The 71,459-nt window shown below is 45.1% G+C and overlaps 1 protein-coding gene across 1 annotated transcript; it reads left to right on the top strand.

The window, feature by feature from the left end:
* The first annotated feature begins 15,618 nt into the window (after positions 1–15,618).
* On the top strand, positions 15,619–38,775 carry RIPK4 (receptor interacting serine/threonine kinase 4). Its single transcript, XM_068179594.1, has 8 exons — positions 15,619–15,855; positions 23,767–24,058; positions 31,863–32,011; positions 32,774–32,823; positions 33,845–34,003; positions 34,869–34,975; positions 35,480–35,732; positions 36,629–38,775. The coding sequence occupies exons 1-8, from the start codon at positions 15,674–15,676 to the stop codon at positions 37,804–37,806; spliced, it is 2,370 nt and encodes a 789-aa protein (XP_068035695.1). The 5' UTR covers positions 15,619–15,673; the 3' UTR covers positions 37,807–38,775.
* Positions 38,776–71,459: the final 32,684 nt, after the last annotated feature.

Genomic DNA, 71,459 nt, shown 5'->3' with positions numbered 1-71,459 from the left:
TTCAGGTGTATTTAAAGGAAGGTGTAGGGTTAGCTGAAGGTGGAGGTGGAGAACCCCCACAAAACAAAAGGTTGTAGCATGTCCTACTTGTGAAGGGATGGTCAACAACACTGAGTATTTTTATCTTGCACAGAATCAAGTTTCAGAAAACAGCAGGGGGTTATGCTCTCATTTCTGTTTATATTTTTAAGATTTTCATTTAATGTGCATGTGTAATTCAATAAGTCTTTCTACTTGCATAGAAGTCGATTGCATGAGAGCGAAGTTTGCTTCAGGAGGGTTGTTGTGTTCATGAAGCACAGAAATTCTCTTGCCTCTGTGTGTTTGGTGAGTATTTTCTTCACCAGAACACTCCCTACCTCAACCAAATGTGTATTACTTGGTGTGCTTTCCTGCAAGCTAAAAAGGGAGGGACAGGTGGTGGTTTTGCTCTGGTTTTAAGTTCTTGGAATATATTTAGGATTTGTGGGTGTTTTGGTGATAGAAAGTGGGTGCATTGACATAAGATCACAAATTTTAAATTTGTTGGTTTTTTTGAACAGGTTATTATTCTGTTTAGGATATTTACTTACTGATAAACAATCCTCTTCATTTAGCCTAAATTAAACTTGTAGTGAAAAAGAATATTGAAACTGTCTCAATGCTATATGACTATATTAACGAAACTGGCAGCTTAATTAATAATAAGCTATTAAATAATAAATCTTTCAAAAGTTATTTGTATTGTCACTAAATAGTTCCGGTTTAAATTCAGAAAAAATATTTGCTCGACAGAACGGTCGGAAACATTCTGCCAGTGAAAGGCTGCTGTGAGATCACATGAGGAAACATGGTAAGTTAGAGCTTCTTAAAATAAAACATACTTTTCTCAAGGTTAAATAAACTCCAGGTCAGATAAACGACAGAGTTACAAGCATTGTTATATCAGCTAAGAAAATTGATATATGAACCTAGGTCAACTGTGTTACAAATGCTGGGAAAGTAAGAACCACCTGTGCCTCTGAGGCATGGAAATTCCATTCTTTGTGCCTTCAAACCATAAAGTTCAAGGGGCTTTTCTCTTTTGCAGTGGCTCCCATGCAGATGTTTATTCCCCTCCTGCACCTCTGTTTATTTGCTTTCGGGAGGCAGGGCTGGGTGAAAGCCCAAGGTGTGTTCCAGCTGGGGCTGCAGCCCTGCTCACCTTGCAGCACATACTCAGCCTCACTCACACAGCCCAGTCCTTCCCTGACCTGACCACAACCTCCCTCGGGTCCCAGAGATTCCCACAAGGCAGTGATGAGTCGCTGGGAAAGAATCCTGGTGCATCTGAGCAGGAGGAAAGCTGTGCTATTGCTGTGGGACACACAGGAAATGCAGGGAGCCGGGTGGGTCTCTGCCTTGGGAACAGGAATATTCCAGCCATGCAGCCAGACCTGGGAACATTCAAGCTGTATAAACACACAAAGAGCTTTGTGCAGACTTGCTCAGTCGGGGGAGATTCTGCTTTCCAGTTGCATTCTTAAGGAAACCTGATTTTTCACTGACTGCAACTCCACACATTGATGCTTAGACACTGCATTTCATTAGGTTAGGCTCAAGGTGCTTTTGAAAAGAGACTGGAAATAAATCCAAATTGAGATTTTTATTTTTGTTAACTAATGAAGCTGTTTAAATATGTTGTTTTTGGGTGGTTTTTTGTTTTTTTTTTTTTTTTTTTTGTTTTTTTTTTTTTTTTTCTTTGTTTTTTTTTTTTGTTTTTTTTTTTTTTTAATTAAAGCATAACATTAAGATAGGATATATTAAATAAAGCACATGGCTAACTGAATTATTTGTATCTGGGTGCTCTGGCTGTGATTAACCCTTTATGAATTGCACAAAGTGCCTGGCTGTCCTTGTCTCCTGATAATTCTGGCTGTGTTCTGCTTGCACAGGCAGGGAAAATCTCAAGGTGGCTGGAGCAGGAACAAGGCTGATGTGAACCTGTGTCATATCCCAGTGAGTGAACTTGGCTGAGGGAGCTGGGAGGCATCCCAGGGTCCCAGCTGCTCAGGCACAACCTAAATCCATTCAGATACTGAAGCCAGTTACGTCCCTGGGTCATGATTCAGCTTTCTTTAGCAATTCTGGCAGCACACAGGTCTGCATGTTGGTGCAGAGCACCAGCGCAGACATGACATTCCCATATTCCTTCCCCGGTGTATTGCATAACAGCTTGCTGATAAATATTGAAATTCCCTTTAAAAAAGCTTGCTTACCTATAGGAAATTACTCTGAAATAAGCTGTGATGTGAATGCAAATGTTGTAGATATTCTGAAATCGCTCCCTACGTGGACATATCTACATGGCAGACAACTGAGTAAACTTGGATGCTCCCATTCCAAAAGCCTGCTAAATTCACTGACACAGTTTTGCAGATTAAGTTATTCCAGACGGGTTTTCCACACCAAGCTATTTACATTAGGGAGAAAAGCAAAACAAAATTCCTAGTCTGAGACAAACTATGAGGAAAAATACCTGTGCAGGGAGTGATTCCGGAATATTGCAATGCATTATCTTTACCTTTTTTTTTTTTTTTTTTTGGAGACAACATGACTGTTTTTCTCTGGACATCTGTAAAGCAGTGGGCCAATTATAAAACAATGAAAAGTTTCAAGTTCCTATAAAAGCCAGCTTTTGTCCAAATTCAAGCATTCTTTACAGAGACTCTCCCTACGGCGTTCACCATGTGCTGATTCATCGGCACGAAGCAGCGTTTGTTATGGGGAAGTCCTTCCAGCCCTGCCAGCCCATCTGCCAGAGGCTGTCCCAAATCCAGAGCCAGAGCAATCCCGTATCTCAGCCTGCAGCTGAGCAAGCCCTGGGCACAGCTGTGCCTCCAGGAAATAAATCCCACTGTGGAATGGGGAAGCAGAGGATGGACACTCTTCCTGCTGCCGTTGTGAGCACGGTGATACCTCCAACGCCAAAAGCAGATTTGACAGTGCTTGTCTCTCAGAAGGCCTCCAGGCAACATCCGCTGTCACTATTGGACACGAAATGTGTACACAGAAGCTTGGTAAGTTCAAAAGAGAAAAAGAGCCAATTTTATTTCTGACCTCGCAATATATAGAGTTCTAAAAGTGACAGTGGATTGGAGGATCTTCAACCACACTGGTCCAAGCAACAGTCCATCAATTCTCTCCTCTCACAAAGAAGAATGCAAAACAATCATCATTTACATGAACAGCGTGTGAGAACTCCAGTAGAAATATGTAAACATTAGAAGGCATGGAAGACTTTTAAAAGAACTTTTAAAATTTCAAATGAATTATAAAAGAAAACTTAACACTTTTAAAAATCAGGGCAACAATCCACCTTTTAAAAAACCTCCAAAAGTGCCAAGGGCAAAACAAGGGCCTCCTTTTTGGGAGGGCCTAGAGGGTGAAACCTGATCTTACCATCTATTTTTGGGTAGTAACCTGAAATGCTGTAAACTGACCATTATTTCACTGCCCTCTCTATTGGATCTGCATTTCGTTTTGATCTCCTTCTTTCTCTGTATATTTAATTCCCAAGTGTATTATAATATACAAATTTTAAACTGACTTTTTTTTTTTTAGTCATGTAGAAGACAAAATCCTGGTGAAGCTGTGATAAAGAACAGGAAGTATGTTGTTCTCTCTATTATTTAACACATCCAATTTTGACAGCATAATTCCATTGTCACCTCTGTGACAGCAGGTAAGAAAATTTGAGGCTCGTGGCATGGTGATGTGACAAACCAAGTTGCACATATAAGCACTGGCAAATTATTTTAATTTTTCCTGAGAAGATGAGAGGCCTAGGTTTTGGATGCTGGAAATGGGGCAAAATGCATCAATGTTTAAGCACTTTTCAGTTCACATTGTGTGTAGATAGAAGGAAATAACTGGAATTTCTAAACCAAAGAGGATGACTGGTAATGGACAAGAATTTTCTCTGTATGAACATAAAGAAAGGGTGATAGTTGTGGAAAAATAACCTGGATTTGGGCATGGTGTGGATGTGTGGGAAGAAAGAAGGAATGGAAAAAGAAATTAAGAGCACATCAAAGAGAAGTCTGTACTATCCTCTTTCCACAGGTGGAAAAACTGAGGCAGAGGAGCAATTTACACATATTCCACTTTCACTTGTCCTTGTCAGAGCCAAAAATTTCTACCTCCCAGTCCTAAACATTAACCACAAGGCTACTCCTCTGTACTATTATATCTGTTATTTGTTTTACCTTGTTTTCAGCTTTAAGAGTGCCTCTGATCTACATAAACATGTTGAAACACACAGTGATTCAGGTGCCCACAGCTGTGATGTTGGAGGATGTGGTTTTATTTCATGGACTTCACCAGCTTTGAGACAGCAGTGCAAGAGACTGCATGTGGTGAGGATAAAATACATTTCTCCAAATGAGACTAAAGTTTCAAATTTATGTGCATTTGGTTTCGTGTGAATTAATGAAATATTTTATTTTTCCATCAAATCCAGCATTTATTTGCACACATTTCTAGAACTCTTGCAAGTGTTGTACAAGTACCTGGTTCCTCCTTTTGAGTGCTTGCTGCAGGTACATGCAGTTGAATTCTCGGAGTCTTGAACTCTGGCCAACCTCCTCCCACCTCCCTTTTTTTTTTTTTTAAAGGAAAAAACCCCACATGCCAATTCCAGTCTCAACAGCAAAGTATTTCAGGGATTAAAATCCACCATCACCTTTCTGGATTGGTACTCCATACTTAGAACTAATATGTTACCTGAAAATAGGGAAACTTTATCGTGTGAGTGTGGTCACACATTAAAATTCAGTTTGGGCTGCTGTAATTTATGCATGCTTGCTGCCTGTTTCTTCAGCTTCCTGAGCTGTGATCACTCCTGTGCTGTAAAATGAATATATTTAATGGGATCTGTTCCCACCCTGCTCCTGGAGATCTGCAGTAGCAATGGCCAGTGCAGGGAATTTCCACGTTCACTGGGGTTCCTTAATCAGACAAGTTCTAACAACCCCAAACTGGAAATATTTTAGGAAGCGACTTCAAAACTTCTTCATCTATTTAGTGTGGTTTTCCCCTTTCCAACAGGGGATTGATTTTTTGGTCATATATATGTGCAAGCCTTCCATGACTCTAACACTCTTCCTTTCCAAGAGTAATTCTGAAATATAAATTATATTATCTGGCAAAACATTTCTCCTGGAGTTATTCACGGACCCAACGTTTTCAAAAAGTTCATAAACTCAGCAGTCATTCTCATTTCAGGTATGTTAACAGCTGATTCTTGCTCAGACCATAAAGTATTTTTTTTCTAAAACATTCTGATTCAGAGATCCAGATAATTAATTTAAAGTTTTTTAAAGTTTGGTTCCATTTTAGACATTCTGAATGTGAAACAATTTACTGCTTTGCATTAGGTTTTCCATCATGGTAGTGAAACTTAAGATGGTTAAACCAAGAAAATAAAAAGATTTTTTGCTTTTATAGCTTTTACAACTGTGAAAATCTTGTCACTGATGTTTTTAGAAGAAATTTTTTTAACCCTGCAAGTTGTATCCATGGAATAGAGTACAGAAATACATGAGCAGCTTCTGCAGTATAAACAAGCTGTTCCCTCCATTTTGGGACAAGAAAATCCAACCAATAAAATATTGTTATGAATATGTATCTCCTATTTTCTCTTACATGCTGCATATTTGATAAAAACTACTCACTGGATCCCTCCTGCAGGTGTTCCATCACAGAGGGTGTCTTTTGTTTGAGTGCCACATAGTAAACAACAACCTAATGCATCTTTTCATTGCTGACATTATCACTTTTGGCAATCTAATTTGATGTTATTCTTATTTTCTGCTGCAAACAAAATGTTTGGAGTTTGTGTTTTCATTATTTTCATTTTTTTTCCCTTAGACATAAAGGTGGCAATGAAAGTCACTGGAGTTTGGATGCAGCCAAGGTTTGGGGCAGGATCTCTAGATGGTGACAAGTAAGTCCTGACCAAATTAAAACAGTTTTGGCAGAGATGGAATGGAACTGGGCTTGGGAATTCAGATAGATTTCTAGCAAAACAGTGTTTTATTGGATTTTTACTATGAAAAAAGATGAGTTTTTTACTCTTTGGGAAAGGTTTGCTTTCTTAAACAAAGCAAGTTTTAAAGTTTTCACTTTTATCCTTGTCAAATCTCATATAAAATACTGTGTTTTCTCAGCTTTCTTGTTAAATTAATCTGGTGTGCTTAGAGAATACATGCAAGATCAACACAATGCCATGCACATACAAGAAGTTAATTTATAGCCTTTTTGAGAAGAAACTTTGAAGTTCTGTATATTCATATAGCATGGATATGTGTTCATTTATTTATTAAAACCATACAGACGGTGGGGAAAATGTTGAGCCAATGCATGAGACAAAGAGTTTGAGTTGGTAGGTAAAACACCCCATTTTTTATTAGCCCACTATGTTATTTATTAGAAATTAGCTAACAGCTTGTGAGGTGTATGAAAGAATATAAAAATTTTGGCGGGTTTCTTAGCCTTATTTAGTGACTTCAAAACTATTTCAGGAGTTATTAGAGAGACTTTCTTGTTACGATGGAAATATTGCAAAGGAATTTATAAGCCCTGTCACAAATATAGTCACAATAAAGGGGCATGTGTAAAAATCTCCTCCCATGGCTGTTCCTGCCTCAAAAGCTCCTGCTTTGCAGGCAGCTGAGACTCTGTGCCATGGTTTTAATCTCATTGAATATGCTGGGCTGTAAAATGATGTTTCAAGAGCACTTGAGCCCTCTGCGCAGAGGGGGAAGGCCAGACACGTGTGGGTGTCAGCCTGATTTTAATCTGCCTGAATCAGGGAGGCAGCATTTTTAATACTTTACTGGGCAGGCAGAACTGACTCACGTTTCCCTGGGCGATGGATCGGTACCTCTGTAGCCTCTGGGATTTCCCCTGCTAAATATCAAAGGCCTGCACCAAAGAGCAGAGGTGTTAACCCTTCCCAGAGCAAGAGTCCTTTTTAATGGAAAGTATTAGTCAGCCTCTTCCAGGAGCCTCTTGCAGGTTTTTACAACAGCTCACCTGCAGCCTCTAATCCAACAGCCCTCGCTTCACTCGCCATGCCTGATGGGGAGGTTGCTGCCTTCAGTGCAGGCTGCTCTGCAGTACCAAGGTTAATTCACACCAAGGCCATTCAGGGTTTCCCATGGTAAATAAAAACACGGCGTTATTTGGTTTGTACTTGTGCTGTGGGGCTGAATACGGGCAAGAATACGACCTGCAAGTCCAAAATTCCCACCTCTTCCTGTGAGCCTATTAAATGCATTTTTTTTAAGGCAAAATCAACTGTGGGGTCAGACTAAATGAGGTGATCACTTATCAATAGAGAGCTATTTTGGAAAATATTTTATTTTAAATAATTGCTCTTGGTTATTCTGCTTAATGACACCCTAAAGTTTTATTCCACTATTGCTTAGGTACCCGGCTGATTTCATTATTATTTACGGAGTTTGCATTCACACAAGGGGTTTGCAAAGATAAAAGTAACTTTTTTTTTTTTTTTTGGCCAGTAATCTATTTTAGAATTTACGGTATTGTATAAGTTTGTATACAGAGGTTTTGCTAACACCCGTGTTTCTAGTGGACAACAGCAGATAGCATTGACGAATTTCAGGGTTTTTTTCAAATGTTAAGTTAATATTTTCAATAATCTTATGTTAAAATTTTAATAATCTTTTGTTAAGGTTTTAATAATATTTTGTTAAGATTATTTCAACGTATTAAGATTATTTCAACGTAAATGTTATGTTGATATTTGATATTTTTAATAGTCTTATGCTATAATTTTAATATTTTGTCAATATTTTCATAACATTTTGTTAAAATTATTTCAGCATTTTTCAATTTTTTGTTAGTATTTTTAATAATCTTATGTTAGAAGTTTAATAATCTTTTGCTAAGATTTTCATAATGTTTTGTTATTAATATTTTAGAATATTAGAATGCTAATAATCCTATTAGAATGCTAATAATCTAATTCTAATCTTATTAGAATGCTAATAATCTTAATGAACAAAGTAATATTTTGTTAAGATTATTAGCACCCCAAGATGCTGGTGCGATAGCACAAAACAAAATACACATTCGAAAGCATTTTGGTGTAAAGATGCGCCTTTTTTCCTCCCCCCACCCCCGATTTTGATAGCGAATTTTAACTTTTTTGTACAGAAACGCCCGTGAGTGAACCTGGAAAATGTACCCGGAAGATGTACCTGGGAAATGTACCCGGAAGATGTACCTGGGAAATGTACCCGGAAGATGTACCTGGAAAATGTACCCGAAAGATGTACCTGGAAAATGTACCCGAAAGATGTACCTGGAAAATGTACCCGGAAGATGTACCCAAAAGATGTACCTGGAAAATGTACCCGGAAGATGTACCCGAAAGATGTACCTGGAAAATGTACCAGAAAGATGTACCTGGAAAATGTACCTGGAAGATGTACCTGGAAAATGTACCCGAAAGATGTACCTGGGAAATGTACCTGAAAGATGTACCTGAAAAATGTACCTGAAAAATGTACCTGGAAAATGTACCCGAAAGATGTACCTGAAAAAATGTACCTGAAAAAAGATGTACCTGAAAAATGTACCCGAAAGATGTAGCTGGGAAATGTACCCGAAAGATGTACCTGGGAAATGTACCTGAAAGATGTACCTGAAAAATGTACCTGAAAAATGTACCTGGAAAATGTACCTGGAAAATGTACCCGAAAGATGTACCTGAAAAAATGTACCTGAAAAAAGATGTACCTGAAAAATGTACCCGAAAGATGTAGCTGGGAAATGTACCCGAAAGATGTACCTGGAAAATGTACCAGAAAGATGTACCTGGGAAATGTACCCGGAAGATGTACCTGGGAAATGTACCCGGAAGATGTACCTGGAAAATGTACCAGAAAGATGTACCTGGAAAATGTACCAGAAAGATGTACCTGGGAAATGTACCCGGAAGATGTACCTGGAAAATGTACCTGGAAAATGTACCTGGAAAATGTACCCGAAAGGTGTACCTGGGAAATGTACCCGAAAGATGTACCTGGAAAATGTACCCGAAAGATGTACCTGGGAAATGTACCCGGAAGATGTACCTGGGAAATGTACCTGGAAAATGTACCTGGAAAATGTACCCGAAAGGTGTACCTGGGAAATGTACCCGGAAGATGTACCTGGAAAATGTACCTGGAAAATGTACCCGAAAGATGTACCTGGAAAATGTACCTTAAAAATGTACCTGGAAAATGTACCCGAAAGATGTACCTGGGAAATGTACCCGAAAGATGTACCTGGGAAATGTACCCGGAAGATGTACCTGGAAAATGTACCTGGAAAATGTACCCGAAAGATGTACCTGGAAAATGTACCTTAAAAATGTACCTGGAAAATGTACCCGAAAGATGTACCTGGGAAATGTACCCGAAAGATGTACCTGGGAAATGTACCCGAAAGATGTACCTGGAAAATGTACCCGGAAGATGTACCTGGAAAATGTACCCGAAAGATGTACCTGGGAAATGTACCCGAAAGATGTACCTGGAAAATGTACCCGGAAGATGTACCTGGAAAATGTACCCGGAAGATGTACCTGGGAAATGTACCCGAAAGATGTACCTGGGAAATGTACCTGAAAGATGTACCTGGAAAATGTACCAGAAAGATGTACCTGGGAAATGTACCTGGAAAATGTACCTGGAAAATGTACCCGAAAGATGTACCCAAAAGATGTACCTGGAAAATGTACCCGGAAGATGTACCCAAAAGATGTACCTGGAAAATGTACCCGGAAGATGTACCTGGAAAATGTACCCGGAAGATGTACCCGAAAGATGTACCTGGAAAATGTACCAGAAAGATGTACCTGGAAAATGTACCTGGAAGATGTACCTGGAAAATGTACCCGAAAGATGTACCTGAAAAATGTACCTGGAAAATGTACCCGAAAGATGTACCTGGAAAATGTACCTGGAAAATGTACCCGAAAGATGTACCTGAAAAAATGTACCTGGAAAATGTACCCGAAAGATGTACCTGGAAAATGTACCTGAAAAATGTAGCTGGAAAAATGTACCTGGAAAATGTACCAGAAAGTTGTACCTGAAAAATGTACCTGGAAAATGTACCTGGAAAATGTACCTGAAAAATGTACCTGAAAAATGTACCTGGAAAATGTACCTGAAAAATATACCTGAAAAATGTACCTGAAAAATGTACCAGAAAGATGTACCTGAAAAACGTACCTGAAAATGTACCTGGAAAATGTAACTGGGAAAATGTACCTGGAAAATGTACCAGAAAGATGTACCTGAAAAATGTACCTGGAAAATGTAACAGAAAGATGTACCTGAAAAATGTACCCAAGAAATGTAGCCAAAAAATGTACCCGAAAAATGTTCCTGAAAAATGTAGCCAAAAAAACATATGTGAAAAATGTACCTGAAAAAATGTACCTGGAAAATGTACCCGAAAGATGTACCAGAAAGATGTACCTGAAAAATGTAGCTGGAAAATGTACCTGGAAAATGTACCAGAAAGATGTACCTGAAAAATGTACCTGGGAAAAAGTACCTGGAAATTGTAGCTGGGAAAATGTACCTGAAAAATGTACCTGGAAATGTACCCGAAAAATGTTCCTGAAAAATGTAGCCAAAAAAACATATGTGAAAAATGTACCTGAAAAAATGTACCTGGGAAAATATAACTGAATAATGTAGCCGAAAGAAGTACCTGAAAAATGTACCAAAAAAAATGTAACAGAAAAATGTAGCTAAAAAAATGTACCTGAAAAAATGTAGCTGAAAAATGTACCTGAGAAATGTACCCGAAAAATGTACCTGAAAAAAGTACCCAGAAAAATGTACCCAAAAAAATGTACCCGAAAAATGTAGCCAAGAAATGTACCTGAAAAATGTACCTGGAAAAACGTACCTGAAAAAATGTACCTGAAAAATGTACCCAAAAAATGTACCTGAAAAAATGTACCTGAAAAATGTACCTGGAAAAATGTACCTGAAAAATGTACCCAAAAAATGTACCTGAAAAAATGTACCTGAAAAATGTACCTGGAAAAACGTACCTGAAAAAATGTACCTGAAAAATGTACCCAAAAAATGTACCTGAAAAATGTAGCCACAAAAACATATCTGAAAAACATACCTGAAAAACGTACCCAAAAAAATGTACCTGAAAAATGAGCACGGCTGCCAAGAAGCAGAGCAAGACTGAGCTGGAGGAAATCATGCAGAAAGCACTTTCTGTTCTCAGAGGTTTAGGAATTAAATTTTAAAAGTAGGCATTCTTCTCCCAGACACCACACAAACAACAGAGTTAGTCATTTGCTGCTAATGCAAACGTGATTAATTAAATTTTTTTTAATTACTATTTTTCCCATTGTACAGGCTCTCCATCATTAACAGAAGTGATAGCAAGGTGCATGTAAAATTTCGGATGTTTAATACTTCTCAGTTAGGTTCCTGAATGTCCTGGTTTAGGTTTTGTCCCTACCCCAGGACACAATGTAAGGCTTTTTTATTATCCTTGCAGAGGAAAAATGTTAGCAAAGATAATTCACTAGTTTCTAAGAGAGCAGTAGAGAAAAACCACAGTATTTGTCTCTGGGAGAAAAGAATCTCAAAGCTGCCTCACTAAGCAGTGCTATTATTTTGCACAGGCTTTAAAGTTTGGAGAGGAGTGGTTGCCCTGATATGGTTTTTAGCATATAATTCCATGAAATAAGGCCTGTTAAAAGCAATGTGCAAAGCCTACCTAAAGCCCCAAACCATTTTCTTACTAGATCACACCAAATACAGAGTTTGTTCTGTTACTGTCTACAGCAAGGAGCTTATGTGATCTCCAGCAAATGATGATGTGCCTCAATTCTCTGCCTCTAAAGAAGAGTTCTCATCTTTACAAGGAAGCCGCAAGGTTTTTATTAACCTGTGTTCTCATTTGCTCAGATATTGCAAGCACTAAAACCACTCTGCTGAAGGCCCAAGTGTGGTCCTCAACCTGCCTTTTTAATTCCTGGCTTAACTTCTGTGCATTCAAAGCAATTTATACAGGAGCTGACTCTTGGGCAGCAGAGCTGCCGTAACCTTCAGCTCTGAACTCACAAGAACTCGTACATGTGCCCAGAGCAGTCCAGCTCCAGCGTGGCATTGGCTTCAGTAGGATTATCTGCACCTTGCTTTTTAAAAAATGCTCCTCAGTAAAAGCTGGTTTCAGAATTTCCCCTGTCTTCCCACTGCTCATTTCCATCTCCACACTTCTCCACGGTTTGTGAGGGTGCTTTGGGTGAGATCAGCAAGGAGCTCCAGCATCTTCTCCAACCCAGCCGTGCCCCTTTCATCACCTCCTTGTGGAGGCAGTTTCCTCCCAGCCCACTCGCCTGCCTTGCTGTTGACATTAAGGAGCACCTGGTAAGTCAGGCCAGCTTTCTGATCTGGCTGGAAGCTAACCTGGGGAGATTTTTTTAAGTGAGATCACAGAGCTGATTCAGTTACTGTACAGCCACGTCAGTGCAAACGCAGCCGTGTGGACAGGAGCACAAGAAGGGGATGGCAGCCTCCTTCAGAGCTTTGGGTTGGCTCAGCCCAGCTGCAATATTGCACCACCTGTGTGGGAAAAAACCCAACACAGCTAAATATTTGCAGAGTGGTCAAATAGACAGACTTTTGTTTAATAGTTTTGCAAATTAGTGCTGGTTTATATCAACTTTTAAGCTATTACCCAGTTGCCAGCTGCTGTCTGTTCACAGAATGTAAAAGCAAAATGTTTAGTTCTAACATACAAAGGTGCCCTGTGACCTGCTGAAGCACCAGGTTGGCTGAGTCCACTCATGCCAAGCAACCCTTTAGAAGCATTTCATTCCAAAAAGACCAAGCTGAAGCACTGGGTTGAATCCTGTTCTCTGAAAGAACTGGGAAATACTGCAAGACAAGGAAGCAGAGTAAGCACAGAGTTCCTTCTGTGGTGCCCCTGCTAACATACACACACAGGACAGAAGGAATTACATGAGACTGGTTATCTTGACACAAAAAAAGATAAATTAGCTCGGTTGCACGGGATTTGTTCTCAATAAACCCTGTACTGACTGTTTTTCGTCAGCCTGGCCAACTGTTAGGATATTTCAAATTTTTAATTGGTTTTAAATTATTTTTTCATTTTAATTTTTTAAATTTTAATTTTTAATTTTTGATCTATTTATTTATTAATTTTTATTCAGTGACCTGACTGCTCTGGAATTCCCTTGCTGGCTTCTTCTTCTGCCTCTTGAAGACAAGCTCTTCTGGTGTCCTTTTCCAGCCTTCCTACACTGCATCAAGAAAAAGCTCAGAGCCTGGGAAGCCGGTCCTCTAAGCACCTTAAATGTGAATTTTATTTAGGCCTAGCCCTTTTGAAAGCATGTAAGCAATTGAAATTCTCTCAGATGAGGTCTTTCCGTGTTCTGTCATGAGATCTGACTCCTTTCTTGCTTGGTGTTTGTTGAACTAATTCTCAAATCACAGTGAAGGCAGAAGGTGCACAATTCACATTTTGGTTAAGCTTAACTGACAGCTAAATGCAAGCTGGGCTTTGTCTTGCTTAACTTTCACCATCTTCCCAGTGAAACAGGGGTTTGTATGACAATGTAGCATTAGAGGAATAAAAAATATCTGCTGTGAGCAAAGTTGTGCATTCTTCCAGAAATGTCCAGGACAGTGGTCCTCCAAATCCCTTCATTTTAAGCAGAGCTTCTTGAGAGCATGGCACACTCTCCAGGCTGATCCACTGAGAGCTGAATGCCAGATAAAAACAAGGAACAGGTCAGGATGGTATCCAGGAGAAGGAGACCAGATAGAGGTGTATTGTTGGGTCATAGAGGTGACCCATGGGCTTGTCTCTACACACAGCTATTTCTTATTCCCGATTTATTTATACAAAGATGTTCTCATTCAGAGTAAGCCATTGTTTAGTTTAATCCAGAGTAAATTAAGCAGGAAGAAATCCATGTGGAATAAAGCCTTGAGAACAGGCTTCATGTCCTGTGTCTTTTGAAAGTAATTAAATGTCTCTGTAGACTCTTTTTTAAATGGAACTTTGCAAAGAACTGCTATTATCCTGGCTTTAAAACACATTGTCCTCTATCTATTGCCCAGCCTGCCAGATTAAATGACACACACTGGCTGCCCAGAACAATCCCCTCGAGTCTGATACTCAGTGTAACAAACAAAGACGAGCTTTATTAACCTTCAGACCCGTGATAGGCGTGAAGGTTGTGATGCAGGTCGGAACAGCCTCTTCACCAATCCTGTTACACACCAAAAGGTGCAGGCTCCTTCCTTTCAGCTGCAGCATCTCAGCAGCAGGGTGAGACCCCGTACCCAGTGGTCTGAGCCGCCGCTGGACACGAGCCCAGGTGTGCCCAGGTGGCCCAGAAGGCAAATGGCACCTGGCCTGTGTTGGCAATAGTGTGGCCAGCAGGACCAGGGCAGATTGTCCCTCTGTGCTGGGCACTGCTGAGGCCACACCTTGAATCCTGTGTCCAGTTTTGGGCCCCTGAATTCAGGAAAGATATTGAGGTGTGTTCAGGGAAGAGCAAAGGAGATGGTGGAGCATCTAGAGAGTCAGTCCAGTGACAGGTGGCTGAAGGAGCTGAGTGTGGAGAAAAGGAAGATCAGGGGGGACTTTCTCACTCTCTACAACTCCCTGACAGGAGGGGGCAGCCAGGGAAGGTCAGGTTCTGCTCCTAGGGAACAAGGCACAGGATGAGAGGCCACAGCCTCAAGCTGCACTAGGGGAGGTTTAAGTTGGAATCAAGAATTTCTTCACTGAAAGGGTCGTCAGGCACTGGGAGGACTACCCAGGGAGTCACCATCCCTGGAGGTGTCCAAGAAACTGGATATGGCACTTGGTGCTATGGTTTAGTTGAAAAGCTGGAGATTGGCCAGAGATTGGACTTGATGATCTCGGAGTTTTTTTCCAAACAAAACAATTCTGGGGGTCCTGTGGTCCCTGCACTTGGACCCACAGAAGGATCCAGACACTGGAATCTAGCGCTGGGATCATCAAAGCTTCTAATCCCACGGGCAACTAAAACCCGGAGACGTCTGGGTTCTCGGCAATAGCTTCTCGGAGCCTAAAAACTCTTGCTTCAGAGCGTGCCTGGACAGCCAGCAGCGGCCTGGGGCAGGCTGGCCGGAGTGCCGCACACCGGGCCGGGATGCAGCGGTCAAGGGACGGAGGGACAGGGACCCGCCGCGGTTCCCTGGGCAGGGGAAGAAGAAAAGGCAGGAATGAGGTGGCTGGCGCTTCCCTCACCTTTATTTAACAGCTTATTTGTCACAGCTTATTTGTCACAGCTTATTTGTCACAGCTCAGCAGCGTGCGCGGCGCTCCCCTCCCGCCCCATCGCTCTGGCGGGGGAGCTCCGGACGCCAGCGTCGCCCCGGGGCAGCTGCAACCCGGGAACTGCCCCGCTGCTCTGTCCCGGCACAGAAAAAGGAGCCGTGCAAAACCCACCCACTCGCCCGTCCCAGGAAGTGACGCCAGCCCGGTCCCCCCGGCACACCTGACTCACCTGGGCGGGCGGGGCGGCAGCGGCGGCGGCGGCGGCAGCGCTGCGCTCCGCGGGGCCGGGCGGTGTCCGGGCACAGCAGCGGCCATGGCGAGGGACGGCGGCTCCCCCTGGGCCATGGGGCTGCTGAAAACCTTCGAGGAGAGCGAGTTTAGCAGCTGGGAGAAGATCGGCTCGGGGGGGTTCGGGCAGGTGTATAAGGTGCGGCACCTGCACTGGAAGACCTGGCTCGCCATCAAGTGTTCGCCCAGCCTCCATGTGGATGAGAAGTAAGGGGGCACAAAGGGAGCGGGGGACACTGGAGGGACAAGGGATTCTTCCCACAGAGGCACTCCGAGCCCTCAGTCACCCCGCGGATGCGCAGCCAGGGATCCGCGGGGCGACCGAGCTCTCCCGGGGTGCAGCCCTGCCCGTCTCAGAGCCAACAACAGCAGCAGGTACCGTGAAATATCCCAAATGTCCTGCCTGTTCCCTGGGAACCATGAAATATCCCAAATGTCCCACCTGCTCCTCGGAGCCATGCGGAAAGCATTCCTGCCCTGCCCAGGCTGTGCGTGTGCCGGCTTGCACGGCCCCGCTGCGGCCCCAGCAGGCACCGACCGCGCCGGGATGGGATGGGGTGGGATGGGATGGGATGGGATGGGATGGGATGGGATGGGATGGGATGGGATGGGATGGGATGGAAAAGGCAGGAGGAGTGGGAATGTGGCGGGGATGCAGGGGTTTGGCGAGAGCCAGGACTTCAGCTCGCAGCTGCAGGAGCTGTGGCTGATGTGGTTGGGGCGCGGGCGCTGGAGCCGCGGGTTTGGTGTCTTTAGGGAGCGGGTGCTGAAAGGAGCTGGGCTGGGAAATGTGTCCGGCTCCAACGCAGGGGCTGCGCTTGTCCGTGTGTCTGTCTGCTCGGGATGAGTCCTTGCAGGTGTGTTGTACTGCAGGTAAAGGTGCCCCACGGCGGGACTCCCCTGCCCCTGTCACTCGTTGTGGTCCTGGGTGGGGACGATGGGCTGTGCTGTTCTCACGCTGTGTGTGATCGCAGAATCCCAGATGGGTTTGGGTTGGGAAAGACCTTAAAGCTCATCTCCTTCCAGCCCCCTGCCATGACCAGGGACACCTTCCACTATCCCGGGTTGCTCCAAACCCCATTCAAACTGGCCTTGAACACCTCCAGGGACGGGAGCTATCGAGTGCAGGTCTCCTTTCCTGGGAGGGGAAGGTTGTCAGGTGCATCTTTAGAAACATCCCTGTGTTGTTGGGACAGTGGTGGCTTCAGCCTCTGTGCAGAGGGAGGTGAATATGCACAAGTCGTATTCCTGGAGCTTTCCCAGCTCCCTTTGATCTTTGGGATCTCTACCAGCTCACAAGCTGATTCTGCAGTTCAGTTTTTGAGATGTGGATTGGCTCAGTCACAAAAGGTTTCCTGTTGCTGCTTTCCTGCAGAAAGAGAGAGATAAGCTAGCCCAAGCCTGAAAACGTTTGTAAACCCATCTTCTGCAGGATTTCTGGGGTAGTTGAGCATCTTTTCCAGTATCTGAATTGCTGACTTTGCAGTAGGCATGGCTTATAGTGTAGTAAATGAAATTAAATGTCCTTTGGAGAAGGAGAGTTTACTATATGCATAAGGTAACTGTGCTGTCTGTGAATAAAAGGGAAAAGACCTCTAAGTTGCAGAGTGTATTTTATCGTGCTAATCTGCAGGCCCCCTACTATTAAAACCTCAAAGGAGATTTTGGGTTTGATGCTTATTGATCAAAATAGTACCATGGCTGATTATTTTTGAAGTTAAGAGTAAAACATGTCTGAAAAATAAGCTAGAACTTTTTATTTGTAGTGTACATCGAGAAACTTACTCCAAAAGTTAATCTTCACTCTGAGACAAAGGATGCTGTCACCTATTTTAATATGTTTAGTAATTAGTTTTAATATTTATTTATTTATTCGTTTAATATTTAATAATTACTTTTGAGATTTGCTAATAGATCTCTACATTAATATATACCACGCGCAGTAGAGAGCCACCTGTCCCTCCGTGGCTATGAGGCATGCAAATACTGGAAGACCATACAAACATGCAGCTCAGTATGCAAAAAATGCCTTGAGAATTCGGGAACTTTGAGGCCATAGGGCTCCTGCAGCTTCTGATTGATTTTAATAAATAAACCACTCCTTGAAGCACTAATTTGTTTTACTGCAGAATCTGTGCTTCAGATGCTTGAGGAGGGCATTGATAAGAAATTGGAGTGTCCCTGGCCTTTGAAAGAGGCTAAATAAATGTAAACTGATTTTTTTTTCCTTCTCCTTTGGTTCCTGGGCTGTTCTATCAAACCCCTTTCAGGAGAGGGTTATGCCGAGACTTTTTACCCGAAACTTTTCTAATAAACTTGTGCTATTCAAATGGTGGGGTGGGGGGCACAGACAGAATCAAACACAGCCTCTTTAGCTGGCAGGTTGCAACAAGCCTGTGTAATTAGATTGTTAATCCAGGAGATTAACTTGACTAGCTGTTTCTTGGAGCCCTGTGAGGAGTTAGAAGAATTGCCAGTGGTATCAGAAACATTAACTGAAAAGCACAGAGGCTTTTTCTGATGTATTTATTTGGTACCACATTAAAACCCTGTTTGTAATGGCTTGGTGGTGGTAATACTCTGTGTAGTCTCTCTTACTGCGTTTCTGCAGACAGTGAGAGATTTGGAGTAATTCCCTCGGCAATTATCACATCATAGAGCCAAGTGGCCTCAAGCAGAAGAAAAACTGAATATAGAGCCAGAAGTGTTTTTTTACCTTGAAGCCCAAGCCCTCTCAGACAATCCAGCCAAATTCCATTCCTAACACCTTATTTGCTCCCACTTTCCTGAGATCTCATTTCTCTCATGGGACTCTCAGGATGCTCTCAGTATGGGGAGGTTCAAGGTAAATCTGAACAAAAGACTTTTGTGACCCAGAAGGGTGGAGGAGCCTCTCCCCAGGATTTGCAGTGGAAGTCTCTTCTCCTTATCCGTGTGGTCTGCAGAAAAACAGTGGCAAGCTGGGAGAGAGAGAATCCTTTGCTGATTTCTTCTGCTGAACATAAACGTGCTGACTGTGAGATGTAACATTTCCTGGAGAGGGATCTTTACTGGAGGTGTTGGCCATGGGGGTGACTACAGGGTGTGGAGGTGGAAAAAAATTCTTAAGGAAAAAGAAACCAAGCAAAGCCCTACCTATATCTCCCTCTGCACATCGTGGATTTGGGAATGGAGCAGGACTTTGAAATTGAGGAGGTTTTAGAAATGCCTTGCTGTTAGTGGATGCTGCATTTATTTAGGTGGTGAAGGTGAATGAATGTCTCCTCTGTGTAGGGAGAACCTAAGAGTCACCTTGTGCTCCTTAAGGAGTAGGGGAGAAACTGGGTGTCCTGTAATCCTCTGGTACTAGAACTGCACAGATCTGTTAGCAGGGCTGACATCCCAAAAAAGGGATTTTCTTCCTTTTCCCCACCCTCCCGCCCCAATATACTCTGCCTTGACCACGCAGAGGTTTTTGTCTTCTCATATTCACACATTCTTCTCTGCGAGTCAGCAGTGTGGAAGTTGTTAAATATGTACCCTGCAGAGCAGAGGCCACACTGTATGCTCTTCAAACCTCTGCCATGATGCAGGTGAGAAGAGTTCCTGAGGACATTCAGGGGTGGTGTGATTTGGTGGACCTCCATCTGCACCACCGCCAGTTTGTGAAGAGGTAACTTAAATTCCTGACTGCAGAGCAGGGCTGGATCTCCCCTGGGCTGGGAGAAGCCTGGCTGCTCTGTGTCTGGAGGTGGCTCACACAAATGGCCCCAATTACAAGTTTTGAGTTTCTCTGAAGCAATTTTTGAGTTTCTTTGGAGCAACTTTTAACTGCTCTGTCTCAGACTCCATTAGGGAAATGTGGTGGTAGTGGTGGGGGAATATAAAACTGCAAGGACTGCCTGGTGAGTCTAAGGTTGTAGTTTTACAGCAGTGTTATCTCTAGGGCACAAAGATTGGATCCATGCAAATGCAGGTACAGCTGTAATTCCTGCTGTTCTTGTGGCAGGGTTTGTGGGACAAGGGCTGGGCCCTGGGGACTGGGGCAGTGGGCAAGGGGGAGGCTCTTGTGTCTCCAGGAGAATCCAAGGAATGCAGCCCTGTCTGTCTGATGTGGAGTGGAAGCAGACAGCTCTTTGGAGGTCTTAAATTTATGTAATATTTCTAGTTGCTTTGAAAATGACTGATCTGTACTGACTATTCTGACAGAGAGCTCTTTTGGCACTGGACCCAGTGCTGGAACTCTTGATGTGTGGGCCCCTCTCTTGTGGTACTATTTACAGGAGAAAGTGTGTGCAGCCCATCATTTACATGACCTCAGCTGTCCCGTGTGCAAGATTTCTTTCTTTTTCTTTTTTTTTTCTTTTTCTTTTTCTTTTTCTTTTTCTTTTTCTTTTTCTTTTTCTTTTTCTTTTTCTTTTTCTTTTTCTTTTTCTTTCTTTTTCTTTTTTTTCTTTTCCTTTTTCTTTTTCTTTTTCTTTTTCTTTTTCTTTTTCTTTTTCTTTTTCTTTTTCTTTTTCTTTTTCTTTTTCTTTTTCTCTTTATCTTTATCTTTATCTTTTTCTTTCTTTCTCTTTTTCTTTCTCTTTTTCTTTCTCTTTTTCTTTCTCTTTTTCTTTCTCTTTTTCTTTCTCTTTTTCTTTCTCTTTTTCTTTCTCTTTTTCTTTCTCTTTTTCTTTCTCTTTTTCTGTTTATTTTTATTTTTCTTTTTCCATTTCTTTTTCTTTTTTTTTTCCTTTTCCTTTTCCTTTTCTTTTTTTTTCCTTTTCTTTTTCTTTTTTTTCATTTTCTTTTTATTTTTTCCTTTTCTTTTTCTTTTTTCCTTTTATTTTTTCTTTTCTTTTCCCCCCTTTTTTCCTTTTCTCCCTTTGTCCTTTTTCCTTTGTCCATTTTTCTTCCCCCCCCCCTTATTTTTCCCCCTCTTTTTTCCCCTGTTCTTTCTGTTCCCCTTCTTTTCCCTCTTTTCCCCCTCTTTCCCCCCACTTTCCTCTCCTTCTGGCCCCTCTTCCTTTTTTCTTTTTCCTTTATTACGATGAGGTTAGGATACCCTCCTGGAGGGAGAGGGGAGCGGAACCGAGGCGCCTGGCGAAGATAATTCCGACTGTTTAACCGCGTGGGTACGAAATAACAAACCACTATAACACGGGCTAGACCTACAGCTCTCGACCGAGAAACCCCACCAGGAGCTTCGCTTTCCCTTCACTTTGGACAGCTCAGGATAAGTCCTGAGCACAGAATAAGTGAGCAGTCCAACACACGCCCCCGCCCCATGCTTTGATCCGCGGGATGCGAGCCCGGGGCTCCATCCCCGAGGCAGAGCCTCTGTGAGCGCTCCTGTGCTGCGGCGATGGGCGCCCCGAGAGCAGCTCGCTCTGTGCCAGCGCCGGTGGCATCCTGCGAGGGGAAAGGGAAGGGAAGGGAAAGGAAAGGAAAGGAGAGACCTTTGATCTCTGCCTGCTGGAGGAGATCTTGGTTTAACGAGAGTAGCATTAATGCAAGCGCGCTCCAGCGCTCGGCTAATGACTGCTTTGGCTCTCTTCGCTTCTTTTGTCTTCTTGCCTTTTCTGTTTTCAAAAGGTGACAGGGGTCCTTTTGAAAGTTGTTTGAAAGCCGACGAGCTGTGCCAGGCCTCTGGCTGATTCGGTTTTGAATGCTCTGGGTATGGGAAAGTGCTAAGGGTGGTAATTGTTGCATGGGGGCTTTATTTAAACAGGCAAATTAGATAGAGGGCACTGGCCTATTATTCTGTTAATTCACGCAATGAACTGGATCTGGTCCAAGCAGAAATGGAGCTTTAAAAAAAACCCATTCTTTTAATGAAACAGAAAATTCAGGTTTTTTAGAAAACGCCCCATTTCCAGCAGCCAATCTGTGCTTTTGGCGATGCTGTGTGAGGCTGTTGCTAGCCTGAGCAGCCCATCCCGTGGAGTCTAGTGGTTCTTGTCAGACCTTGGCTGTTGCTGGGCTCTCGCTTTGCCTGGGAGGGCTCAGACGGGTATTTTACATGCCTGACTCCAGCTCAGCCGAGGCCCGGTGAATTATGCTGGCTATGCGTGTGGCTTGGGGGCAAGGAGTTGGTTGTGTTATTCATGGGCGCTCCCTTCCAGCGTGCCAAAGAGCAAACTGGGTACTTGTCTGCAAAGGCAATTATTTCACAAGAAAGTTGCTGTAGGGAGCAGCAGGAGCCAACATGGTTAATAGAAAAGATTTCCCTTATCTTTTTTTTGTTTCTCTCGCTGCGTGTACATCCCTCTTTAAACCATTTTTCAGCCTGTTCTTCCTTCTGAAATGGGTTTGCTGCTCCTGCCTAGGTCCTGGTGGGAAATGTTCCCTGCAGCAGGTTATTGCAGTCTGCCACAGCAGGTGAGCAGCAGGCAGCAGACCACATTCCCAGCCTTGGGGAGTGTGTCCTGCTGCCGAGTTTGAGGGCCAAATGACAGCTCCCAAAATCTGAGGGTCTGTCACAAGCTGCGCTTCAGCTTCTCCCAGGTCATCCAGGCATTGGGGGAGACATGAGAAGATTTGGCTGTGTGCAGGCTGGACTTGGTGTTTTCTCTTTTTAGAAGTGCTCAATGCTACTAGCTGGCCTTGGATTTGATTTTTAAAGCCAAACCACTTTGACTGAGCTGGGGTTCTGCCATGAGGCTCTCACAGTGGTAACTGGCATCACTTGTTGGTGGCACAGAGCACAAACTTTGTCCTATTACTTCAGGTACTGTTGTCCATTAGATAGTTTGCACATCCTTGGGTGCATTGCAGGAGCTGTTGTGTAATAAGAGAGGGTCTGCTCAGGAAATATTACCTGTCCGACCTCCCTGTGCCCTCTTTTATGAATCTATGGCAGCAACAGTGATGTGTCAGTGCCCAAAGCTGCTCTGGGCAGGGTTCATAATCATTAATAATGCAGTTTTTACAGATTGAAGGGTCTTTAAACCATCAAGTGTGCTCCTCTTTGTGGGCACAGCCAGCCTGGGGACAGGACCCTTGTTTCCTCTTTCCAACATGAGGCTCTGTGGGCTGTTGCAGAAGGCTGTGAGTGAGGTGCAGAAATGCACAGCAATTAAGGGTCTTGACCTGGGAGGCTGCATCTTGGACTGAGTAACACTTAACCCTGTGCAGGGTCAGGCTGAAGTGACCTGTAAACAACCCGGGGTGCTCATTACAGCTGCCAGGCCCAGGCCTGTTACATCACTGAAAATGGTGAGCTGGGAGTTTTCAGCACCTGCTGGAGCTGAGTGAGTGCACTTTTGGACTTGTCAGATCTGTGTTTTGGGGAGGCTTTTGCTGTGTCTCCCTGATTACAGCCGGCAGTTTGCTCCCCTCAGTGGTGGGTCCAAGGATTCCTCTCCCAAGGTTTGGGTCTGTGAACACTCAGGATGCACCAGCAGGGCTGCTGAAGAGATGCTGTCTGGCTTCTCTGCTGATTAACACAGCCTTATGACTCACCAAGTTAATTACTTCAGCCCAAGGAGTTAGAGCAGTGGTAAAGCTGGGCTCTAAGTGTATCACCCTCCTTCTGAGCAGCACAGCATAACCAAAGCAGGGAGATGGGCTTTGCATTGGGGGTATTCACACCGTGGAAGTGCAGGGCTCACCTGTGGTCCTGCAGCTGGGAGCTGCCTCCTTTCATAGTTGAGACAGAGACAATACAAAGCAATACATTCCATTTTCAGAAGGTGTCAAACTGTTTTTTATTCTAGCATGCATGCTTTTTATACATTCTTACAAAGCTCTTAAGTTTATGCTTTACTCATTGGCCAGGAAAGACAAACAAAGTGCTTATTGGAATAAGCAGTTGCAGGTTTTTCTCATTTATCCTTCTTTCTTTCTTGGTTTCTATGTCATTGACCTTGGTAGAAGATTCTTTCAGGGGTAAACACGGATCCTCTGATCAAACTTCTCTCTGGCTCACAGAAGTCGCTGTAAAACCTCTTCCACAGCCTACCATTGAAAGCATAAAACCCCAAATTAGTGAATATGGAACTACACCTGGAGTGCAGGCTGGTGAGGTGCAGCGTGGGGTCAGTCAGGGGGTGATGGTGAAATGTGGTGTTGGGTTTTTTAAGAACTGTTTCGTGTGTGCTTGGCCTGAGGAGAAGCAGCTGCTCCATCCTTCACCTCCCATTCTCTTCCACCCAGGGAGCGCATGGAGTTACTGGAAGAGGCCAGGAAGATGGAAATGGCAAAGTTTCGCTACATCCTTCCTGTTTATGGCATCTGCAGAGAGCCGGTGGGCCTGGTCATGGAATACATGGAAACAGGGTCTCTGGAAAAGCTCCTGGCCTCCGAGCCCCTGCCCTGGGAATTGCGCTTCCGCATCATCCACGAGACAGCGGTGGGGATGAACTTCCTGCACTGCATGTCCCCGCCCCTGCTCCACCTGGACCTCAAGCCTGCAAACATCCTGCTGGACGCCCACTACCACGTCAAGGTACGCACCCTGTGCCAGGGTATCCAACCTTGGGATGTTCCCCCATGGTTCCTGCCAGATGCAAAAAAAAGAGAAACCAGCAGCACTCCTCCAGAATTAGAGAAATTCCCACTGACCCAACCCCTCTGATTCCCACATTAAAATCCACCCAAATACAGCCCTTAAATAAATGCACCTGGTTTATGCACCATTTTAGTACATAAACAGAGGTGTGGTTAGGGAACTTTGTGGGAACCCTCCTGAAATTTTAGAAGGATGCAGCGAACTCTGGTTCTGAGACCTAACGGGTCCTGCTACAATTTCTTTGAGAACAGGGGGAGAAAAGTGGCGTGAACCTCTAAATCATCTTTGCCACTTCCACAGTTGCCATGATTGCCTTGTTCTGGGTCTTTGTCTGCACCACTAAATGCACAGATCTCATTTTCAGCTGGAGCCTGGGGAAGCCTTCCCAGAGGCAGCTGATTTCCGTTTGCTCAGGGCACGTACAGTGAGGAAGTATCTCTGTCCTGACTGTTCATGCATACCAGAGGCCACTGAAAGGAATTTCTTTTGTGGCTGAAACAGCATGAAATTATTTTCGTTATCCATTTCCAGAGTAAACTGGCAAACTTGTTGGCCTTATCTGCTGGAGTTCTGTGGTCAGCTGGACCGAGGAGGTTGTGCTTGCTTTTTCAACTTTCTTTTCAGGGAGCACAGAGACTGAAATACAGTTTTTTCCCTGTTTTTTTTAAGTGTTCAATTATTTTTTTTAGCAGTGCCATAATCCATCTGCTCCCTGTTTTCTTGGCCTCCTCACTGATCAAGTGCCTTTGGTCTTGCCTGTATCCTTCTAAAAATGAAGTTTTCATTAAATAAAGATAGATTTCCTGATGTCATGATAGGGTTGGAGCCATAAGACGTGTGTGCCACTAATGAAATCACACTTGTGATGGTCTCAGCTTTTTTACTAGGCCTCTTAGTCATTAATTTCTTAGAAGGATTTTCTTTCTGAGGTAGGAGGCATCTACAGTTGGTCATGGTATTATGACCACAACATCAGGATTTGAACTGTTGAAAGCCTGCTCTCACAAAATCATGCTGAGAGACCTTTGCTAAGTATTTATTTACTTAAAAGTTCATACTTGCTTGCATAACTTCTTAAATTCCTGATTCTTGACTCATCCATGAGCCCAGATAGCAAGGCTGTGTTTTTCTCACTGTTTCAGGAGGTTGAAGGGCCTGATGTTCTGCCTGCTGCACAGCCTATATCAGGGTGGTGATGTAACACAAAGGGGCAAAGTGCAAAATGTACCAAAATAAAAAAGTCTCTGGTGAGGTCATTGCTGACATCCCTGATGTGCTTCTGTATGAAACACATCAAGGTCTTCAGATCATTTCCATGGAGTCCAGGAGGGAATGGTCTAATCCAAACCTTTTCCAGCCAGCAGTCTTTTACGTCCACAGGCATCTTGGAAAGCCCTCCAAGAAGCAAAGCAGGCACAGGAACCCATATGCAAAATGAGAGATGAACATATTCTGTGAGGCGTCTTCACTTTAAAAATGTGGCCCCTAACCTTCTTCTTGTGGCGTGAAATTTGCAATTAAATTTCAGACCCTGCAGCTTGATTTAATGTGCATTTTCTTGCTGGAAGGCTAATGGAGCTGCTGATTGAAGTGTTTTTAAATGTCAGCATTAATTTAGTATGTGACCTGTCCCTAATAGAGTCCTAAGGTGAGTGAAGAGATGTTGCAGACTCCAAAAGAAGAGTCTGGAGGTAGAGAGGACTTTTACAAACTGTTTGCCCTTGAGCCAGGAAACAGTCAGTCTTCCAGTGGAGAGCATTGGAAAAGCTGCTGTGCCATCCTGCAGTTAAATGCAAACACACCCTGCTCCTTTTACAAGCCCTGTGCTCACTGTAAAGCCCTGAGTGAGGCTGGTGACTAAGGCACTGCTGCTGTACAGAACTTATCATCAAGTGGGTGCCTCCATATCATAAAGCCTGGCCATTACATAAGCGTGTGCTGAACTGGGAGGATAATTAGGAGGATGGCATTAGCCTGGGCAGGGATATAGATAGACAGATATTAACTTTACCAAGGGCGCGTTGGGGGATTCCCTGGTGATTTTAAATATTTGTGTGTAACGTGTGCAGCGCAAGGTAAAGCTTTGCTGTTTTCTGGAAGGTGGATGCATCCATCCTCCCTTGTGTGACTTGGTGCTGGGAGCTGCCTTCCCTGCCATGTCCTGCTCCATCTTGTTTGCCTTAAACACTGTGCTTTCCTTGGCAGGATTATTCCATACCCAGGCAGACTTTGTCTTCCTTCATGTCAGCCTTTGCCAACAAGATCCTCCCTTGCCTCTTTCTCCAGTGTTCCTCATATTCAGTCTTTCACTATTTACACACTGTCTGACATCTCTTTCTTTGCTCAACTGGACCACATCTTTTGAGCTCATTCTTCAGCTCTCCTGCCCTCCACACACATTCTGGATGTGTCCCCTGAGCTGGTTTGATGTGGCAATCGCTGGCACGGGGGAAGCAATGCCACATTCCAGCTCTGCCCTCGTGGGCCGGGAGTTTGCTCCTTCCCTGCTGCAATGTGATCTCTCTGCAGGGCCCTTGGTAGGAGAATAAACACCCCACCACGTGCAAAAATCTCATGTCCAACTTGTTGCCAGCTGCCATGCCCTCGTGATCTCTGTTGCTGCTTCACAGGTTTCCCGTCTTCCAAAATCTCACAGTCAAGAGTGTTGCTTTTTGTTCAGGTGTTTAAAATTAAGCCGACCTGCAGCTTAATACTTTTGGGCAGAAACATTATTTTTAAGCTCTTGTTTCTCTCACTATCCAGCCTGGGTTTTTTGCAGCTCCTCATCTTGTCACATATGTATTTGTACACATACACAGACATACATGTATATATGTGTGGGTTCATGTGCACACAGAAACAAGCCTGACCAGTTGTTTTTCATCTCCTAGATTTTGGTTTTAAGGCACTTGAAGCAGAACAAGCTGCTCTCTGCTGTGGACTGCTTTAAGCTCTCTGTAGTTGCTTTTCTCCCCTCCCCGGTTCTCCAGTTTAAACCAATGTGAAATTTGCTGCTGTGTTGTACCGTGCTGACGGTCTTGCCTCTCTGGTCTTAACTTTTATTTTTTGCAGCTTCAGCTGCAGAATTTCTGAGAATGGAGTTAGAAGCAGCCTTGTCAGATGGCAAATTTCACGATCAGAAAGCTTCTTCATGTAGGTTGTTAATTGAGGTCCAAGCAATACCCAGAGGCCAGGCTGGTAAAGAGCAGTTGTCTCTTTTTATTAGACTGCCTGATGTAGGTAGCACAGCCACTTTTTTATCAGCTGCAATTGCTGTCCTGTTATTACAGATGAGGAGAGCCTTTGTTTTGTGTGTCCCTTCTGCTTGTTTCCCACCCTTCCTGATCAAGGTTTCCATTGCAGGGCTGTTGTTGCATGGCTCTTTAATCCCAGCTAACAAAGCTGGTTTGCACCTTGATCAATTCTCTGATTGATCTAATTGTGGTGGTACAGAGGAGGGAACAAAACTATCCCTGTTAGAGTAATGCAGATTCACGATGAATTAAAATGGGTGTTTGGCTTTGGTTTGTGCTGCTTCCGAAAACAAATGTCCCACCTGAAGCTGGTTTGGAGGAGTTAAAAGTTTCAGGGCAGGTTGGAAAAGGATGGAAATACATTCTGTTTCAGAAAAGTTTAGTTTAGAAGCTAACTGAAGTGCATTCATTAAAAAAACCCTATTCATAAAGACATAAGTTTGAAGTGCGCATTGTGTTGGTATTTGCAATTAATTTTTAATCGTAATTTTTAGTAGTCCAAATCTGTGACCCGTGCAAATTTCTTTAAAATTTCAGGCATTTTTTAAGAACAGAAATGTAACATCCTTTGCCCCTACCCCCAGAAAAGACAAAGGAAACATCCCCTGCCACCAGACACCCTAATACCCCACAGACAAATGTGGGGGCATTCTCAATCTCCAAGTGCAGAGACTTTGTACAGAGACAAATACTGGATGTTGCAGCAGGGATTAAAAATTAATCCAGTGGATTTGATGCAAAAAACCTTTTGGTGAACTCTGTCCCTGAGTCCATTGCAGTGGGTTCTTGAGTTTTGCTCACAGAAAAATGGCATAAAGCATCAGGAGCTAAGTGCACAGTTCAGGACATCAGCAGGTGAGAGCAGAGTTCAGGGCAACCTGTCAGGAGTCATCACTAAAAAAAGGCACTTTCCAAGCACTCATTTTGTTCCTGGGAACTAGATCCCTGCAGTGCTTGGGAATAGCTGACTGTAGTAGCTGTTGTAGTTATGTGAGCATTTCTTCTAGTTAAAAAAAAAAAAAATTGCAAAATACAAAAGAATTAGAAAAATAATTTCTTAAAGCATCTAAAACTTTGCAAGTGAGTGTTTTTGCATAAATTAGAGTGGAAAGATCCACAAACGGCAGAAGCAGAGAACGTCTTGCGTGCATGAGGTTAAAAACAAACTGAACTAAAAATAAAAATAAATAAATAAATAGAAATCTTCAGATCTTGGAATCCTTCAGTAATGCGAGCGTTGCTGGAAGTGGGCAGGAAAACATGTGCAGCTCCCGTCCCTGCTCGGCGCTCACGTGTTGGTTCTCATGCAGCCCTTGGAGGAGCAGAGCTGCCTGAACATGAACCATCCCACTGCCTGCGTGGGCTCTGGCCAAGGCTCCTTTCCCTTCTCCCCACCTCCCTGCTGCGGGTTTTGCATGGAGCAGTCTGTCGCCTCCGTGTCTCCCCTGCTGGTGCCACATGTGCTTTTGAAGGGACCCACCTGAAATCACGGGCGTTGATGCCTCAGGTTTGAGCTTTTCTATGTTTCAGATTCTGTGCTGCTTTAGTGTGTGGGTCTGGGCTTCACATTAGGGGATGGTGAGCTCTCTGCACAGAGCAGGGAGACAAAACAATTCCTTCTCCAGCTGGGCACCAAGGACAAATGATCCAAATCTCAGACCCAAGAGCACAAACAACGTGGGCTGGAGAGAGGAAAACAAGCAGGATGGGACTGCATGGGCTAAAGCTGGAATGGGACAATGAACTCCAATGTGCCAATGGAGCAGAGCTGATCCCAGTGAGAGCCCCCGGCAGCGCTCGTGCATTTTGGGACCATTTGGGTTCATCTTGGGTGCAGCCCTGGCTGGGCTCTGGTGCTGCCCAAGGTGGATCCATGGAGGAGATCCTTTCCATAAACTCCTGCTTTATTCTTTAGCTCTGTCCAGCCTCTGCTCTAGGGCAGCCTTCTCAAGGCATCACTGTGAGGAGTGAGATTATGGATTCCCTCGAAATTTAGGGGAAGGGCAGAGCCTGGGGTGGGCTGCAGGGACCAGCAAGGATGTGGAGGAAGGAGTGGGGAAGGGTGCTCCAGTTTAACTGCCTCCCCCAGCGAGGGTGTTGCAGAATGAGGTGCCTGGCAAGCAATTTAAAGGCAAACCAGGCAAGTTAAATGGCTGCATCTTCCACCCACTGCACAGTTCCCACTGGTGTTTAAAGAACCTGCATACCTAAATACACCATGCAGCGAGGAAAATTCGCCCTAGAGGAACTAATAAAAGCCACAAAAAGCTGTCTGCAGAAGTCACTGTTTTGTTGCAGCCTGCCAGATAACAATTCCTCAATTTCCAGTGCTTTCTCCTGCAGAATTTGGTATGATGGAAGCCCTGCTGTACAGGTGATTTTTTTATCAGTTAACACCCAGTCCTTCACACTAGGTAGGGACAGTTCCACAAGGTGAAGCTCTTGCTGGCCCAGGGAGGGTGTATGCTATGTACCTTAGCTGTTTCTTAGTTTGTAGGGTGACTTTTTCTGTCTGGAGTGCTCAGCTCTGCCTTAGCCCCCAGCCTTAGATTCACACACCGTAGCTGGTGGCTCCAAACACAGGAGTGTCACCCTGCTGTCTGCATTTCATCTTTATTTCTTAACTCATACAGTAGGAAACACGCCATTGTTTAGACAAAGAGGGAGGTGTGTGGCTTTAATTATGCCTGAATTTCTTGAGGTGTACACAAGCCTCTGCCTCACGTTAATCAAAGGAGAGCAGTGCTTCACCACGTTGGATCCGTTCAGACTTGCAGCATTCAGTTCATTTCTGAACCTGACACCACAGCCTGGTGTGATGCTGGGGTTGGGCTTTTGTTCTCCTGTGGAGCACCAAGTGCCCCAGACTCATGCAGCATTTCCTGCAGTGGTCAGTTTTACTCTTCCCAGGGTGACCTGGCGTGTGGAAAAGGGTTTCTTGCGGCTTTCCTGGACGCCAGTGCTTGCTGAGGAGTACAGCAATCCCTCTCTTGAGAGTGTAGCTCTACAAGGATGAGAAACTATTCCTCCCGATGACTTTGCTTTTTCCCTTTTTGCCTCTTTTTTTTTTTTTTTTTTTTTTTTCCCCTCTGTGTGGTTTTTTTTTTTTTTTTTTGTTCTCAAGTCATTCCCACATTACAGATTAAAGAGGGACAACAGGTTGGACATACCTGTGTTTTAGGGTGCAGGACTTCTCCAGCTCCTCAGAATGCCTCTGCTGAGCTCTTTGTCCATGGGAGAAGTTCTTGTTGAAGCTGTGTGGGTTGCTTTGTTTGTTTTATGGCAAAGGGAGATTCCTTGCATGGCTGTGTAATGTGCCTGTTCTCCAGGAGGCTGAAGCTGGCAGCAGTTTTCTCCCTTTTCAGTAATGGACACATGTTACAACTAGTTCTGTGGTATCTTTAGAGAGAAACTTCTCAAAGTGTACAGTTGGAGCCTATTAAAAAAAAAAAAGGTTTTTTTAATTATGCTTGTTGTTTTGAGGGAAAACTTTCTCAAAGGAGAAGCTATGAGATCAAAAGGGCAATGAGTCATTGAAAAACCTGAGTATTTTAGATAAAAGGAATGTGTAAGTTAGGGGGAGGGGGAATCTTATCTGACATGTAGACAAAAATCAGTGGGCTCAGTGGTCCAAAAAGATTTGACTTTCCTTGAAATTTCCACTTGGCATGATAGACATTTTTGTCCAGTGGGAAATAAGTAAGACAAAGGAAATTCCTGGCCTATCTGTTTGCTCGATGATTGGTATGCCTTTGACAGCAAATGAATGCATATTTGCTTGACACTTGAAATTAAAGTGGAGGTGTGTCCTTTTTATAAACTTGCTGTCACTTGTTGTGCTCATTTCAGCTGTGCTCCCTGCGTCACTGCACCAACTTGCTCTATCTCCTGACTGCCAAAAAGAGTTCCCAGTGTGGGTTTTTGATGTGTGTGTGTGTGTTTCCATTTGGGTTTTTTAGCACTTGGTGTCTCTGCTGTTGGGCTTGGTCCTCATTGGCATGGTCAGTGTAACAGAACACCTGGAAGAGTGATTCTCCAGAGTTCATTGGAGAGCCAGGACGTTTGAACACCTCATACAGTGTGAGGTTATGTAGGGAAAGGGGGTGGCCGGGCCAATAATTACATTAAAGGAGTTTGCAGTAGCTAAATTCGACTGGTTTAAATTACAATAAATTGTCTTGACTGTTTGTTGTGTTTGCTATGTAATGGGCTGGCATGCTGCTGCTTGCAAAAACCGCTTGCCTTTATTTTTTTTTCTTCTTCTTTTAGCTTAGCCATAAAGAAAAACCTACCATAGCATTATGCTTCCAGAGATGTTTTATTGGCTTAATATTTCTGAACAGCCCTTCACTGTATTTGTTGGGTGATTCTGTTACATCTGTTGTTCTTTGCAGAAAATATTTTGTGAACACCTTGAAAGTCTGATGGTACTATGCACTTTTCTCATCTTCTTCCTCCTCTTTTAATTTTTTTTTCTTTTTTTGTAGATTTCTGACTTTGGGCTTGCAAAGTGCAATGGCTTGTCCCATTCCCATGACATCAGCATGGATGGCTTGTGTGGCACGATTGCCTATCTTCCTCCAGAGCGCATCAAGGAGAAAAACAGGTGTTTTGACACCAAACATGATGTGTACAGGTCAGTGAACTATGAAAACACCTAAATGCTGTTTTAGTAACCCTGTAAAATGAGCCTTTTTTTACTTTATTTTTAAGCATGAAACCCCTAAATCCAGTTTGAGCCTCGTCTTGAAATGTGTCACATTTGCTTTGGGTTTTGTAAAGTCTTTGTAGGGTAGAGGCCTTTTAAAAACTGCAGGTGATCCTGGGTTTTGAAATTATTTGTTAACAGCTGGCAGTGGGAGGCACTCTGCCCACCCTTAATTTCCCTTCTAAAGGTACATCCTGGCCTACTTTTTGAGTGTGTGATAAAATTCTGACTTATCTTCAGTGGATTTCATCACTAGGTCTTTGGCTCTTCTTTCATGGCAAGACTATTTGGAAAAGGAAATACAGCTTTAGATTAAAAAGGTATCTGTTATTCTAAATTAAATTGGTTTATTTTAAGTAATCTTGCAGGGCAGAAGCATTAAATTAAATCCACTGTAATGCTTTCTCTGATTTTGTCATGGTAGATGTGGAGTGGTTGGTAAATGCTACCAAGGACTTGGCAGCCTCCAGCAAGTTCCTGTGTTTGCTGCCTCAGGTTCCTCCCTGCCAAAGCTAGACTTTGAAATCATGGTTCTTAGTTTCATTCTTCTGTGTTTGTGTGTGTGTGTCTATCAGCTGAATTAGGTGCAAAAGTGGAGGGATAAGGAAAATAAATTATACTTCTGTGAGGTTTTTTTGGTTAAAAAAATTTCTAGAATTTTTTTTTTACCTTTTAAATTTTTTTTGGTAGCTTTTCCATTGTGGTTTGGGGAGTTCTTACACAGAAGAAGCCTTTTGCAGGTAAGTTGTGTATTATCTTGTTTTTTTTTTTCCTTTTTCCCATTGATAAGCACACTTCTTGCCCCACCAGCCCCAGATTTCTGTGCATGACCTCCAGATTCTGAGTCTTGCGTGGTAGAGACTTTTAAGCTCTCAAATTCTGATCACAACCTTAAGTCCTCCTTTGTGCTACGTCGTGAAAACAGAACCTGTATTGCTGCAGGGGCCCTTGTCTGCACATTTTTGCTTCTGCTGGAGTTTGCTGCACAGCTTCAGAGCAGTGTGTGGCAAAGCCAACTTGGCAGGCAGCTCTGCTGTTGTTCAGAAGCAGCTCTTCTGTAGAGAGGTTCTGTAGTTTATTTGTAGATTGTGGGTACAGATTTGTTCCTTAAAAAAAAAAAAAAAAAAGAAGAAGAAAAGCTGTCTGTGAGATTAAGCCCTGTTCCACCCTGCAGTAAATGCACCTCAACAGGCAGCTGTTTATTCTTTATGACTTTCCTGTGTCTGTGACTGGCCTATGTATAGCAAACATGTCCCAACAAGTTCCAGTCTACTATTAGTTTTTCTCCCAGTGAGCTATTCCGTTTAGCCCAGTGATTGATTTACAGCCAGGAGCTGCATTACTGCTCCTCTTGATTTGTGCTCTTCCTTCACCTTTATGAATAGTTCAGGTACCTGGTCTAAATAAAACCTAAGGTTCTGTTTTCTTACAGCAGATATGGAAATCCAAATCCAAAGAGAGGTAGTAAAGAACTGTTTGAGGTTTTTTCTTTCCTTTTGTTCTTTATCTTTAATGGGTAGACAAAGAACACAGTCACTCGCTGAAAATTGTTTTTAAATGATACATGAGAAGCAGGTGTTACTGCATTAAAAATATCTTGTTGGAGAAGACAACCAACAATTTTTTCCCCTATTGATAAGAAATCTAGAAAAAAAAGTGTGAAAATGAATTTTCAGCTGAATGCACTCTTAATGCTCTTGGGAAAAAAAGAAGTGATTCCTTTTGCTGGGACATCTAAATTTGTGTGCTTTTACTTTGCAGAGGAAAACAACATTTTACATATTATGGTAAAAGTAGTTAAAGGCCACCGCCCAGAGCTACCTGCTGTTTCCAAATCCAGACCTCATTCATGTAATAACTTGATCAAACTGATGCAAAAATGTTGGCAAGATGATCCTGGTGAACGGCCAACATTTCAAGGTAAGATTTCCTCTTAACTTGGCTGCCCATTTATTCTTCTATGAGTCACGTTATTGCTCAGGACTCTGCTAATCCTTGGGGTAAACGCTGAGAAGCTCTGTGACAGAGTAAATAGAGCACATTGTGTGGTGGAGACAATGATACAGGCCACTTACTCATTTGTGGAGGAAGGGATTATCTGAGGACATGTCTGACCATGATGGTGTTATGTAAACACAAGCCTTGTACTGAGCCAGTCGGTCCATTTAGCCAGAAATTATGTTTATTTCTGATAGTGAGTGTCAGGACATAAGCCAAGCTGGAGTTGGTGTGGTTTGCAGTGTACCAAAGCATTGAAGGAACTGGCTCTTGAAATTTGTACTGTTGTATGCTGAGAAACTGAATTGTTTTCTTGTAATGAAAGAGTTTGTACAGTCACTTCTCTGCCAGTGAAAGGTTTGAACTTGTCCAAAGCACCTGTTATGAATTCAAAGTGTGCAGAGGGATGTAGCTTCATTTAGCATTAATAGGAGAGATTTGTCTCTTCCCTCTCTTCCTGCTCAAACAAGGAATGAGGGATTCCATCTTTAAAAAAAAAAAAAAAATCTAAATCTGCCAGCAGTTCAGTCCTGTAGTGTGGCCCCTGTGTAACAGCAGTCTGGTGTGACTGAAAATGAATTGTTTGAGCAGCCCCGTGTACCCTTGGCTTGGCTGCATGCTTGTGCCCACTGAGGAGGTGCTGGATGGAATGGTCAGCACTGGAGTCCTTCTCCCTCAGTATCTCAGAGATTTTAAGTTCAATTGATAGAGAGAGGCAGCAGGGTATCTCAGAAACTCTCCTTCTGAAAAAACCAAGCAATAAAACCTTCTCTTGTTTTCCTGAAAGAAATCACTTCAGAAACAGAGGCCCTTTGTGAAAAACCAGAAGATGAAACAAAAGAGATGATAACTCAGGACCTGGACACCAAGAATGCCCCAGAGCAGCAGCCTGAGGTATTTTCTCTTTCACTTAATGTTCAAACTTGCAGGGTTTTGGGAGGAACAGGCTCCTTTACAACCTGGAAGGTTCCAAGCAACCTTCTCTTCGCTGCTTTTGAGCACCACCTTGCCTGATAGCAGTGGGTCTTAGTGAAGGACAAGCAGGGGCATGGACCAGCTCAGGAAAACCTCAGGGCAGAACCAAATGCAACTGCTTCTTATTTTGTGGAGGGAGAGCTGGACAGTTAGGAAATAAAGGCTGGAACTGTGTGGGTGTGATTGATCTTAAAAACCATCATAGACAGAAGAGCCATGTGGCTTTAGTGGCTCTGAGTACTGAAGGAAGCTGCCCTCCTGCTTCTGAAAAAATTCAGTGACCTAATTCACAGGTTTCATTTCATACAAATAAGTGTTTAAAGGCTACCTGCAAACTAAAAAAAAATTATGTTTCTTCTGTAGAGCCTCATGCTCAGTTTTATTTGCTGACCTTTCTAAAATGCTTGTGTGCTTCTCTTGAAGGGGATTTGCGCACTATCCCAGAAGAAACAGGAGCCTGCTCTACCATCAGTTAAGGATTACAGTCTCTCAGAGTTGTTGTCCCAGTTGGATTCAGGGATTTCACAGACTATGGAAGGTCCTGAGGATCTCAGCCGCAGCTCTTCTGAGTCCAAACTTGCCTCCAGTGACAAGCGGCTTTCAGGAGTTTCATCTGTAGATTCAGCTTTTTCATCCAGAGGATCCCTTTCCCTTTCCTTTGAACGGGAGAGTTCAGGTAATGGTCAAGTTTTCCTTTGTAGTTGTTTGGATTGGGGCATGGGAGTCAATGGGCTGGAGAGTAGAATAACATTCTGGAAATTACTGTTAGCCTTGCCTTCTCTTGCTGTCAGCACTGCAAATTTGTTTACTGGAGGTAGTTATTTAAAAGGAAAAAACAAAAACAAAAACAAGTGGTTCTTGAACATGATCTAATGAGAAATAATAAATCTCATTTACTTTTGTAAAGGAGTAAACTCCCATTAAAGCAATTACAGAATCAGTCATGTAGAGGTTGGTTGGAAGGGAGGTCACTACTAGTCCAGCATCCCGCTTGATGTGGGATTAAAGCCACTGCCCAGGCAGGTCAGCTGAGCTTGTGGCTTTTTCAGTTACACTAAGCCTAAACCTCAGCACCTTAGTTTTTGAGAGGACTCAGGCCACCTTCTCAGCAGCCCCTGGGGCCATTGTGATAAAGACCCCCTCACTTTTCATTCCAGTGCTGCAAACCCCAGACATCTGTTTCCAGTTAGGTAAACAATGGTTAGTGCAGGGAGATTAACCACAACATCCTTTGGTCTTCATACCACAACAAAGAGAGTTAGTGGGGGCTCAAATCTGACCTGAAAATGTTCTGGGACTCCTGTGGAGCAAGGGGGGTGAATTGCTCTGCAAGCAGCTCAATGCTGAAACCATGGGCAGGTAAGGTTTGATGGGTATCAGAATTGTGATGCTGTGTTTTCCACAGAATCTTAGAACAGTTTGGGTTGGAATGGACCTTTAATGAGCAGGGACATCTTCAACTAGATCAAGCTGAATGTGTTCAGGGATGTGGCATCCACCACCGTTCTGGGCAACCTGTTCCAGTGTTTCACCACCCTCAGGGTAAAAATTTTCTTCCTTGTATCCATTCAGATATTGGTACTACAGACATACAGAAGAGGAAGCTAACAGAGGCAATTTTATCTGGAGATACCAGCAAGCTGATGAAGATCCTCCAGCCTCAAGATGTTGATATTGTTTTAGATGGGAACTCCAGTCTTCTGCACTTGGCTGTTGAAGCAGGTCAAGAAGAATGTGTCAAATGGCTCCTGCTGTACAACGCTAACCCTAACCTCACCAACAAGAAAGGGTCCACCCCTCTTCACATAGCCATCGAGAAGAAATTTAAAAGCATCGTGGAACTGATTATGGCCAGGAAAATCAATGTCAATGCCAAAGATGAGGACCAGTGGACCGCTCTCCACTTTGCTGCCCAAAACGGGGATGATTTCAGCACCAAAATGCTGCTTGATAAGAACGCGTCCTTAAACGAGGTGGATTTTGAGGGCAGAGCCCCCATCCACATAGCCTGCCAGTACGGCCAGGAGAACATCGTGCGCATCCTGCTGAGAAGAGGCGTCAACGTGAACATCAAGGGGAAGGACGACTGGGTGCCCCTTCACTACGCTGCCTGGCAGGGCCACCTCCCCATCGTGAAGCTGCTGGCCAAGCAGCGCGGCGCCGACATCAACGTGCAGACCGTGGACGGAAGGACCTCGCTCCACCTGGCCGCCCAGCGGGGTCACTACCGCGTAGCCCGCCTCCTCATCGACCTGGAGTCGGACGTCAACGTCCGGAACGGGCTCCTGCAGACTGCCCTCCACATCGCCGCCGAAACTGGCCACACCAGCACCTCCAGGCTGCTCCTCAAGCACGGGGCAGACATCGAGGCCGCCACGGCAGAAGGATACACGGCCCTGCACTTGGCATCCCGCAGCGGCCACTTAGCCACAACAAAGCTGCTGATGGATGAAAGGGCCAGTGTTCTAGCCAGAGGCCCTTTAAATAGGACAGCGCTGCACCTTGCTGCGGAAAACGGGCACTCTGAAGTAGTAGAAGAACTTGTCAGTGCAGAAAATATCGATATTTCTGACAGTGAGGGGTTCACAGCTCTTCACCTGGCTGCGCGAGGGGGGCACGCGAAAGCAGTGGAGGTTCTCCTGAAGCACGGGGCCCACACTGACATGCCGAGACCCAAGTGTCAGGCCCTGCTCCCGCCTGCTCAGCAGAGCAGGAATAGCTCGCTTACGGTGTTGTTAAGTGACACTTAAGCAAAAGGTGCAGAGTGGTGATTTTTTTACCTGGTGTGAGGAGGCTGCTGGAGCTCAGGGCCTTCTCCAGCTGCGCAGGGATGCGCTCACCAGCGGTGGCAGCTGAAGGACTGAGGTTTGAGTGCGGCTGAGGCCAGGTGCAAGGCCAAGAGCTGGATGGAGTCTGCCGTGGTCTGTGTCACTCATTCCGTGCCTGCCCACCCTGCCTGGATCTGGACATTCCCCTCCCCAAGGACGTTCTGAGAGAATGATGCAACTTGTGTGTTCTCCCTGCCTTTTTTTTTTTTCCCTCATGTGCCAAACTAATTTAAGAACTAACATTATGCTTTTTTTATTTTCATCAAAACAAAAAGAAAAAAAAAGATGGCATAGATTCGTGGTTCCTTGCAGCAATTGATATTTTGGGCTGAAAGCCTCCAGTTTAGAATAAGCACAACAGCAGTCTGCTTGAAATTAATACAGGAGTTGAAGAAAGGGCTGTTTAAGGTACAGTTAATCAGGTTTCTGCTAAGTTTTTTAATGGAGACATTGATTACAGATTTCCATGTACTCAAAGTTTATGAGGCAGACTTAAAATAACAAGGCAGGATTCCAAAAAGGATAAGCAGAAGTAAAAGCTTAACACTGTCTTCGTGTACAGTACTCCCTTGTATGTATTCTGAGATCAGTAAACTGGACTAAATGCTTAGTGGTTTGTCTTAAATGAGCAAGTCAAGAGCTGAAATTTGTCCTGAACTGGAACTGGATGGTCTGTTCTAACATCGTTGTACCAATTTGTAAAACACTGTTTGGAGGGGCTGATGACTGGAACTGATATACTGTGTATATAGGATTTCTACCTGTTGTATGCTTTTTTTCTACTGAAGAAAATAGATTGCTTAGAGTGGGTATGTTTTAATACACCTTTTAATTTCACTCTTTTCAAAGTACAAATGTGGCCTGTTATTAATAAAAAATTGTGTTCCACAACTTGTCCGTATTTTGGAGTCGATAAAGCAACTGAAAACCCATTGACCAACAACAGAAGAACACAACTATCATGTGTTTAGTGATCATAGAATGGGTTAGAAGGGACCTTAAAGACCTCCTGATCTGAGCAGGGATACCTTCCACTAGATCAGGCTGCTCAGAGCCCCATCCAACCTTGTTTTGAATGATGCTGAAGCCCAAACTGTTGACATGTAAGGCTGCCCTCAGTTTTACATTCCTTACAGCTTTACAGAAAGTCAGGAGCTTGAAGGAATGGGAGGTGTTTGTTATTTACAGAACAAAGCTGTAGAATAAATCCTCACATAACCTAATCTTTATGCATGCAACACATTTACACACAACTGGGATGGTTTCCTCTTATGCTGCAGCTGTTAGTGGAGAATGAAATGGAATTCAAAAATAGATGGTGAAGCCACACTCAAGCCACTATATGGAAGTTACAAAGCAATGCCACTCTTAGCAGAGCATGGCAGTCCCAGCAAGCTCCTAAAGGTGCTGACAGTGAAACTTCTCACTCAATAAACAACTGTCATTTTTCTGCTTCCTTCCACTTCTTTGGAGACCAGTACAGTGGTCATGTTTCATTAAGCTGCGCTTAATCACTGTCTCAATATAACAAATTCAACCACAGACCACTTGGTCTCTCAAGCTTAAATGCTTGGCTTAGCCTAGCACAAACCGTTCCCTTCTATTTCACAGTCTCCTGAGCAGTGAGATTAAAGATACCTAAATTCCAGTACTTGCCTGAAGTGCAAAAGGGCTGTAAGACCAGGTAACAGCAGTCTTGCACGTCCTAATAAAGGTAGTTCACACCAGCAAGGTAAGGGGAAAGTACACTTATAAAATGCTTTTAAAACAGCTCAAACACTGCTTCGCCAGTACATTCCTTCAGTGCCTAATAATGAGTACATTAGCTTCTAATTAAACATGAAGCCACACTCATGAGTCCTTATTTCCATGCTGTCTTTCACAATAACAGGCACCAGCTATGCATTACAGAGAAGGCAACACAGCTGGCACTAGACAAAAAAACAACAAAGGATTGCAATGACATGCTGCCGGTATTGGAGTGGGTATTTTTCCCTGTGAACCAGCCTTCCTTGGGGGCAGGAGGGGTGAGTGGGGGTGCTAAATTGGCACTAATGCAGCAATTAGGCATTACTGTTTTGTAAAGGTCTCCTAAGGGTGACTTTTCTAGTCGTATGTGCACTCCTCTGACTTAGATGAAGTCTCTGGCTGTTGACCTAAAGCTTACAGGCATTTCTTTGTCTCTTTCCAATCTCAGGTGTGTTCTTTAAAAAAACCCTGTTGGCTTGGGAGGTGGGCTTGAGGTGGTTTGTGACACAAAGGGCTCCATGGAGCTGAGCCAGCTCCAGGTCCCCAACTGCTCCCTTGCAGGTGAAAGGGCTGAAAGATGAACATCAACTCTTCCTGTTCACCTCCAAGATCAGGCAGAGGTTGCTTGCAGGATTTCTGCAGACACTGTGCTCATCCGCTTCCTTTGGGCTTCTGACCATGGACCCAGGTGGCTATTTCAGCCCAGGGAGAAACATAAAGAAAAAAAAAAAAACGATACAGTGAAATGATGTTCGTGACCATAGCCTTCACCTTTTCCTCTCCAGGTGTGGTTTTTCTGCCTGCACAGCTCTGGTGGCAGTGTCTGGGTTCCTGCCAGCACCCACTGGTGCCGTCTCCCGGGGCAGGAGCCCCAGCAGCGGGGAAGGTGCCTCACACCATCCCCATTCCTGACTCCTCCATCCCAGCCTCTGCCCCCGGGGCAGACACAGCCCCTGCTGCATTACCTGTCTTTGCAGCAGTTTGTTCCCAGCAGCAGGCAGCTTTATTTACCTGCTGCTGTGTTTGTACAGGCCTCGAGAGGACTCAACAAGCCTGCGGTTCAAATACGCTGCTGCTGCTCGGAGGTGGTGGAGAGGGGAGAGAACTGCTGGGTGATTGCAAAGAGGCCCCGAGGCAAAACCTCAGCCCTTTCATTCCTGCCTCCTCTCCTCTCTTGCACCACCTTGGCTCCACTCAGCATCAGGCTTGCAAGAAAAACAAGGCATGTGGGAGCTGCTCTGCGAGGCCTCCCTTAGCAGAGAGCTCTGGAGGAGGGGGATATCTCCTCTCCCCCATGCTCCTTTAACCCCAGCTGGGTGGCATGAGGTGCAGACCAGCTCATGGGTGCCTCCAAAAATCCCAGGCAAAGCCTTCAGGGGCTAAAGTGCTCACGGGGTGCAAACCTGTGTTACCTCCATGGCTGTCTCGGGGCTCAGCTGTTGATCAGATCCCTGTGCCCTGGGGAGGGAGCATCCAGCTTTTCCCCTTCCTTGGCTTTTGATGTGTTTCTCTGGAGGAGACCCACAAAGCAAGGAAGACAGAGCACAGGGTTCTTCAGACACCAGTCCTGGGGCCAGGGGGCTGAGGGAAGATGCCCAGCTGCACTTTGCCTGTCCTGTTCTTTGGCCAAAACCGCCTGAAAGTGCGCCCAGGTCTCTGCATGAAGCCTGCAACAACTTTGGCCACAGCAGTTTGGTACTGGAGAGGGATGGATCATTCACAGCACTGCTCCGCTCCTCCCCTCTCCCACTTGTGGGATGCTCTTTCATCTGGGGCTGTGGTAAAATGCCAAACCCAGGAATCACAGAATCGTTCAGGTTGGAAAAGACCTCCAAGATCATCGAGTCCAACCATTTAGCCAGCACTGCCATGTCCACTGCTATTGCCAACCCAAGCCAGGGAGAGACTCACACCCCAAAGCGAGCGCTGATTAAGCAGGGCAGGGTGAGAGCACAGGAAGCCCTTTCCAGGGGAGGTGGCACAGGCAGATCCCAACACGTCCAGCTGAGCGTCAGGGGCTGTCGGCAGTGAGACGCGGGGCTGGGAGGGCAGTGAGCTGTGATGGAGAGCAGGGTGGGGAGGCTGTGCCCCGGGGACACCCTGGAGAGGCTGGCATGACACCTGGCTGGGCTGGAAAACTCTGCTGCACCAGAGAAGTCCTGAGCTTATAGAGAAACACTCAGCAGGCACTTGAGGAAGAATGGGGTTTAAAATCAGTGCTGCCAGTACCTTATTTACCTGGTGTTTTTGAAATACTGTGAGAGAGGCTTTCAGGCTTTGCTCTGCAGTGATGTAGAGCTAAGACCATTTAAAAGCCAATAAAGAGCAACTTGGGATCTACACAGAAACACCTTGTCGGAGAGACTCGAGTAGCAACATGCAGAAGTGTAAGACAAACACTACAGCTGTGGCAATGAGAAAGGGAAAGATGTTCTGCACTCTCCCCTGGAAGAGCAGGCAGGAGCCCGTTTGCTCTGCCCCAGAGGCACAGAGTAACCCTTGACCGTGACAGGAATAAGGGCCATGGGCCAACTCAGAACATGCACAAGGAGAGAAATCTGCCTGACGAGTCTCCCCCACCCCAGTCTCCATTGCCTGATCAGATCAGAGGAAATAAATCCTGGCAGAGCCAGTTTTCACAGGAGTTCATGCCCTGACCCTGCCTCAACAGGGACCGGGTCCAATACGTTTCCCTTTTATCTATTTAAATATGATTGCTTGTCTTAGTCCACTAACAGGCAGAACATGCCAAGTCCTGTGCTGAGTTACTGATGTCTGCTGTGTTTTAAAACCCCCAGAGAGGCTGGCTTTGCCCCAGCATTGCCTTGCTTTTGCAAAGATGCTTAGCTAGGGGCATTGTAGGAGGTTTAGCAGGGCACAATTATAACTGACATTGGAAACTTCTATCACAGTAGCTACATCCAAAAGCACACGTGCAGTGGGGTTTAGGCATTTGCAAAATCAAAGTCTAGACTTTTGTGGTGAATGTAAAGGCTGACTTCAGCCTAACCTCTGGCAGTCGGTGCAGCTCACAGAAGACTACATTTTCCTTTAAAAAAAGCTAATATTTAAAATCTATTCAGCAGACCAGGCTATCCCAGCTTGAAGAAGATGCTAGATGCCCTGAGATTAACTCAGCCTCATCACTGACTTTCCGAAGCAGAAAAACCTTTATTCCCCAGGTCTCAACATAAATCCAGATTCTGATAGTGATTTATTAAAGAAAGGTGGTACTGCTCCATTGCTCACCAAGCCATACTGCTCTCAGGACCATCTCTGTTCTCCCCTTTTCCTCTGGGCTCCTGACACATTTCTCACCGCACCAATTCCCAAGGAAGACGTTTGCTTTAGTGCAGCAAACCAGAGCAGCCAGTGCAGATGCAGACAAGCTCTTGGGCCACATGTGCAACCCACAGTCAGCACCTCCCTCCCTTTCACCAGGGCAGTGTTTTCTCTGCCATAAAGGTCCCAGCTCTAGGTCATTTCCAAAGCAAAAATCTTTGCAGAGGTGGAAACTGAGGGGCTCACTTCCCATCCTTGTCTCTGCCAGCTTTGGGGAAAGAGGGAGCTGCAGAACTGCTCCTGGCATCCCCATGGACATGCCAAGGACACAGCTCCAGACATGCTTTCAGCACAGCGCCCTGTGTTTCCTTCCCAAAGGCCTGCCAGGATGAGGCAGCCCTGCAGCAGCCCTGCAGCAGCCCTTTGCCCCAGGTGGCAGCCAGCTCAGCGTGTGCCTGCAAGCACCGTGCTACAGCTGGCTCTGGCTCACGGGGCTGGCTGGGTTTGCCAGCCAGGTTTTGGCAGGGAGGTGGTGTTGAAGATGCCACTGGACTTCATCCATTCGTTTCTCCTCATTAGTAACCAAAACAGCCACTCGAGCCAGGGTGAAGCCCGATGGTGAAGGCTGTTGTTAATGAGCTGTGCTGGCAAGCACACCCAGCAAAGAGAAAGGGCTGGGGAGTCACCGTGGTTCAGAACCAGCCTGTGCCACTGGGGAAGCTGAGGCATACCTGATCCTCCCCCTCCTTCCTCTGAGCTTCCCTTCCCTCTCAATTAGCTGAGAGGTAACTCAACTCCTCCTTCCTGGAGGAGTTAGAAGAAAAAATAAACTAAAAGTCCAACAAACGTGGAGGAATACACCGGCCTCGCCCTGCTGGCAGAGGCTTGTGCCTAGAGGGGATCCCTTTTTGCCCCCACTGGGTGGGTGCTGGCAGGTGAAGGGCAGGAGGGAAGCAGGGCTGGCTTGGGGTCAGGCAGAGGGTGCAGTCCCCAATGGCACAGCTAGCTAAGCTCACCCTTGGAAAGGGACTGTTCTGCTCCACGGTCTATCAGCACTGCGCTGACAGACTCTCTAGCCTGAAGCAAGCCAAGAAAAGGTGTTCCAGGGGAGGCTGTAATTCCTTTAACAACAGCAGCCTGTTTCTAAGGCTGGAAAGAAGATTTTATGCATCTGATTCTCATTAAAACGAGAGGGATGCCGACCTGTGGGACTTGGCTGGCATTGTACTTGATGCCTGCAGACATCTGGAACCGCTCCTTCAAATGCCACCTCTGCTCCCTCCTGGCCTACACTGCAGCACCCTGCTCCAGTCAATGCTCTACAGCATCCAGAAAAACGTTTAAAGTCAGGTTGTTTCCATGTAAAATTCCCAGAACTGCTCTGAGGTGTGCCACCAAGACGGCCTCCAGTGCGTGCCACTACTTTGTCCCCTCTCTGAGCTTGCAGGCAGGGCTCTCCCAGTGCCACAAGTTGGCACAAAGCTCACAACAATGCAGTAGGACTTCCCAGGGAAGGACCTAATCCACTGATCAACCCCATCTGGGCTCTTTGCGAGGAATCAACGGGGGCAGGGTGGGGCTAGGTGAGGTAGGAGGCAATAGGGATGGGATCTCGAGCCATTCCAGCTTTTTAGCATGGCTCTTTCCTCACTGCCCTCACAGGGACAGCCGGGTGCCCGTGCCCCTCCCTGCACAGGCACACACCTGTGCTCACTCATGCAACACTCACTTCTTGTTTTCACACGGAAAATTCTCCACTTCTCACGGCAGGGAGCTCTCAGAGCACTACATCCACCAAACTCCCTCCAGCACAGCTGCTCACAGACAGGGCCATCGCTCTCTGCTTTCAGGGGCACACTAAAACACGAGGATGGGGATGGCACTGACTCATCTCTGCTTGTGCAGTGCTTTGCTGACCTGATCCCACCGACTGCTTGGTCCCACAGCAGTCTGCAGCTCTCCCCTTTGGCTACTCCATCCCAGCTCCCTGAGGTCTATCCGAGCATCCACGGGGCTAAAAGCTGCCTCAGGGTGTGTCCCTCGAGGCTGACAAAGGTTTGAGTTCGACACATCACAGCTCTGCCACAACCCTGTAATCCACTCCCGTGGGACACTGCTGCTGTCAGAGAGGAATCAAATGCCATCTGCAAAGAAAGAGGAAAAAACACCCACTTCCTCAGCCATGAACATTGGTATGGTTGTTCCCAACTCAGAAAGCACAATATGGGTGAGACCAGCATTCCTCAAATTTGGTTTTGCCTCAGAGTTTCCTGTGTTAAAAGCTGAAGGAAAAATCAAATCATAATTCCTCTCTAAGAAGTTAGGAAACACAGGAAAATGCCTTCTGCATCCCAGTCACTTATCACAGTTACCACTTTATCTACAGTAAATATTTAAATATTTCCAGAATCCTAAACTGCTCTTCAATTACCATTTAAAAAAAAGTGAATAGATACATATGTATTGTTATACATATTCACACACATTTTAAAAACCCTTGAAAACATTTATTTGATCAGTCTAAAGGCATCCTGCCTTTGGATTCTGCTTCTACCTCGTCTTGTCATATTTAATAATATTAAATATGTCAAGATATTTAATAATATGACAAGATATCCTCTTGTCATATTTAATAATATTCAGTAAGTCATATTTACCTTCTTTTTAGCAGTCACATGAGACAGGATACAAACTCCTACTGATTCCCCTACAATGCTACTTGTTGACAACAGCTCCAACCCTATCCCATCCCAACAACCTAAATCCAAACCCAGGTGCAAGGACTTGGCTCCAAATGTTACATGAGGCTGCTGCTCCTGCATCACTAAAAACTAAAGGAGCTGCAAGTAACTTACATAATTTTGGCCTCACCTCTTTGCAGGGGTTTATTGTGGTTTATTTGTGCCAGGCTGGATGGGGCTCTGAGCAACCTGGTCCAGTGGAGGGTGTCAGGGACATGGCAGTGGGGTTGGACCTGGATGATCTTTAAGGTTCTTTCCAACCCAAACCATTCTATGACTCCTCCCCTTGTCCCCCAGCTGCTTTCTTCACCATATTTTAATAACTGTTGCTCCTTTGGGGGCCTTTCTTTGACCCATAAAGAAGGGATTTACCAAATATTTCTTACTTCCATTGCAGATATACGTGTGCACACACAGAGTGGGCAGTTGCAGAGCTACATTGCTTTTTATCAAGCCTCTTCCTGCCCTTCTGTTGTTTTCCCAACCTCTGTTTGTTTCCCCAGGTTTACTCTAAGGCCCTGAATGTATCCCAGATTAACAAAATTCACCAGAGACCAAGATGCAAGGGGGCAAAACCTTCCAGCCAAGTGGATGAAGGCTCTCAGCAAAATTAGGTTTATACATCTCAGCTAAAATTGTCCCCCCGCCCCTGTTGAGTGCCAGGGGCTCTGTGCCAAGCCCTGGCCACTCCTCACCAGCCATGCTGTCGTGCCAGAGGATTATGGCTTCCTCGAAGGCCTCCTGAGAGGCTTCAATTATCTCACTTGATCAGATATCAAAGCTCCTGTGCCAGCAGCGAGCGCCGGGAGCCGACCCAGCCGCAGGAAGATTCCTGAGCAAGGCACTGGATGTCCTGCAGGGACAGCCAGCCCCAGCAGCTCAGCTCCACAGAAAGTTCCATTTCTTGAGAGGTCTGTTCTGGGAGAGGCACAGCCCAGCTCTTGAGAGATGCTGGGGCTTTGGGGGCAGCTCTGCTGCTCCCCAAGAGACCATGAGAGTTGAGTGAAATGGAAGAGGGAAGTCATGGGTGATGCTGGAGAAACCTGCCAGAAGGCCAGAGCCAGACTCAGTTTTTGGGTTTGGCTCCCCCTCCAGTGATTTTAACTCCTTAAAGCTCTTCCTGAACAACAAATCCAAACCTCCAGTTTTACCCAAAAGGCATTTGGCCAATAGCAGGGAAGTTAAGATGTCAGTCAAAACACATCAGATGCCAGCAGAGTTTGGCTGCAGCTCCAAATTGTGACACAATTAATACCTAATGAGGATATAAATATTATATTGTGACACACGTAAGATCACCAGGTTTCCACAGAATGTGTTGTTGTTGAGGAGCCAAGAAATAATCCTTTAACCATGGATTAAATTTAGTGCTATTTGATATCCCATCCTTCAATCAAGCCATTAAGAGAACCCGGAACAGGAAGATTTCCTCACCAGAAAAACTCACATCTAGGTGAGATATTTTGTAGCATACATGCAAATATCTTGCAAAAGAAGTTGTGCGGCTCTCTGAGGAATGGCTGCTCCAATCTAGTGCCTGCTTTGTGCCTAGGCTGCATTAAATGCTGATCTCTTGTCTGAAAAAGGTCATTAAGTTGCAAATGTATCTGTCCTGTCTTTCTTTCAACTCAGTCTTGGCTGCAAACTTCACCCACCAGACTTTAAGCCAGCTTCTAGATGCCCACAATTGGTGGCCCTTGAAGAAGCACTTGCAGGGGTGCTGTCACTGCAGGGTGACCCAGCAGGGACACATAGCTGTGCCTGCAGTCACCACACATGCCAGGGGTCCAGCCTGCCCTTCCTTTCCTCAGGCGTGCCAGCTGCCACTGGAAGGATGCTTGTTGTATTGTGTTTTTATATCTTTGTAGCAGTTGTGTAATGGTTTGCCCCTTCACCCCCCATTTTCTCCCAATGGTTCCACCCTGAGCTCTCCCGCCCCTCCAATGCTACCCCTCCCTGGTGCCTTGTCCATCACGCAGCTCCTAATCCCACCCTCCCAAAATATTCCACCTTGGACATAGAGTGAGTGGACAAAGGCCAGGGGTCTTTCCCTTAACCTTCCCCCATTGGTTTGTGTTTCTGTCTGTCCTCCTGCCTTCCACTCCCCCGAACTCCCCCATTGGGCGGTGGGCATCCTTCCCCCTTGTCTCTGCCCCGGTACTTAAGGTGATTACAAAAGCCATGGCCGCAGGGACATGGAACTCAGAGCTCCCCGGAGCTTACAATAAACCTGAGACTTTTCCCGGCCATGAGTCGACTCCCTCATTGCCTTCTCGGATGCTGCCTCTCCTCCATACAAGGCAGACAGCGAGCGCTCTGTCTTAGCTGCTCCCCGAATCTGCCACGAGAAACAGGGGAGTGTCACCCGCTGCTGACCGTGCCTCTGCCGGGCAGGCGAAGCCAGGGGGCTTCAGAGGGAGCACAGCGGCAGGCTTGGCGCCCAACGTGGGGCTGAGCTTAAGCCTCTCTTCATCCCCTGCTCCTCTTCTGGGCCCTGCCCTTTGAGTTGTGGTGAATTCATGCATCCAGAGCTGAAAGGGGAATCCTCAGTGACTCACAGGGCAGGGGGCAGGGAGGGAAATTAACACAAAGGACAGGCCATGTATTTCAGCCCAGTCCAGGGGACATTTTCTCTCCCCTCTGTATCCTGCAGGGCTGCACGGTGGTCTCCAGAGGTTGGAGGTGTCTGCTTCCCTGGAGAAGCTGTTTCAGTGTTTTGTGGGAGTACAGCTGCCAACATCCTCTGTAACTCAGCCTGTTACCCTACACAGTCACTACAGGCTTTTTCTCTCTCCCTGCCGCCTACAATGGAGGTCCCCAGGGACCCACCTTCCACTTCCTCCTGCCTTAGTTGAGTTATTAAGGATCTCTCTCTCAAGCAGCAGCAAAATGGGGACAAACATGGCAAACTTAGGAATTCAGTGAAAAGAAAGCCAACTCCTGTAACAGAAATGTGGAGGAAGATCATCAAGAAGAGAGCTGGAAATGAAAAGCACATTGTGGAATTATGCAGCATCCCTGTAACAAAATCAGTTATACAACTACTTGTGAGGGCAGCTATTTGCATTATTCATGAGGTATTAATTACAAATCTCTTAATTTTTCCTTTTGAGACTTTGCCATTACAGCTCAACCCCTGCAGCAGGTAACCCAGCAGTGCTTTTCTGCCTCCAACACGGCCTATTCAGTTTTCTCCTCCTACCTAATTATGGCAATTACTTTCTTATCCTCCTCTTTTATTTCCCTTGACTCCCATTGTTTGAACCATCCATTACATCTTTAATGTTCCTGAACCAAAGTTGTTCTCTGCAGACCCCACCCAAGACAGCACCATGATATCACCTGGTGCCAGGTAACAGCTGAAATCAGCTCTCCACCAGGTGTTTTTCTGGCAGCTGCTAACAAAAAGGAGGCTGTGGGTTTGTTTTGTTTTCCTCTGACTGCTGAATCTCCCCCTGGCCCCCTCTTACCATCCATTCCTGCTCGGCACATGCTGGCTGAACACGGATGTGTGGTCTCAGAGGCTGCTCCAGAAGTGACAGGGATCCCAAGGAAGGGCTCAGTCCACTGCCTCAGCACAGCATGCCAGCTTCTCAGAGCTGAAATCCACACCCTGAGGGTCTCAGCATCACCAAGGACTCCACAGCAGCACCAGGCAGCAGTTCAGGGTCTCCTCCCACACATCCCAGATCAGGGGCTGTGCTCAGACCACAGCAGGTAACATTCTTACCAATTAATTATTGAGAGCACCAACAGAGAACCAAAAGAACACATTTGCAAGGACTAGAAATACCTGGCCAAGTCAGACTATTAATCCAGGGTGAATAGGGCTACTCAGCAACACTCAATCACAGTTGTTTAGGTTGTTCATTAAATATAAATTTTCATAACCAGATTGAAAGCAGCACACCCAACTTCAGGTATCCCTGCAAGTGTGCCAAAGCTCCCCCAGCAACCAGTGGAGAGAAAATGAAGAAAACACAGAGTATTTATTCATCCATCCCACCTTTCTCAGTCACAGGGCTGTACCTCTGGGTGAGCTGAGTGCTCTTCACTGATGAGGGAGGAAGGAAGGCAAGGAAATCCCACCCAGGCTGCCTTCACTTTGTTGTTAAACAGACAGAGGGAAAGCCCAGCAGTGAGAAGCTCCTGGGACACACCTCAGGGTATCACTGGAGCTACAAGAGGGTTTTGGTGTAGATGGAGCACTGGGCTCATGCCTGAGCTCAGAGGGAGGAAGAGGAGTGCAGGAGTAGCAGAGCCAGATATCTCCTCTGATGGGTCCTCCTGGGGCAGGTGCTGCTTGTGAGAGATTGCTGGCAAAGCTGATTGTCCAACAGTGTGGGTTGAGCTGCCCAGGCTCCTGGGCTAACCCTGGGGGTGGGTTATGCTTGTGGACACGAGAAGGAACCAAAGAGCTGGGTCTAACATTCTGCTTTTAGCAGGGACTAAAGACCTCCAGTTATTGCTGCTGTCTCTGGGGGTAATTGTGTAATCCACCCAGGGCTAACAGTGCTTCTTTAGTCTCCTGTTAGGGCTCTGCCTCAACAGAAGATGACCTAAGAAACTGAGGCATGGAGGAAGTTTCTGAAAGGTTGGAGCTACTGGCTGAGGATTCCTGGGTGTAGGGAAGGCTAAGAGCTGGAGGCATTTGTCAGGTGGTCTTTTGGGTGTATTGGGTTTGCATGGCAACATTTTGGGGGTTGGGAGTGGGCTATAGGGGTGGCTTCTATGAGAAGCTGCTTGGAGCTTCTTTTGTGATCAAAAGAAATAACATGAGCAACGTTACCTAGAAGATGAATGCAGGAACAAGTAACTTACTCCAGTAACACTTAACATCCATTTGTCCTAGACAAGGGTATCTGATTCAGCATTCCTGGCACCAGTGATCAGCCAAGTTTGCCACTCACTTCTCTTCACAATGAGGAAAACTGCTTTTCTGAGACCTAACACCCATCTTGCCCCTTGTCTTAAGCCTAGGTCACAGCCCCATCTGCTTTTACGCTGCAGTTTTCTGTTCATGGGTGCAAACCAAAATACTTTTTCAGTATATAGACTACACATACATATATATATATATATATATATATATATATATATACACACATATATATGTACACAATGAGTTGAATCTGGTCCAGAATAATCAGTGCTGGATTACACCAGGAGGCACTGGCTCATTTCAGCCTTACAGTAAAAATCTCATCTGCCTTCTGAGCCAATCAAAGACTATTTGCCTCCACATAAATCAGCCCTTATCTTAGCCAGACAGGCCCTACAGATGCTCATGTTGTATCAAACTCTGCAGTTTCTGCTCTCAGCACTCTAATCTAGTGATGTTGAGCTGAACCTAAGTGAATTATGACCCTTTTGCCCCAGGTGATGCTGACTCTTCAGTTTTATGGGACTACAAGAACCGAACAGAAATTACAGCTTTGTGAGCAGCCTGAGCCCTAATGATGGGGTGATATCCTTGCTTACAGGCCCTGAGCTGGCACAAAATGAATGAGGATTCTTCACCCACAGGGTAGTGATCCTATTTTTAAATGTCCATCAGGACACAGCAGAACAGGACATAAAGCCCAAGAGATCTTCAGCCTGTGATAAACCAACCCTTGGCCATCCTGCTTTCTGCCATGTTTGTTTTTTTTTTTTTTTCAGAACACACCTGAACAAATCACAGATCACTGTTTTCCCTCAGGATGACACCCTCACTTTTGCTTGTTTGGCCTTGCAGGCACACAGACATATTGATCCCTGCAGCTCTTTAGTCCCTTCGTTTTCCACGTGGTCCCTGAGACACAGGAGCCTCAACCCCCCACCCACATGGCACCAGTGCTAATCTAAGCCCAAAGGCAGTGGAAACGCCCCAGAAAGCTCAGGGCAGGGCCAGGGCTTCATTCAGCAGGAGCTGAGGAGTTTCCTGTTTTACCACGAGGTAAATCCAGGAGCCTGGGATGAGAGCCTGCGCAGCGTCCTGAAGGGATTAGTGCTTTTCATAAGGACGAGCTGCCAGAGGTCCTGTGCTAAGATCAGGGCCAAGATTAGGAACAGCAGGGTTGGTGGAGCCCAAGTGATCTACAGAGCACACAAGAAGGAGGAGGGCTGGCATTAAATGACTTTTGGGCTATTTTGGGAGGAGGCAGGGACTCCCACATTTGTGTCTACAGGCACCCACTTAATGCTTGGGTTGGCAGAGCCTGTTTTCCTGCTGTGATTGGCCCAGTGGGAAGGCAGGGTGGGAGCTGCTGTCAGGCTTATTTAGCCCTCCTCACCATCACTGTCTGGCCAAACTCACCATCAGCTCCACCCATGGGGCCTTCCCTGCTTCTTTTTCAGGCCACACTGACTCCACTTTGCCCAGTGCTACCAAACCTCCAGCATCTGGTGTCTCCTAATCACCCCTTGGCAAACAGCAGTCCTCTGTTGCATATCAAAGGAGGACACGGCAGGATTAGGGATCAAAACAATGCATGGGAGATCTCAGCCTGCTTCTGAATCATTTGGAGCTGGGAGGCTGGATTAGAGATGGTGCCACTGGAAGCCAATAGCTCCTGATTTTTTTTTTTTTTTTTTTTTTCCTTCTAGGGCTGCGATGCTACTCCATGGGATGGTAGATTTAAATACAGGGTTGGCACTTTATCCCAAAAGTCTACACCAAACGATAAATCCTGGAGATTTGCATAAACACTGGTGTCAGTCTGGATGGCTTCTGTGTAACTCTGGGGCATGTGTGGATCTCCTGGATATACAATAGCAGGAGCAAATAACTTAATAGGTCTGTTGTGAGTAAAGCCTGCATCAAAGGCTGGAGTTGAAGTCCTGATTAAGAAAACCAAGGGATGAAAAGCTAAGCTGATTTACACATTTTGCAACACCTCCCAAAGTAGAATGAGGGCTGCTGGTAATAGCAGCAAGCGTCTCCTGGTTTGTCTTGGGGCACAAATTGTTCTCCAGACAAACACAGGCAAGCCTAGAACCGGGCTTAATATTAGGGAAGGAGACAACTGAAGACCTCTTTATTGTTGTTTTCACTTTAGCTTAGAGCACTACAGTGGCTGCTGTCCTGGCAAGAGATTATCAACATGCTCAGCACTCGCTGCCTGGCTGGTGCCTTGGGTTGGTCAGGGTGCTGCAGTCAGCACCCAGACAGTGGCACCTTTTTGCTCAGGCCCAGGAGGTCCACAGGGATCAGTTCAGGTTAACACCAGAGCCACCTGTCCTCACCAGCACCACCTTTGCTCCTCAGTCCTGGCACGAGAAACCATCTCAGAACCAGCCCCGCTGCTCTCATGGCAGCACCCAAAGCCAGGCTTTGAGTCCTTTGCTCCTGCTCCCTTGCTCTCCTGTGCTATTCTGCAGCACAGGTGTGTCCTGACACCCACTAGACGAGTTGCATGCAGAGAATTGATCCAAATCATCAGGGGAATTGCTTGGGAGCTACAAATTCCAGAGAACACATCCTGCTATCCCCCCACACCCAACTTTCCCAATAGCAGAACTTGTCTTAGACGACCTATCTGAATTTTTCCATTCCCAATTAATTCACTTTAAAAATGTACCCTTTTTTTAGAGTTTCTAATTGAAGTTTTGTCTTCTTTTTAAGGTCATTGTTATCTTTTAGAGTTGGAGAACCTCTGTTGACTCTGAATAATTGCCTTTCTACTTCCAGCTGGCATTACTGAAAGGGCTATTGAAAACGAAGCAATATGAACTTCGGTTTATAAAATTTATGTTTTATTACACTAATCTTTCACATGAGAGGTACCTCTCCCTCTTTTATGTAGCCCTGTCCACCTTCATGTGCAAATGTATTGCTCATGAATTTTAATAGATATTGGAAATGCTCACTGGAGTGGGAACAGTCTTTTTTTTTCACTGGCCACAAACACAATATGACAGCACTAACATTTTTTTCCACCCTGCTCATTTTTTTTTTGATCCTGCCTTCTTATTTAATAATAAACCAGGCTGTGAACACACTGACTCATCTCTTGTTTTTTTCAAAATAGTGAGAAGTTTTATTTATTTTTTTTAATCAGTAACTACTAGAGAAAGGAATGCCTCATAAGATAAAGGCGTTTAATTAGTTTGTTTGCTGTTAAGAAAAATATGTAGGTGGATATGGGCGAAATGCCAAGCCAAAGTGGTCTGGCTTTGCTGACAGTTCAGCAAAAGAAAAAGATTAGACGTCATGGAAAAAATTACTCCCTGAACAGGAAAAGCTGGACATGGCACATATTTCTCTTCATGCTCCAGCTTTGTAACAGTAAAAGGAACCTCTAGCAGCAGCTAACAGAACATATTTAGTGTGCAAGAAGGCTGCAAGGCAACAAAGCTGGCTGATTCACAGGGCTTTGGTAATTACGTGAGATTTCTTGCAAATCTCTTGTTCTCCATCAGTATTATTGTTAATATTATTATAGCAAGAGCTACATCCCTTGTCTCCCCAGACTGCACGAAGGCCAGCACGTCAGCGCTGCTCAGGGCACTGTGAACCTTTGGCTCCACTGTGCACGTTTCTGAGCAGACCCAGACATCAGGATACTTCCATTTATAACTCAGAGCACACTACAAAGCAGAATAACCTTTTGGAACCAGGTTAGCAAACAAACAGCACCGTATCAATCACCCTAATCTTGATTTCAATGCTGTTCACATTCCTGCGGACACGAAACACTCGAGGTACAACGTGCTAGAATCCCAAAACACAAACAAATCCAGAGAGCCCATAATGTAGCAAAAGTCTGTTTAGAGTTTGGCCATTCTTGCTGAAGGCCAAATTTGCCACTGGACATCCTCTGTACCCTGTCCACAGCTGGGTCCTTGTGGTCTGCCGCTGCCAAGGAACTGCTCCCCACACTTGAGTTTGTGCCACATCTGAAGCAGGGTTGTGCTTGTCTGTACCAAACTTGTCTCCAGGGGCTGCAGAACATTTCAGACAAAGCTTTCCAGCTGGCTGCTGCATCAGGAAAGTCTACCAGCATGTTTTGTATACAGTATCTTAATGCCAGTCATCCTTTACCCTTTAGACTTGTGTCCCAGATAACACCCAAACAGCTCCATTCCTTTCCTGAAATCCACGATTCTTATTGTGGTGACTCAGCTTTTTTTATGATCACTTAGTTCACTCCCACCTTGGGATTGTTCAGTCCATTTCTGTTAACCAGGAAGGATAATGAAATAGCCAGTCCATTATTAGCTGCCTCCCATTTCTGAGATGAGTTGTCTCTCCCATGTTGGAGGAACCTGGCCACACAACTCCTTCTCCTGTTGACCTTTTCCTCTTGACCTTTGGGAGAGTGAGATGTCTGTTTACCACATGGTCTCACCCTCAGACAGTCATGATAGGGATTTTTTTTTTTTTTAATCACCATGCATCCCTTTCCATACTGTAGGGATCTGTTACAGACCCTCACATCACGGTACCTTGGTTTTTCCTTTTATAATCTAAGAGTTTGTGTGACTGACTTGTAAGGAACTTTGTGAGAGTTTCTTCACAGCCACCCAGTCCAGGTGTGTGTAAAGGGCACATTTGTACACATCTCGAGCAGAAATTGAACCCAGTGGGAGGAATCTAGTTTTGAAGAGCAGGTCTGACGCTTCCAGCAGCTGTTAGTGATGTTACAGGGACCCACTGGGCACAAGAGCATGGATATATGAACAGATAACAGGAATTTACATCAGGTCAAACACCATGAATGAGCAGACTGAGAATGAAAAACAACCAGCAGGTGAATGATCTGCTTCCCAACCAGCAGAGAGAAATCTGTCACCCTCTCTTCTCCCACAGGATCTTCCCTTGCATACACTTATCCATTACAACTTCCCTTTCCCTGTGCCCCAGCAAGACTTTCCAATCTGGTGCCATGGTTTAGTTGAAGTGTTAGGGCACGGGTTGTACTCAATGATCTTTAAGGTCTCTTCCAACCTTGTGATTCTGTGAGTTCTGTGAATCTGAGCCCTTACACAACTCTGATTTCTCTGGGACTCAGGATGGGAGCCCTACCTAAACAGCATCTGGCTCAGCACTTCTGCCTGCTGAGGCAGTAACACCGAGGGCAGTGCCCACACCAGAGGCTAAAAGGGTGGGACTGTGCCTGGGAAGCCACAGCTGGGGCACCAGGAGCAGCTTTTTCCCTCAGCGCAGCACCAGCAAATCTTCCACGCTCCCAGGCAGGGTTTGCAACTGGTTATTTCACCCTGCACTGCCATTGCATCAGGACTGCTGTCAGACACCTTAAACCTCAGCTGGTTACTTTTCCTTTCAGGCATGGCAAGAGTAGGGGGGGCAGAAAAGAACAAGATGAGTTCTGAATTTTCTCCTCCAGGAGAAACTGTAAATTAAATCCTGGTTTAATAAATTTGCTTTGCCCAATCTGGCTCCCTAGAATGAGGCTAAAGGCAACAAGTTCTGCCTCACTACGTCCACGTGGCTTGGCCAGCTGCTGACACAGCTAGAATTTTGCAACACCTTGCCTGCACACACACCAGTGTGGGCCTCCCTCCTCTCTTGCCATTACCCTCCCCAAAATCATGAGCTTCTCTCTCTACTGCAACCACAAGTGCTGCTTTCCACCAGGGAAAGCACACACAGCTCTCATTGCACGGGGCTAGGGCTGAGCTGTTTCCTTGCTTGGTTGAATTTGAAAGCTGACTCTTGTGCTCAGAGGTGTGAAACCTCCACCCTGATGGCAAATTGCCCAGCGTGGTGCCCTGCAAAATCCCTCATCCTCTCTTCTGATCTTTGCCCAGTCTATATTTCCACTCTTTTGTCCCAGAGGATGCTCCTGGACTCCCATTTCCCCACTCAAAGAATCACAGAATGACTTGGGTTGGAAAGGACATAAAAGATCATTTTTGTTCCAACCCCCTGCCTGGGCAGGGACACCTCCCACTATCCCAGGTTGTTCCAAGCCCTATCCAAGCTGGCCTTGGACACTTCCAGGGATGAGGAGTCCACAGCCTCTATGGGCAACCTATTCCAGGGCCTCATCATCCTCACAGGGAAGAATTTCTTCCTAATATCAAACCTAAATCTGTCCTCCTGCAGCTTAAGGTCAGTCCCCTTTGTCCTGTCACTACATGCCCTTGTGAAAAGTCCTCCTCCAGCTCTCTTATAACCCCTTTAGGCACTGGAAGGTGCTCCAAGGTCTCCTTGGAGCCTTCTCTTCTCCAGGCTGAACAACCCCAGCTCTCTCAGCCTGGCTGCACAGGAAAGGTGCTCCAGTCCTGTGATCACCTGCATGGCCTCCTCTGGGCTCCTTCCCACAGCTCAGTATCTCGTGCTGGGGCCCCAGAGCTGGGTGCAGGACTCCACACAGGTGCCATGTAGGGGCTGTGCCATCCCTGGGGGCTTCAGGCTCAGCAGGCTGAGGAATCCTGGTGCTGTGGGGCAGGAAGGGGCACAGATCCCACTGGCTCCAGCCGTGTTCTCATCCCAGGTCTGGGGATAAGGAAATACAGACTGGCGTGTGCCAGAGACAGGTGCCTGGGAACCCTGTGTGGCCCCAGGTGAGGAAAAGGTTTCTCACCCCACTTCAGTTGAACGAAAACCTTTTCCCCTCCACTTTACTTCCTGTACTTTCCATACTCAGACCAGCCTAATCTTCACTGCACCCACAGAGAGCATTTAGCCTTGTTATTAAGCCTTTGGAGGCTGCAGCAGGCACACACCACATTATGTGAAAAATACAGGAATTGATGTAATTGTTTTTGAACAGGGCACAGTCTCCAGCATCTGTTAAATGCTTAAAGGAAAATGTATGCATGGGAGATAATGGTAGGAGTATAAAAATGGCATCAGGCAAAAGAACATGTATTTCTGGTTAAGTGGGAAAAAGGCATCAAGAGAGGAAGCCTGAAAGAGTCCTCACCATATGAAACATCTCAAAATAATTAATGAAACTTTTCTTGTAGAAGTTAATATAATATATAGAGATTTGAGGACTTAAAGAACCTTAAGATTCCTTATTTTTATCCACTTAGCATGTTTTGGTGCATATGGCAAATGATATATTTATCTTGAGAAACCTTAGGTAGACAAATTGGCTGATCAGATGTTCAAGTGAACAGTGAATGGAAAAGAATCAAAAAGTGGGAGGAAGCATAAAGAGAACATGTTTCTTTTTGCTAGCACACAGTAGGATACATTAAAAGTGCCAATTAAAAATTGAACAGGAAGAATAACTTTGTCTTCATGAAATGAATATAAATTCTGAGCAAATTACAGGTTTTGCCCTTAAAATAACCATCCCAAACCCACTGTAGAAATGTAACCACAGCTCCTCACATCATCCTCTGCTCTTTCTCCCCAGAGATGATTTGGAGGTGAATGGGGAATTTTCTGGCCACAAGAGGTGTGGGAAGTGATTTAAAGGTATGAGGAGGCTCCACAGGAATTGCAATACTGAGGGAAAGAGAAATGAGACAGGTGAGAAGACTGGAAGAGACATCCTTCAAGAGAGAAACCTGACAAAGTAACAACAAAAAGGTGCTGGGGAGTGGGAAGCTGACTTAAGCTGTGAGCAATGATGACCATTTCCAATGCCTGACATTTCCAGTCATGGGTTCAGGCTCAGCTTTCACTCCAGTGTCTGTCTGCCCATCTGGAAACTGAGTGAGTAAAAATCCAGCACATTTCCTGAACAGTTCACTTGGGAGCAGCATTGGTTACTTATCACCAGAGCTTTTATTTAGACACCGAGTAACAAGCTTGTCATGTGAGTGGGTCAAAGGCACTACTAGAAACACAAGTATTGACCCCCAGCTATCCCCTCCCTAAAGTTGTACAGTTAAATATTGACATCTAGAAAAAGAAACTGAAAAAAAAAAAAACTGAATCTGGGACATTTTTCATTCCTTAAGTTGTGTACAGTTCTTTTCATCCCACTTTCTCACTGTCGTTGAAATATATATTTTTTTTTTCAGCTCATCTTTTGCCTTGAAGGCCAGCTTGACTTCTCCTGCCTGTTCACATGCATCCACTGACTGGCAGATGATAAAAACCTTCTTCCCACCTCTGCTCACTGACAGGGCAGGATGACCAGGCTCCTCTGCACATCGACAGCCTGAGTTTAGAGGAGGAAAAAGAAAAGAAAGTGAGAGCTGTTACGAGGACACGGCATAATGGCACTTGGAGAAGGTTGTTTATTTCCAAGTTGTGCAGAAGGAGGCCAATTTGGGCACCAAGCTCTCTGAAGAAGGGTCAGTTTGAAGGACCAGAGCAAAGTATGGAGGGGTGAAAAGGGTAAAAGGGGAAGGGGCATCCTGAGATGTGACTGAACCACATCAGAGTCCCCACTACCAACAGCAGGACAAGAAAAGCTTCCATTCTGACAAAGAGAGCAGAGATTCCCCTCCCTTTGGGGCTGGGATGGTCCAGTGGGGAGCCCTGGTGTCTCTGTGTGCACTCCCAGCCACAGGAGCACGCAGGTTCCTCACCAAGGGCAGCTTATCAGCCAGGCAGCCATGAGAAAATGATAAAGGCCAATATAATTACACCTGCTTTCTCATGGCTGGGCAGATATTGTGGGACTCATGCTCAGCTGTGCTGAGTCCCATAAAATCCATCTGAAGCCACCCTGCAGCTCCCAGGTGAAACACTGGGCACTCGTGTGCTGCATAAAGGTGATCACAACATCTGAGGGAAGAGTTCTCTACTGAAACAACAAAAAAAGGAATTTTAAACAGAATTAAATGTCTTTCAGAATTGGTTTGAAATAAGTGTTAGTAAGAAAGCAAGAAACCAAACAATTTTTCAAATTAACAAAATTAATGAGAAAATTGTTTTGATGGGGTGATTTTTTTAAACTATGATCTCGCTATTAAAATCTGTATGAAAGTAGAGTATAAGACACTTGTACTATAAAAATGAAAGGTTACTGGAAATTTTTCATTAAGAGTAATTGAGTTTTGTTTTGGAAGAAATTCGGGCTTTTTTATTCCCACACATCATTTAAGTGTCAACACTGAACTTCAGAACAGAAGTACTAATTTCTTAGCAGTCTCACCACTAAAAACATGCTTCCCCTAATTAGAGTTTTGTGGTAACTCTGTAATAAAGGCAGGAACGAGATAAAGACACTTTTCCTCAAAGAGAGAGGGAAAATTCTGTAATCCATACATGCTTGGAAAAGAATTAAAGTGACTACATCTTTCCACAATTCCTTAGACTGGGAAAAAAAAAAATCAAAAAACCACCCAGAAGAGTCATGCAGCACATACCAAACCCAAGTAACTTCTCACTTTCCCACAGAGAAAATTGGCCATTGGGCATTTTCATCTCTGCATCACCAAGTTATTACATCCCAACCACTCACAGGATAAACTTCAGCTAATTAGATCACAGTCTCCCAGGTTTTAATCCTTGGATATAATTTAACTTTACACCAAAAGATCCTTGACACTGACAGCTTAATTTGGTGTCGCTGATCACTCCACTGCCACTTTAATCAGATAGAGGCTGCAGTGTCAGAGAGCCACTGAATTACACCTGTGGTGTAATCAGGGATGTGTAATACTGAGTTTTATATTAATAAAGGCTGATATCACCATGATGCACTCCTGAGGCAGATAGCAGATGCTGAAATGAGTGCAGTAATAAGGAACCCCACCCTTTCCATATATACCTGTTAATAGCTGGTTTCCCTTATTAAGACTCTCCCAAAGGACAGGCCTTTTCCTTCCCAGCAGCCACACTTAATACCCACACCAGCAGAAAGGGAGACATTTCCTCCCAGAGCATTGCTGTTACACAATGTTAAAAGCTACACCTCCATCTTTTCCAGTGCAAGGTTCCCTGCCCATGCCAAGGGGTTGGAAGGAGTTGATCTTTAAGGTCACTTCCAAGCCCAACCATTCTGTGATTTTATGGTTCATCAAGCCAGGGGCACATAAAGTGAAATATAAAGAGAAAACCACTACTGAGCACAAGAAAATGAAGTCAAAGTGGGAATTGTCCTGTCTTGTGGATGAATCCTGCCAACTGGCCCAGAAGTCCACCTTGCAGCCTCCTTTTTTTTCTGTAAATCCAATCCTTCTTCTTTTTCCTTTGCTGTTGCCACAGAGCAGGACATTTTCTCTCAAGCCCTCCCCTATAACTTCCTTTCCTTCTTGATGTGCTCTCTTGCATTTGGGCTAACTGGGGACAGATCATCGGCCAGGTGAGCACGGCTGTGTGTCATATCTCTGTCTCTGAGATAAAGCTGGGTGGGGCTCAGGGAGGAAAGGGGAGCTGGCTTGGGGCATGTGTGAAGGACCCAGGAGGGGAGCCCACAGTTCAGGAGAGGGCAGGTGTAGCTCCTTGCCCAGGACAGTGAATGGGCACTTAATGGCAACTTAAAAACCAGCCCCTGGTTTTTAAGTTAGGAATGCAATCCATTCCTGCAGGGAGGTGGTAAAGGAGGGGGGAAAGGATGCAGGGAACTGAAAATCCCTGAAATAGAAGGATGGGGACACAGTTTAATGTCTAGCAGTGTTCATTACACTGACACTAAGGACTACCCAAGCTACTAAAACTGCAGCCTCCAGAGTCCTACCCCTCAAAAAAAGCACACCCACCCTCTCCTGTCCTGTGGAGATCAAAAACTTTGGTCCAGAATCCTGAAAGCTGACCAAGCCATGGACCTCCAGGGTAAAGACCGACCCTGGAGATGGGCTTTGAGGAATAACACCAATTCAGGGAGAAGTGTGAAGGCTCTGACACATCCAGGATTTTGCCCAAAAATACCACGGCTCTACCATTACAGATCTTGAGAGAACACAGGAGGAAGCCCCAGTGCATACAAACCACAAAAATGTACCAATGGAGCAAAACATACACCTGCCTCAGGACACTGTGAGGCTCAGGGGATGTCAGCAGGGGCCCAGGCACCAGCAGTCCTCCTTCACCACCCTGCAGTGGGGAACAGACCAGCACAGCTTTTGGGGAAGAGTGGGTGAAGGGCATGGTATGGAAAGGCAGGGGAGGGTGATCAACTGGCTGTGATCACTCCTACAGGCAGCATTGCCTAATCCCTGTGGCAATTTCAGTAGGCACAGGGATGGAGGGGCTGGCAGGAGCCCACGAGGTTGTGTTTCCTCTCCCAAGGGATGGGGTGATGTCCAGGGTGATGCCAAGCCTTGCCTTGAGCCAGCAAAGCCCTGAGCGCGAGACACGCACCTGGCCGCGAGCAGAGCACGCCTGGAGCTCCTCACAGGGAGAGCACGGTGGCAGCTGGGGGCAAACACAGCAGGGACAGATCCTGAGCTGATTACTCTGACCTTACTCAGTGGGAATTTTTGCCTGAACAACAACTGAGTAATCACTTTGCCTGTTGGCACACACATGACACACCATTGCGTTTTATATGGGAGTTGTCTCGATTTCTAATTAGTTTGTGCTTGTCCTGGTTGTATTTTGACAAAACAGCACTAGACAAGTCTATTTTCTTCTTCCCCCTCCTGTGTTTAATAGCACCTGTGATGCATCTGGGGGGTCCAGCTCCCTGCTGCAGCCAGAGCGCAGCTCGGAAGTGCACAAGTGCAAACTCACCGCAGGCTTTGGGTGCGCTCCAGGGATGGTGGCAGGGAATTCCAGCTCTGCTGCTGGGCTACAGGATGGACAGGGACTTTTCCAGCAGGCACAGGCAGTGTTGTTCATGGCTGGGTTTCATCCACCATCTCCTGTCCCGTAAGGTGCTGTGACTAAGACAGCAGAGTGCAAAGATGTGACTGTGTGCTGTCTTTGCTGAAGGCTGTGGGGCAGCTGGGGTTCATGGGACAAGGAAAGCCCTTGAACACCCTCTATCCCCCCGATTTCCGCTCTGCCCACAAGCAGATATTCACCACCTAGGGCACAGGTCATGAAGCACCTCTCTGTCCAGCACTGCCCATGGATTGACAGATGCCTCATCCCATTTGTGGTTTAATGCTTCTCCACAATCAGAGAAGAAATCCCAAAGCAGCAGCGTCTCCAATCCGGCTCCGTTCCAAAATCCCAAGGCTGCCTGACCTCCTCCCCACTGCACACCCTGACCCGTGATGACTCTTCTCCCCAGCCCAATTTCCTGGCCAAAGTGCTCCAGCTCTTCCAAGCACACACTTAACTTGTTATATAACACCCTCTAAGTGCTGTAATGTGTTTCAGAATCATCACAACATAATTTCTGAAGATGAAAAATAAAACCCCGGCACCTTCACAGACCGCTGCCACCAAAGGTAATTGCAGAATTCATTCCAGCTGAGGCTGAAAGGAGAATCCAGGCAAGTTTTACAAGAGGGCTCTGATTTGTTTGAATTGATGGAGATGCCCCTTGCAGACGCCTGCAATTTTATTTCTAAACCCAAAGCAAGACATGTGTGTGTAATTACACAGCAACGTGCTTTTAGTTGTGGATTTAATAGTAAGGCACAGGAAAGAAAAGCACCACGTGTGTCAAAGTAAATATTTTCGTTATGAAACGTAGTGATAACAGCCCAAATCAGTGACCAGAGTGCAATGCACACTGCAAAGACCCCCAAAAGTCACGTTTCTGTACAGTGGAGGCGTTCACATCCCTCCCACAGCCTCCCTGAAGCTGAAGGGAGTGCAAAGAGCAGCCAAACCCAACATTCTCTTCAGTCCTAAACCGTCACCTGTTGCAACAAATGTGTTGCTATAGGAGATATACTGCCAGCATTTAGCACCATTAAAATCTATTTTGATCTGCAGATAAGATCAGTTTACTAAAACAAGCACAGAGATTGCAAAGGTCTCCTTACCCAGCTTAAAGCAGAGCAGTTCCAGCAAAGCTTTGCAGGGCATGGGTCAGGCAGGCAATGCCAAGTCCAATAGCTGCAATTTAGGATGCTGCTGCCTGCTGAGGTGCTTGCAACCCAGGCCATTGCACTGCAGGGCCAGCCACCAGCAAGGCTGTAAAACAGACCAGGGCTGAGCTCAGGCTGGTTCAGACCCTGTGACGGACACAATCCCTTGGCACCAAAACAGCCAAAGCACAGGTGCACTGCCTCTGAAGGGACACTGCTGCTGCCAAAAGTCACACTGACCTTAAACCACCGTGCATATTTCTGGTCCAAATGAGTTTTTTAACCTCGTTTAACTGGCACAATTAGAAGTGTGCTCAAATAAGGAAATTGGGTAAGAACCCAAAAGCAGACTGGCATACAGCACCTGACGGGTTCATTTCCAAAACATGAAGAAATTCAGATTTCAAAACTGACCAGATGAGTTGACATAAGGCTCCTGCTCATTTTGAGCAGTGGCCACATTTGCTATCCATCTCAAATGCAGGATGATTACAGAACCACCATATATTTTTTTTTTTTTTTTGCCCTTTATCATTGGTCTTATAGAGCTTGCTCTGTAATCTGGCATTTTACTGAGTAAGTATGTTGACGTACATAACTTTCCTTGACTGGCAAGGAAGTTCACACTGAATCTATTTTTGAAGTTACCACACAAGACAACTCATTGCAACAGGATCTATAAATCCCTGCACACATAAACCCTTAAGAAAAAAACCCCATTACTCACTTGAACTTTGTCATTGTGTGACTGCTTTGCAGACTGCATACAAGAGGCAACAAGTGTACGTGCAGAGTTACACAAAAATAATCTCTGCCATTTTCATACATTTTCATACGCAAACTTGAGTTTCCTGAAAAAAATATTTTTGAATGAAAAATTACTCTGACCTCAGAATTTTTTTTTTTTTTTTTTTTTTTGTGCAGTTTCAGGTTTCTCTGGGCAGCTGCACACCACCTTTCTAAAATCACTCACACAAGACAGAAATGTCCTTATTGTTTCCTAATGAGCTGGATTTCTTAGAACATTTAGACTTTTATGGTATATTTTCTGTTCCTCCAAGTCATATAATGTTTCCTCAGTGGGGATGTTTTTCAACTTGATCCTAAAAGAAGAGAGGGCATGACATGCCCTAATTTCAGTTCTAACTGGACACCTGAAAATCCAATGGCAGCAACTGACAAGTTCTAATCTGAATAATTTATGGACCAATTTTTTTTTTTTAAGACAGTTTTATAGTTGGCATAAAAACATATAAACTTTTCAACTGTCAGGAAGTACAGGTTTCATTTACCTATAAATATCTCCTTATCTGCTCGTATCTGTAGAGATACAGAATATCACCTAAGTACTGACCTCTGTACATTTTTCAAGATACTCCTGTGCTGACAGTAAACCTGTGCTTATATGAAAGGGTCTCTTTGTTCCACACCTTTATACAACCCAGTACTGTTGATAATCAAACACAATGATAAAAAAGAACAAAAAGAAGAAGAAGAACAAAAAAAAAAAAAAAAAAGAACAAAACAAACAAAAAAAACCCCCAAGAGTCTCTCTTCCCCTCAAAAAATTCCAACTATTTTAAGTGTGGATGAGTACTTTGGGAAGCAGGAAGAAAACGTGTCAACAGACAAGTTACCATCCCAAAGCATTCATGTTTAGCACAGAAAAACAGATGAGGCAATATTAGTTCTTTTGAGGGCCATTAATTCTTGAAATTCAGATGAGACACTTGTCAGTCAATGGATCTGCTTAGTACAAGTCATCTCCCTCTCCCCAAAGAATTTCAGCATGAAGAAGAAAAAAGAATGCAATGAAAGAATCGCCCCTAGAACAACTCCCCAGAAAAACATTTCCTTCCTTCACTAGTTGAAAAGTGCCCTCCTACGGATTTTTTGGGCTTGCTTTGTAAATATATATTTTTTTCTCATTGTGGCTCAGCACCGAAGTAAATAACTTCTTCGGCGAGAGGTTTAGGAAACAAAGGCGAGGAGGAGCGGCTTGTTTGGAAACATAATGACACAGCCGGACACACTCAATGTCAACAGAGATTTCAGTGCACTTGCACAAGAAGATATTGTGGGAGAGGTCTGCAGGGTAACTGGGTGAAATACTTCTTGTATCAATAATGTATCATCATTACAAGGCACATCTGTCTGTGCCAGGCTCTGCCTTGTGGCACTGGGACAGACACTCATTACCAAGTCAACCCTGGTTACAAGAAATAACAGATCATTTCTTTCAGCATCCCATGAGTGACCTGTCTACAAGTACCTGAATTCTCAGCCCCAGCACACAGCTGGCACAACAGCCTTAGAGAGGATTGCTTCATTTATGAAGAAAAATCTGTGTCAATTAATTAGATTCCTGTGTTGAAAGATGCATAGATTTTAGAATAATATTTCATGAAAGGTTGTCCCTGACAGACATTGTTTGTGTGCACTCCCCCCAAAAATATGCTTTTGAAATAATTGCCCTGTCCTCCCAAGAAATCTGGTGTTTGGAAAATTATCTCTTTGAGTGAAGGTATTTCAAATAATACCATGAAAATACAGACAGCCACAGGAAGAAAACACAGATCCTTTTTCTGAGCACAGACTGGCATCTCCTCCCAGGTCTTCCAGTGCAGCTCAGGGTCGCACCCCTGCTCCGTCCTCACCAGCCCTGGCAGGGTGGCTGCTGCCCCTGCTCTGCCCCTTGTGCTCCATGCCCTGCTCCCAGGCAGGAGTTCAAGGCAAGGCTCAGCTCCACAGGTGGAAGCTCCTGCTCTCCTTCCTTCCTTCCTTCCTTCCTCCTCCTCCCTCCACCCACACCAAGGCAGGGAGCCAGGTGAGGACATTGGGGTGTGCAAGGAGAGGGCAACCAGGGTTTGGTCTCTGAGCAGTCACTTCTTCTCTGCTTGCTTAATGCACACCTGGTCTATTCTCCTTGCATGAGAAGCCTGATGGTCACAGCTAGCTTCTCCTATTTAAGCATCATTTTCATTTTTGTGGACCTGATATTGCTGCTGACTCAGGTGGGAGTTGACCCAAGTGTGCCATTCACTTAAATAAGTAAGTTTAATTCTATATTAAAATATCCTCAAACCAAATGTTCTTCAGCTTCTTGTTCATGCTGCCCACTTGGTATAACTACACCTGTAACTGGACTTGTTTTTTTTGTTCTGGAATCCACCTGGTGTGCAAGCAATCCCAAACTTTATGAAAACATAGATAAATATTTTTTCTATATTTATTTCCATGGATATTAAGGCTTAAGGGGGAAACTAAATATCAGTCTCAGGGCTACTACTACAGCAAAAGCTAAGCTCCACAAAGATCAGGACATGTCTGTGCAGAAAGATAGCAGAGCAAATGGTTTGTAAGCCTGGTTTGCTCCAGGTAGAAACCCAGACATCAAGTGTGAGTTGAGGGTTGTTTTGCTTTCCATGGTTTTTAGTAGACAAGACTCCAGCCCTTGTTTGTCACAGGGGAGCCCTGCCAAAATAAAAAGAACCAAGCAGAGACAGTCTCACACGCCCAAGCTTGCAGAGGTCTCCAAACATTGACTCAGCAGCCAGACCTCTCCTGGGCACGTGGCAGTGAGCAGGACAGAAGAACAGCAGTGACAGGTCAGTGCCAACACTGGCTCCTCACACTTGATCTTTTCTGTAGGTTAAGCAAAGCCTGCAGTAGGGTGAGGATCATAAACTCTGCAGGGAGGGGAAGGCAACAAAAAGGGGAAGGAAAGACCCAAAAGTGGAAATGAGAGGGTTGGAGCATGGAGGGACAGAGAGGAGGCAGCAGAGTCAGACAAGTCAGAAATAACCTTAAGGGCTAGCCTGTGAAGGAACCATTCAAAAATCCCACTAATTAAAGACCAGAGAAAAATTATATCCTTGCTCCCTCTATGCTTCTTGATAACAAGGTTTCTTCTACCAGATGAAGCCCTGACCTTAGAGATAGCTATGCCTATAAAGGAGCTACAAATAAAAATGAATAACAAAATCTGCTGCCCATGAGGCCAGAGAGGAGTCCTTGGGCTGAGATCACCCTGAGCTGCCAGCACTGTAAGTGATGGGGAGCAGCCACAGCACACCTGGTCTGCCCTAAAAGCTGCCATGTCTTCCCGAAGAGTGCCTTGGACACTGCAGATCTCCTGGAGGCAGGTGATGTGCCAGCCTCCCCTGCCAGGGGAATGATCCTGAGCTAATTTCCCCCAGCAGGAAGGGTGCCTGAGCTCCCTGCTCCAACCTAATGCTTGCTGGGGCTTTCAAGACACCCAGATATGTGATAAATGATTTATCTTTCCCCAGCATAGGCCGGCTCCCCTCCCACCTCACAATACCCCAAGGGCACAATTAAAGCCCTTCTGGATAACAGGAGCACTCCCCGGAGTGCTAATCATGTCAAAGAGACTGCTGGAGCATTTAGAAACCTAAAGCTTATCTTCTGCCCCATACAAAAGAGGATCTGCTTCTGCAGACATCCTAATCTGCAGGATCCTATTTAAATTTCAGGTGATTCTCAGTGCCACACCGGAGAATGAGAAAAAGCTGATTAGAAGTTGGATGAATCAATATGTGCTGAATGGCCTAGAGAAGTAGGAGCATTCATCTTGGCAGTAATAAAACTGGGAAAGCTGTGGGTGGATGACTAAAAGGAACAAAGGGCTGCTTAACAGCGTTGAGCTAGGGTAAAAAGGCCAGGAAGAAAAGCAGTCGTAAAACTTCATGACTAAGATCAGAATGAGATGAGAAATACTCTGGGAGAAGTGTTGGATCAGGAAACATGTCACTCAAACCTAGAGTGAGTCACGCCAGCTCCTGCCCTGACTCCTGCCTTTTAGGATGAGGTCTGCCTTGCTGAGAAGGTCAGGTTCCCCTCTTGGATGTCCCCATGGAGGGGCTGGTTTCCTTCAGGGAATTCTTGAGACTGCTCAAGGGAGGTCCAACAAAGGAGGGATGGTGTGGCCAGCAGGAGGAGGGAGGTCATCCTTTCCCGGTACTCGGCACTGGTGAGGGCACTCCTCGAGTGCTGTGCCCAGCTCTGGCCCCTCAGTTTGGGAAGGACGTTGAGATGCTTGAGCACATCCAGAGGAGGCAATGAGGCTGGAGAGGGGCTGGGAACACAAGCCCTGTGAGGAACCACTGAGGCAGCTGGGGGTGTCCAGCCGGGAGAAAAGGAGACTCAGGAGTGACCTTATCACAGCTCCTGAAAGGTGGCTGTGGCCAGCTGGGGCTGGGCTCTTTCTCCAGGCAGCACTGACAGAGCCAGAGGACACAGCCTTGAGCTGCACCAAGGGAAATACAGGCTGGATATCAGAAAAAGGTTTTTACAGAAAGGGTGATAAAGTTCTGGAGTGGCTGCCCGGGGAGGTGGTGCAGTCACCATCCCTGGGTGTGTTTAACAAAGCCTGGATGTGGCACTGGGTGCCAGGGTTGAGTTGAGGTGTTGGGGCTGGGTTGGACTCGATGATCTTGAAGGTCTCTTCCAACCCAGTGATTCTGGGAATTTTGTGAACCTCCAATTTCAGAGCAAGATAAGCTCGAAGGCGCCAGAGCTGCCCGCTGGCTGTTCCAGAGTTCTGTAAGCAACACCAGCATTAGGACAGGGGGGAAAAAATTACCCAGAGGAGTTACAGGGCCACAGTCGTGCCCTGAAGGACTCAAAACAAGGAGAAAGAGCAGCAGCCCTTGGGAAGAGAGGCTGAGCATTCAGCCAGGCTTGGAAATGGGGCGACCTGGGGCCAGTGTTGCAGCACTTTGTCAGGGCCCGTGTTTGTTCTGCCCTTGCTTTATTTGCCCCCGGGGCTATTTGGGGAACTTTCTTCTCTCCAGTTATCAATTTGCAAGTCTCTTGAGTGCTAAGCTCTCTTAATAATCTGGTTTTTGCTAATGTGTATTTTGAGCTTGCAGTCTCTGTTCATTAAAAGCAATTTTCTTGCAGAAATACAGGATAGTTTCAATATTTTGAAACAGCAACATGTGAGGTCCCATGGAGAGCTAGCATTCAGACTTATTAAAAAGATTACTGAAACATTCAAATTAAAAAGATTACTGAAACATTCAAATAGGATTGTTTTCTATTATGTTTCAGAAGCAGAATTCAATATTAAAAACAAATATAGCACTGGGATAGATACCTAAGGGTGCCTGGATTTGTACCTTCTAATGCTTTTGCCTTCCCTCTCATCCCGCTTAAAATCTAAAATCCAACCAACCTTTGGCAGTGATGTGTAGTAGACCATAAACACTGAGCACAGATTTGTAATTGCAAGTTTAGTCATGAGGTCACTGTGCCCCTCACAGAGCTTCAGTCCAGATTTTGATTACTTTTAAAGATTATTTACAAAGCTCATTAGGAATACTAGCAGAAAAATCCCAGAACTACACAGAAAAAAAAAAAAAAACAGTGGGATTTTTGGTTGTTTTGATTTTGCTTTTTTAATTTAGTACAGCTACATTTGGGTTGCATACACTCTGAACCACAGTCCTTGTCAGCATGCTGATTTTCTGCCTGAATGGCATCAAACACCTCTGCTTTCTGCAGAGATTTTACAGAACTTCTGCTGTCCAAAAAGGCAGCCCAGACGGCAATAAATGAGATTAAATGGGGCTCACTGAAGTGAAGCACTGATGCACTTGGAGTCTTCTACACCCTTCCCACCACCTCCAGCAAAGAAAAAGGGGAGATCTGAGGCAGTAGTAGCACGGCAGTACTTGGAGCATTCCTAAACCCACAGCAAAAAATGCACCAAAAACCAGAAAAAAGTCTTCTGATTGCCAGGTGACCTTCACTGATTCGAGGGGTTTGCAAGTTCAGGTAAAATCTGGTTGCCTGCACACACTCTTGGGTATTTCCACAGTGATGCTGATACATCCTGAGGTTCTAAATTGTTTGAACTGGATGTCTGATCCTCTTCGGAGCACACAGCACATCTACAGTGTGAGTGTCAAATATCCAGAGGAACACACATTTAAAAGTCTCGTTGCTTCCCACCCCTCGGGCTCCAGCAATCCTCCGAGTAACTCTGACAGACGAGGGACACCTAGTGGGGTTTTTGCTTAAGTGCCAACACCACAAAACCTCTTTATCAGAAAAAAAAAAAAAAAAAAAAAAAGATTCGTTATGTTATAAATACATATTATATTGCTGGCTTTTCGCAAATATTAAGATGAATATTATACGTATAATGTTAAAATAGCTTTGCTTTTATTTCTGCTATTAACAAAAACTTAGACATGGAAGTAGTAACTGATATAGTTATGAGTAAGGTGTCTGCTTAATCAGGATAACATCCAGTAAACATCTAATAAAGACCCTGCTATTGATATGCCAACTATCAGCATCTACTGTCTGAAGAGAATATAGACCAAAGCCCAAGCTAAAAGTGATAATGAAAACAGACCAAAACCACAGCCAAAACCCACACATATTCTAAAAAAGCAGACCCAAAAAGGAAACGTACAAAACAGTTCCTAAAATAAACTAATTTATAAAAAAAAGAATATGCATAAAAGTCTACAAATATACAAGCTGATGTAATAAAAAAGTATTTGAAGAGTATTTCTGAAAATAACAGTGTACTCTTAACTAAATACCAAACACCCAACTGTTTTTAACCCTTTACTTTATTTCTGTCTCCTACTGTATCTTTATTAAACTTTTTAAATTTTTCCAAAAAAATAAACCTCATTTTTCACAGTTAAAAAATATTATTATCACACAGATTTTTTAAAATTCAGTTGCTGATGCTACAGAAAAAAAAAAAAAATTCCCAGTCTATTTTCCCAAAAGTTTTTTAAGCTTTGTCACAGCACCCACACACTGCTTTGGTTTCTTTCCCTTTCCACCTTCTTTGCCTGATGTTTCTCAGGGTTTGAAGTCAAGATATCTCTGCCACATTTTGAAAGCGTTTCATGCCCTAAACCCAGAATCCATTGGCATTAACAAGCTCATCAGCATTATTGGCTAGAACGGCCCTGTGGCCAGCACAGCTCCAAACTCCAGGACTGCAACCAATAATTTAAACTGCAG

The sequence above is a fragment of the Anomalospiza imberbis genome, chromosome 2, assembly GCF_031753505.1.
Source record: "Anomalospiza imberbis isolate Cuckoo-Finch-1a 21T00152 chromosome 2, ASM3175350v1, whole genome shotgun sequence".
Classification (NCBI taxonomy): Eukaryota; Metazoa; Chordata; class Aves; order Passeriformes; family Viduidae; genus Anomalospiza; species Anomalospiza imberbis.
The sequence above is the reverse complement of the archived record's forward strand: the minus strand, read 5'-3'. Positions and strand labels throughout refer to the sequence as shown.

Coding starts and splice junctions, on each gene's coding strand:
- RIPK4 (XM_068179594.1), top strand. CDS start 15,674: ATGGCGAGGGACGGCGGCTCCCCCTGGGCCATGGGGCTGCTGAAAACC. Junction 32,012..32,773: donor ACCAAACATGATGTGTACAG/GTCAGTGAACTA, acceptor TTTTTTTGGTAG/CTTTTCCATTGTGGTTTGGG. Junction 32,824..33,844: donor ACAGAAGAAGCCTTTTGCAG/GTAAGTTGTGTA, acceptor TTTACTTTGCAG/AGGAAAACAACATTTTACAT.